The sequence below is a fragment of the Henckelia pumila genome, unplaced genomic scaffold, assembly GCF_033568475.1.
Source record: "Henckelia pumila isolate YLH828 unplaced genomic scaffold, ASM3356847v2 CTG_80:::fragment_1, whole genome shotgun sequence".
NCBI classification, from domain to species: Eukaryota; Viridiplantae; Streptophyta; class Magnoliopsida; order Lamiales; family Gesneriaceae; genus Henckelia; species Henckelia pumila.
Window position 1 is genome coordinate 843821 of NW_027331883.1, and position 72089 is coordinate 915909.

At 34.2% G+C, this 72089-nt stretch overlaps 6 protein-coding genes across 6 annotated transcripts; 2 read left to right on the forward strand and 4 right to left on the reverse strand.

The window, feature by feature from the left end:
• Positions 1-960: 960 nt before the first annotated feature.
• On the reverse strand, positions 961-2311 carry LOC140873606 (mitochondrial import inner membrane translocase subunit Tim13). The gene is made up of 2 exons (XM_073276787.1): positions 2075-2311; positions 961-1300 (listed from the first exon to the last, which is right to left on the reverse strand). Exons 1-2 carry the CDS (start codon positions 2189-2191, stop codon positions 1151-1153), a joined length of 267 nt encoding a protein of 88 aa, XP_073132888.1. The 5' UTR covers positions 2192-2311; the 3' UTR covers positions 961-1150.
• A 10245-nt stretch (positions 2312-12556) lies between these two features.
• On the forward strand, positions 12557-17225 carry LOC140873662 (B3 domain-containing protein Os03g0120900). The gene is made up of 2 exons (XM_073276864.1): positions 12557-15157; positions 17080-17225. Exon 1 carries the CDS (start codon positions 13231-13233, stop codon positions 14545-14547), a length of 1317 nt encoding a protein of 438 aa, XP_073132965.1. The 5' UTR covers positions 12557-13230; the 3' UTR covers positions 14548-15157; positions 17080-17225.
• An 8207-nt stretch (positions 17226-25432) lies between these two features.
• On the reverse strand, positions 25433-27805 carry LOC140873760 (heavy metal-associated isoprenylated plant protein 30-like). The gene is made up of 3 exons (XM_073277002.1): positions 27573-27805; positions 26470-26545; positions 25433-25878 (listed from the first exon to the last, which is right to left on the reverse strand). Exons 1-3 carry the CDS (start codon positions 27738-27740, stop codon positions 25556-25558), a joined length of 567 nt encoding a protein of 188 aa, XP_073133103.1. The 5' UTR covers positions 27741-27805; the 3' UTR covers positions 25433-25555.
• Positions 27806-32797: 4992 nt separating this feature from the next.
• On the reverse strand, positions 32798-33290 carry LOC140873807 (uncharacterized). The gene has a single exon (XM_073277064.1). It carries the CDS (start codon positions 33133-33135, stop codon positions 32947-32949), a length of 189 nt encoding a protein of 62 aa, XP_073133165.1. The 5' UTR covers positions 33136-33290; the 3' UTR covers positions 32798-32946.
• A 1641-nt stretch (positions 33291-34931) lies between these two features.
• On the reverse strand, positions 34932-40389 carry LOC140873716 (protein NTM1-like 9). Its single transcript, XM_073276937.1, has 6 exons — positions 39961-40389; positions 38567-38871; positions 37898-38191; positions 36498-36890; positions 35821-36153; positions 34932-35571 (listed from the first exon to the last, which is right to left on the reverse strand). The coding sequence occupies exons 1-6, from the start codon at positions 40118-40120 to the stop codon at positions 35284-35286; spliced, it is 1773 nt and encodes a 590-aa protein (XP_073133038.1). The 5' UTR covers positions 40121-40389; the 3' UTR covers positions 34932-35283.
• A 4178-nt stretch (positions 40390-44567) lies between these two features.
• LOC140873806 (uncharacterized) lies at positions 44568-45166 on the forward strand. The gene has a single exon (XM_073277063.1). The coding sequence runs from the start codon at positions 44621-44623 to the stop codon at positions 45080-45082; it is 462 nt and encodes a 153-aa protein (XP_073133164.1). The 5' UTR covers positions 44568-44620; the 3' UTR covers positions 45083-45166.
• Positions 45167-72089: the final 26923 nt, after the last annotated feature.

Below are 72089 nucleotides of genomic sequence, written 5' to 3' on the forward strand. Positions count from 1 at the left end.
ATTGACATCCTTCTTCACGATGGTGTGGCATCACATTGTATAAGTCATTCAAAGCAGTAAATAGAAATCAAAGATTGAACTACCCAAAATGACGCAAGCAAAAGGGTAGATTTTTTTTTTTTCTCTTGATAATCTGATATGGTAGATTTTGCTTCGCACAAAAATAATATTTATGGTAAAAATAGATATACAAAAGAAACTATATTTTAAGCCACCGAACAAGCTCTCAATCCATAATTCCTACCACGGTAACTCTACAGTCTAATATTGCCAAGGATATTTCGAAGCAAGAATGAAAGAACATACAACCACCAAATGAAAGGATACAGATTGTGATTAAAGGTACAATCCAATCGAGCCAACATGTGAGTTTTTTTAGATGAGTTGAATGTGATTCATCTCATACTTGAACTTATTAGTTTCATTCGTCTCATACCTTAACTTATTACTTGAATGGTGAATTATTAGTTGAATGCTTACATTCATCTCATACCTGAAACTTATTATTTGAATGATATTCACCACATACTTGAACTTATCAAACTCGAGCCAAGCTCAAGGATATTCAAATAAATTTTGAAATCGACTTCAGGCTCTGATTACTTGGTTCAATGGTTGGTGACTGGTGAGCTGCTTGTGACTTGTGAGCATGATATATTTATTAAATTTTATTCAAAATCAAATGAGCTAATAAACTCGAGCTAAAGTCCAAGCATTTTCTGCATAGAATTCAAATAAATTTAAATTTAACCTAATGAATAAAACATGCTTCGAACTTTGACTCGAACCAAACTGAGCCAATACTATCAATTTTCTAATTTCGGTCCACCAAAAAAAATTTCAAACTTGAGCTTGAATTTGAAAAATAACTAATTTTCAGCTCGATTTGGTTCGTTTATATCCTTAGCTATGATCACAAAAATGCAAATATGTGGACCATATATAAAAACAGCAGCAGGATATAAGGGGCAGCCTGTCATTCGTAGGCCAGTGCCAATGTTTACTAGGTTACTGGGTTCCAAAACTCCCCCAGGTAGACAATGCAAAAAGTGTAGAAAAGTTCATTGAAAGAGAAAATCAAAATATGGTGGCTCATCTGGAATCTGCTGAACATCAAGTGCGCTTAACTTCTGTGATCGCCCCAGTACTATCAGCGAGATTGGTTAAAGAGGGCTCTGCTAACAATACCAGTGGCCTCCATATAGCGTTCCACACACCTGGAGATGCAACTGCCTTCACTACCACTGAGGCTACTACCGGGCTTAGTAATGCACTTCTCAAAGCACTTCCCTCGCACAGTCTGTGTGGCCATTAAGAAAATTTTATTGATAGGCTGGAAAAACGAGGTTGAACTGCCATACATACGATGCAGAAAAAAAAAAAAAACCCCTTGTATTGTATGTAAATTATTATCTCGTGATTTCACACACTGAATCCACATAACAATCAATTAAGAAATCATTTTGTTCATGGCGTTCGATACCAAAACGATCAATTGATGAAGTAACACACAACACATTACATGACGAGAATTACAAGGAAGGGATATGAGATAGTAAAAGTATGCCAAGATTTCGACATACATTTAATTCAAGCAAGCAGCCCACGAATGCTGAGAGGAACCAATTAGTGCTTCCCAAAGTTGAAGGAACTAGCAAGCCAAAAAGTTTAATATCTGGGACAATCATAGTACCAAGTACTTTGTGGTGCGATATAATATGATTAGACCTATTAGTTAACTTGCAAATTTTTACAGATATTAACGGTAAACACTGCATATGCTTGGACCTAGGTTTTTTTTTTTCTCAGTCCGTATTGCAAGGCTTTACACTACGACGTATAAAGAGAAATAGCAACATAACTTGAACCCAGCTGTTCAAACTTCAAACCTCTAACACAAGTCCATATGAAACCTAGTATCGTCCAAGCACGACAACTGCACCAACATAATCAGACGCATGCAATTCCACAATTTCTACTTTAATCGGATTTCCAGAGCAAGATATAGGTCGTTTCAATTTCTAATCAACAATCCTTCACTGATTGAATTACAGAGCAAGATAATGGTAGGTACCTCGAGAAATTCTTCGGCATAAGCCTGAGCCAGCTGAGTTTTAAGCTGATCCATCAAATCATCCGGCGATATTTTGGAAGATGATCCAATTGATGATGAAGAAGAGAAAGGGTCCATCTTTTCCGCTCGAGCTTCTTCCTCCCAATGTCAACACTGCACTTTGATAATTAGGGTTTTTGGGATGTTGAATTCGCCGCTGCCCCTTTCGCAAGTTTTCTATTTCCGTTGATTTATGTTATTGATCACAGGTTCTAATACTTACATTTGGATCACTGGTTTGGCCCATTAGATTTCAAATTCCAGCCCAAATCTAATGTACTCGAACTTAAATGGAATGTTTGGTTGGGGAACTTAACTAAGAGAAAATTTAAAATTTAAGTAAATCAAAATTATTTAAATTTTAAATATTGTAAAATAATTTCTATTGGTATAAACATTGAAATTTGATTCAACGTAAATCAGAGGGGATTTTTTTTTTTAAAAAAAATATATGGTTCCGTAAAAATCACATCTCGAATGGTTGACAAAGAAAAAAAAATAAAACTAGAAGTAATTTTTTTCAGTTGAGTTGATTTTTGGGGAAAATAAAAAAAAATTGTGAGGATCTCACACAGCTTACTAAAGTAACAATGTCAAATAAAAAAATTCACAAATATGAATGGTCGATAATAATAATATATAATTTATGGTGGGCACACATATGCCCACGCAAACACCTTTAATGCTATCATGGTTTAGGTATGTTAATCTCAACTGATGCGATTATCATAAAATGGATACTTGGGGGTGGGTAAATTTTCGGGCAAAAAGGTTGGCGAGTTCCTTATTGGTTCGGAGATGAAACCTGCACGCGGAAAAAACAAGAAAACTCATAAGTGGGGAGCCGGAATGGTTTTCGGCATCGCCACTCCGATGCTTAAGTCAAGTCAAGATGTATGGAGTGGGCTTATGGTATTTGAGAGAGTGAGTGTGTGCGAAAAATGATAATGATAAAATGAGAGATTCCGAAAAGGTTAAGGTAAAAATCTGCCTCTGTCGAGTGTTCGAGCCATGGTTTTTATACTCGTCAGCCCGGGTCCTCAATGATTATTAGGTATGGACTTACTGACAGCTTTTTAGGGTAATGGGATGGTTACCACGTGTGATTTAGACACCCTGTAATTTCAGGAAAGAGCCCACTCCGTTGGAACGTGGTTAGTAATGATTCGGTCTGTGATTTGAACCTGACATATTCTAAGTAGATGTGACTGTTTCCTGACCCTAAGAATAGAAGGGTCCCACCAGCTTTTCTTCCTTTTCTACCTTCTGAAGGTTTACTCCTAGATACCTGGCTCCCCTGCTTTTACTCGGGCTCCTTTCGATCTCCCGAGATCTCCAAAGCTTCCTGGGCCTCTAGGATGGCCCGGGTGCTTAAACCCTCCGAGTTATTCCATCATCCGAGGTAGGCCCCGGGTTCTCGCCACCCGGGATATCTTACTAGAATATCATCAACTAAAGTTTTATAATGTTTGTACATGTGTTTGGCACCAATCAATTAATAAGATTGTCGTAATGTTTATTTTGTGATACATATCTTCTACTCGAATATCTAATCATAAAAAAAATATTTTATGTTAGAAATATTAGTATATATGAATTAGATCGTCTTGTATGAAGATAAATATATGTAAAATCATATAAAAAAATCTTAAACGCAAACACATCGTAGATAAAATAGATAGATGGGGATATGTGCACAGGTGAAGGTGCCTAATAAATTTAAAAAAAAAAAAACAAGAATATATTTTGCCCCAATGTGAATGTGCAAGCGTGGTCCAGCGCCTACAAAGGGGCTAGACTAGCCCCAGTTTGCACCAAATGCCAGCCCAACTTTACCCATTGCACGATTCTTGTGTTTATCTCACCATTTCCTCTATTTCGTCCTAAACTATATATAGTTTTTCCACCACATAATAATTCAACTCCATGTATTCAACACCTTCTTCTTCTTAATTCTTCCTTCTTTTTTTTGGGACTTTACACCAGTTATTGTCCAAATATTGTGCAAGTTTAAATTTAAATCTCCGCATCGAGTAGTTAACATGAACAGGGAATGTTTATCATCACTAAAAAGAAAAAAAAAAGTGATTATTGATTTTTGGTTTAAAAAAATCAGTTATAGTTTAATCGACATCCGAAAATTAGCGGAATGCTGATTCTGCTTGTAGAAAAATTAGTAACGGTAAAATATTTAGCATTAGAAATTAGACAACTTGTTTATTAAACGCTTACCCACTTCTCTTTTTTAATTTGTTTTCAAACAATACGCACTTCTTCGTAATTTATAAATTAATTTAATTATCACTTATTTAAAATTAGATTAGAAATGGTTGCAAATACATTACCCTTATGCAAACACAGACCACAGTGATATATGAAATGTAGGATGTCTTTAATTTTTAATCTTTGGTAACTGGTAGGTTTTAATTTTACAATAAAATGTTGTACAAATGAAGGTTACACGGGAGATAGAAATCAATCCAAGATGTTCTTTATTTGGAAATTACATATAATATTATTAAGTTTAATTCTCATTAGTTTATGTGAAAACAAGCATATAAAAACTAATCAATTAACATGTTTATACTAAAATTAACTTAGTTATAAATAATTATGTTGACCAAATTTAGACATGTTGGGGATTTTTGTTTATGTATATATAATGACCAAAAAATATATTTTTAGCATATAATTAACTGGCTGATGTTTATTAGTATGCCAATTAGGTCTTGATTACTATTAATCAGCCAAATAAACAACGTGGTTATATATAATTGTATTATTAAGTACGACAAAAGAGCGTGGTGGCTCAAGGCAAGTTGCCTCTGTCCCTAGTTTTTGGAATCTCATACCTTCAATTTTTTAAAACATTAATAAATTATTATTTTTGGAACAAACAATAAATTATTGTTGATGTTTATAGAACTATCTCATCATAGTCAAGAAAGTGGTATTATAATTATTTACATGGTAATTATAGTTTTTAACAAAAATTGTATACGTCATATCTGAGGTCATCCATGATGATGTGTATATATATACAAGCCTTAACATGGATTAATTAAAATAATAATAACTCAAAAACATTATTAAGAGCTGTATTTGGTATTTTATCATAGTATATTACATTATATATTAAGCAGTCCTAATTTGGACAGATGTGCCACTCTTAATTTTTTAAAAAACATCGCACGTTTACCTACAGTTGAACAAATAAAATAAGTACAGGCTACAACCTGCAGGTGCTTAACTTTTAATTAATTAATAAATTATTGGTGATAATCCTTCCCCGAAAATAACAGCTAATATAAGAGGGTAAATGCCCTAGGAAAATGGCACGTGATCATGGATGATAATTCCACCTTTTCTAGTTGAATTTAATAATTATTGAAAATTTCAAATATCTTATCTTATACTATAAACTATATATAAATATTGAATAGAATATTAATTATCTGGTCTCTCGACATACCAGAATTTTTTTCTCCCAAATACCTCTTTATGATGATATTGTTATTTACAATAAAAGCAAAATTCAATAAAAGAAACTTTCGACATTAGTATTAAATAAAAAATTATTTTAACCTCATCATATCCGACGAAAAAATTCGTTATATATAAAATAATATTTTGATATTTTAATTTAATTTACGTGCGAAGAAATACTAGCATTCAAAATTTCTCCACACGAAGAGTAAAAACATCGAACGTCACATAGATAAATTATTTGATAAAATATCGGTGGGATTGGAAGTTATCTTAATATATTAAACTAATTTTTTAAACTTTTGGTGATGTCTTTTTATAATTGCTTTTCACATATTTTAAATTTAATATCTACAATTTTTTCGTAAATTTTACATAAAAAAATCAATATCAAGAATTTTAAGAACAAACTATACACAATACATATATAATGTCGTTACACACACAAAATATGTGCATAATAGCATAATAGCTAGCATGTATGGATCAAGAATAGTTTATAGCTAGTGGCTCTTACCATATTTATAGGCTACAAAATTCTAAAAACCTATGGCTTTGAGATTAAGCAAACCACACAGGTCAGGTTAAGTCATTATAATTGTAAAACCATACGAAATAACATGCAACCTTAAATTTGTGTGTCATGCAATATATTATTTAAGAATATTTATTAGATTAAATTAATTTTTAAAAAAGTTTCGATTTTAGTTATAATCCCAAACCAATGTGAACTTTCTTCTCAAGTAGTGTCTATCCATAGTGAGTCGTTAAATTCGACAGAAAATTTAACACGCTTAAAGAAATTAAAATAAAGTTCCCCCTCTCAGAGGATCAAGGCTTTCATAATCAAATGTATTGAGAACTTAGGATTAATAAGATTTAAATCGTTTTAATTGTGAGTAATATTTTTTTACAACTTAATTAACATAACTAATTAACTAAACACGAAATTTAAACTCAAGACACTAGGGAGGTCTTGGGGAGAGGAATTTATTTTGGTACCATATAACAAAAATTCACTAGCCAATTTTATTAACCTAGATTTTTTATTTTTATTTTTTTGAGTTCAGTGGTACTGAAGAAGGAAACAGAGAAGAAAATAGGCCAATATCATGAGGCTTTATCTACATATTTGTGGACCTAAAAAAGGAAATCAGTTTAAACCCCCCCTTTTTTTTTCCTCCCTTTGAGATCAGATTGTAAAATTATATATTAAAAAAAAAAGGAGGAAAAGTATAAGAAAGAATTAAAGTAAAGAATCCATTCAATAACCACGAGTAGCCGAGGTGGTAAAAAACCTTGCGTCTTCTTCGGACCGCCGGCCTCCTCTAACCGGAAACCGTAGCTAGCCGCTACATTGCGGTGCAAGTATTTTGAGTTTGCATAGTCATGTTGTATGTCTGTATAGTTGACGTATAGTCATGTTGTAAGTTGTAGTACAAATAAAAACCCGAAAATAATTAAGGTTGTGCTTGCATGGAAGTATTTCAAATTCATGGATTCAAATGTACTTTTGTTGTTTAGAGAAGTAACATCATAGACATCAAATCCACTTCTTTTATGTTTACTTAGTAATTCATGATAATTAATTAGGTTGTATTTTAAGTTCATCCAATAAAGTGTTCATTTGAAATCCATTTTAATTTATCTAACTAACATGTAAATAACTAAGTTATTAAGTTATGAATTTAAGATTTCTCTATGTTTAATTGTTAATACTAAAATAGTAATCAAAATCCATAAATTTGAAATATTTCCATCGAAGCGCAACTAAGTTCCTTGAGATCATTTATATATGTTTTAAACTAAAATTAACAATTACAGTCCATAGTCCCTACATTATGAAAACATTAATTCATTATTTATATATGTCCCATTAAAATGCATTTCATGATGGTTATACTATATACCATATGCGCAACAACAATATAAAATTGTACATATATAGGCCGGTATGACGATTTAATAAATAACACCTCATGCATGTTCTTCATATAAGGTATTTGTACTAATCGAATGCAAATATTCGACTTACAATCAAATTGATCATCACTTGATTGATTTGGTACAGGCCTTTTAAATACAGTAACATGGCATATGGTACTGGAGCAGGTTTTGTATGAGTATGACTGTACATGTTACAGCATATATATACGACTATCGGTCCAGCAATTTTTATCTCCGGAGAAATCATAAATCGCGCACCAAAAGATAGCAGCAGCAAGTTTAATGAAGAGTTCGGACGTAGATGCATGTAATATTATTACATAAATATCTTTCTAATATTTGAAAACACATATATTAATGGAAGAGCTATATATATATATATATATAAATTTGGAATGAATATATATATATATATATATATAATTAAAGAAAAGGGGTATTTTTTGGATATATTTCCACGTGTGGATGATGATTTCATGTAGAAGAAGGTATCCCTATCTGTGCAACCTGGGTAGGTATCCACCATCAATTGGGAATTTGGATTGAGTTGTGTGTAATTACGACGTTTCACATCCCACTTTCCTACATTTACATAAAATTATAATAATTATATAATAATTATTATTCTCGTCCTCCACCTTGTCCATTTCATCCAACCATAAATCTTCACTGCTAACTCTATGCATAAATGAATCTATTATTTCCACGTCACTGCTAAAATTTATCATTTAATATACATATACCAGTAGTGTACGAATAATTGGTTTTTTTTTTTAAAAAAAAATATTTTATGCATATGTTGTTATAATTTGTAATAATTATTATTTGGATCATAAATTAAATATGTAATTCGTTGAGACAATGCGTGAGTATTTGAGTTTTAGAAAGTGCATGTATGGCATATGAATTACGATAGTTAATTGTTACAAATTAAGAACTAACGCCTATCTTATTCAAAATCAAAAAGATTTCAATTGTAATAACTCTATATAATACTCAGAAATTTTCATGGTATATATCACAACTACTTATGTGGTAAAATCTTTATGTTTTTTTTTTTTCAAATTTAATATTGTACTGTCGTCGTGTTTCAGTTATCACATTTCATTTGGCCATTATGTAAATAAATGTCAGTAAATAATATCGTTGAGATCTAGTTAATTCTATTCTAGTTGCATATACACACATAAATTTATATGTACACACACAGAGGCGTGCTGTTTTTTACAAGTGTATCCTAATTAAAATTAAATATTAATTTACAGGAAATACTATATCTCTACTATTTTATAATAGTTGAACATGCTAGAAAAATCGTTTCTTGAGGACACCATCTTTTCTTTCCCATTTTACCCCTCTTTTCTCATTTTTTTTCACATGTAAGCTAACTATAAACTATCAACTCCCCCACTAAATATAATTTCTCTCATTTAAACTATAACTTCTCTCATAAAATTACATTGATTGTTATTGTGCACACGCATTCATTTTACTAGTTATATATAGAGTACGGACCAGATATTAGTAGCTAGGTTGATTAGGGTTCTGAATCCTGGTTTACATATTATTATTTTCACTGTATGCTATTGTAAAATTTTAAAAAAATACAAAGTAATTAAATACAGCTAGAGAGATCCATGCTAGTTAGTTAAACTTAATAGAATTCAATTCCAATTAATAATTGATGAATATTATTTAATTCCCAGAAACAAATATTTAGTGCATTTTTGGACCACAGAGATAGATCAGCAACATGCAGGGTATGTGGTTGGACGATTGTGCTGAGTTTTGAGGGGTCCAAATATTTGGCCATTAAATATTTTACTTTTAATATAAATATATGTTTTTTTTTTAAAAAAAATAATTAGGGACATAATGATTGAGTAAGGTTTAGGTGGGCGGAATCTAATCTATGTATCATTAGATGAAACTTGGGGATATCTTTTCCTTAGGCTGGGGAAAAATAAAGCCATTAATTATTTAATAACATTAAGTACAATTAGCTCATGTTGACGCTAATTAATATTCATTTTCATTATTCTGCTAGCTGCACAAGATTACGAACCATATTATACATCTATCTATATATATATAATATTTAAATTTAATGATATTTATATATCTCATTCAATGGATGAATATTTATTTATTATATATGTTATAAATAAGAAAGATATATAAGATAGGTAATAAATAGTACATGGTAACGGCCGTAGATATTGAAGAAGGTATGGGATAAAATTTGTCCAGCTTTTATATTTATATTTATAATATAATTAAATGATCTTCAAACTAGGGATTCTGGCCATATATCCTTTGGCGAATCTCTCCTTTGAAATTTCGTATAAAGCATAAGTGGCTTTATACAGTACGTACGTATATATAACATTAACTAAACACGACTTAATTTTGTGAGATAAATACTTGATCTATAAAAGTATATCATTTTTAATTCCAAAAATATGAATTATCTATAAATATGGATCAAGTGAGGAGACGCTAGTACCCTTAATTAAAAAGAATTAAACTTTTATACATAATTTTATTTTATATATAAAGTTCATTAAATTAAGATATATATTAAATTGCTCGCCTCACCTCTACAGATATCTTGGGTCCATCCCAAGTAGTAATTAAATCTATTTCTTTTTAATAAAAAAAAAGTGCAATAAAATAAAAATTTTGTCTCATTTTTGTTTATAAATGCGGAGAAACACGTACAGACATTTGATTTAAGGCAAGAGAAGTAAGGTATGAAGGGATATATATATATATATATATATATATATATATATATATATAAGAAACGAAATATCTCGATGCATGTCACACGTACTGTCCAAGTATTTAATTGAAAGCTAAAAGGCACGTATATGAATTTTGAGAATGACTTTATATATATATATATATCATAAAAAAATTTAAAATAATATCAGAAGGAAAAATATATATATTATTTTTAGTGGTAAATGACAAAATTAATTATGAACGGAGAGAGGGTAGGTGTCGAGAATTGGCCACCTCTATTAACTAATAATGCTGAAAATGGTCCATATAACACCCTAGCTAGCTACTCCACACACGAAAAATTAATGGAAAAGAAAAATTACAGAAATATAAATTTAAATATATATATATATATATATATATATATATATATATTTATTATATTATTTTCTATTATGTATGCATATGAACACACATAGGTGGTCCAGGAACACTGGGCTACATAGACTGTCCGCTCCTCTTAAGCATATATCAGCTATATATTCATTGGGGCGAAAGAAAAGAAAAGAAAATATATAACAATTCGAATGATAATCTCTATTTTTAATTTATTAATTAATCTCTATGTGTTTAATTTTCTTTTTAATCAAATACAATTGGATTTTACATTTTATATTCGATATAGATCGCTAGTAAAAAAATGTTTTTTCGTCTCGAAATGTTGTTAATTACTGGATGAAGAAAATAAGAAGAAGATGAAGAAGAAAGTCAATAAATAATCAATGTAATTAATTAACAAAGTACATGCACCATGTTTGCTAGTAATATAAAATAATTGGGATAGGCTTGTATTATGTGTTGTGGACAACATTTACTTATAATTAATTAAAGCCCAACCGAGGAGTTGATGAATGTGAAATAAGTATATATATACGTATTATATGATATAAGAAAGTACATAATTATATATATTAAGTAATTAATCTTATGTATAATAGGATAATAATAATAGAGCAAGCTAGTCCCAATCCCAAGTTGCCCAATAACAATTACCTCTTACTATTCAAAAACAGCTGGCTAATTAACTGCCCCCAACTCTTTCCCTTCCCTTACATGAACATTTGAACTCACAACTCTAAATTTGCAGTACTTTCCTTTTTCTGTTGATTTAAACTACCTCATATTCAATCACAATTATTGTAATGATCTTATTCATCTCTTAAAGTGCATTCAAGGGCTTGCTTAATTATGAAAATTACAGCCTTTTCCAAATATTTTTTTTATTGAATTTGTTTTTTTTTTATAAAAAAAACACCTTCATCTTATCAAACTAATTACTACATGGTTTTACTATATATTTATATTGTAATAGCAATTTTATTTTATCTGTATCTCCTAAGTCCTACCATTTTAATTTTAAAAATTAATAACTTATATTTAATTTTTTTTTAAAAAATACTTTGTTGTTTAGCTTTTTGCAGAACACACATCGCGTGTACCACATTCCACTAGTGTGTATATATATAAACCTGGAATTTGAACTGCATGTAAAACTACCAACATCCTATCATGTAGTTATATGCCATTTAATAATGAAGATTAGTTGCGGGTTTAAATTCAATTTAAAACCCCCTCAATTCCACTAGGTGTACTTTTAACAAAAACAGAGGAAGATATGCACATAAAAGCAAAGAGTTTATACTTTATAGAAATATTTTAAGAAGAATAGTTAATTTTCATGCATTAATTAAAAAAATACATATAAAAACCACATACGACAATGAATTATTTTTGTAAGAATCCTACAATTACAGTAATTGATATTCTAGGTTAATTTGTGCTATCTTCCGATTACTCGGAATCTGTTACGAAATGTCTCACATCGGATATGATATATATTAACCCAATGAAGTCGATATTATACGACCTAGCGGATAAATTTTTTGAGATAAAACACCTCCTGGTTTATAACCTAACCGTTCGAATCTTAGCGATATATCATTCATGTATATATATATATATATGTATGTATAGTTGAACAGTAATAGCGTAATACTAGCAGCCACCCAGGCTAATTGACAAGGACGAGCTCACATGAACCCAACCAGATAATTAATGGCCCCCCACCACCCATAATTTCCATTCCCCTAGAGCTTCCTTTCTCTACGTATAAAGTCTTTTTCTCACACTCTCTCTCTCTCTCTCTCACACACACACACACACACACACACATTGATAGCGAAGAAGGAGAATCGGAGCTTGGTGGAATAAATTCAAGGAAAATGGCCTAACTTGAGAAACTTCCTCACACTTTGAAAAAAATTAAAGCCCACATATATATTATATTTTATTTATATTTATTATTATATTTTATATCATATATATTGTATTCGTATTAATATCTAGCTAGCTAGCAACTTATAATGATACATGACGATGATGATTTCTCTCCTCTGATATATATTTCTTTTCTTTTTTTATGGGATGGATCGGAGGTCAACAACTAGAGAAGAAATTAAAATTTTGAGATATTGATTATAATTAGCTGCGCGCATCTTGTCTTTGTTTTCAAATATTTCTTTTTTAGACTCCATGGGGATATATAATATCATCATCATGTGTTTTCGGGAGGTCAAAGAAGAAGCCACCGACCCTTTTTCCCGTTCGTCTTATTGAGTTTTATTTTTAAAGATTGGTTTTTTTTTTTTCTTTTTCCCCAGCCCTAGAGAATATATAAAGAGGTTGTTATTTTTGTATCCAGATTTCGAATTTTGCAGTTTCTTGGTGTGTTCCACTGATACTCCAGAAAGAAAGAAAGAAAGAAAAAAAGTAGATTTGGGTTTGTTGGTCGGGGTTTCCATCTTCCAAATTTTTTCCATTATTCCTTTTTTTTTTTTTTTTTTTTTTTCTGTGTCTGAAACTCCGGAGCAGATCTGTCAGAGTTTCAGTTAAGAATCATGAATTTCATGTCAGGGTTTTCTGAAGAGCATCAAATAACGGGGTCGTCTAGAGGTATGCCTTCTTCATCTTCGTCTTCGAATACTCACCACCATTTCACCTACCACCACCACCACCAACACCAACACCAAGACGGCGGAGTTGGAGTTGGAGTTGGAGCTGGAGCTGGGCAACACTCCATTAATGGGGAGGATGGTGGCGCAGTACTAGTACTAGATCAAGATCATCAGATGAACAACAGTAGTACTAGTGGGGCGGCGGCGATGGTGATGGAGAGAGAGCACATGTTCGACAAGGTGGTGACTCCGAGCGACGTGGGGAAGCTGAATCGGCTGGTGATACCGAAGCAGCACGCGGAGAAGTACTTCCCGCTGGATTCTTCCACCAACGAGAAGGGACTTCTGTTGAATTTCGAGGACAGGAATGGGAAGCCGTGGAGGTTCCGGTACTCGTACTGGAACAGCAGCCAGAGCTACGTGATGACCAAAGGCTGGAGCCGTTTCGTCAAGGAGAAGAAGCTGGACGCCGGGGATATCGTCTCGTTCCAGAGAGGAATGGGTGAATTGGGAAAGGATCGCCTCTTCATAGATTGGAGGCGCCGCCCCGATGCACCCGATCACAGCTTCCCCTCTCCCATCATCCCAATCGCACACCAATTCTCTTTCCACAGGTCTATTCATCCATGGAATCCCCTCTTTATGCAGCAGCCACCACCACCGTCCAGAGAATATTCCCACACCTTCTTACAACCAAACGCCTCCATGCCACCACCACACATTCATCATCACTATCCTCATCATTACGCCGCCCAATCCGGACAAACTACCCCTTTTTCCTACAACAACACTGTCGTCAATGGAAACCCTTGTCCTCCTGGCTCCATACTGTATCTCAGATCAGCTCCAGGAGCAGCAGCAGGAGGAGGAGGAGGAGGAGGAGGAGGAACAGCAGCTGCTGGAGTTGGCCTTTTTGCCCCACAACAGGTGGGAATGATGCAAACCCAAAGGAGAAGTAGTGGGGTTGAGCATCATCAGATGGTATTTGAATCGGTTCCGGTGGTCCAAGGCAAGGCTGCAGCAAAGAGACTGAGGCTTTTCGGCGTGAACATGGATTGTCCCGTCTCAGATTCAGATGAATGTGATATGTTGTCCCATTCAACAGCGCCAGTACTCGAGCCGTTAACGCATCCTCCTCCCTTCGATTCTTCTTCTTCGTCGTCTCCACCGATACCGTCTCTCCTCCAGTTAAGGCCTTACAGCCACAATAATCATGAAGACAAGGGAAAGGGTTCCATGTCTCTCGACTTGGACATCTAATCTATAGCTCATTCGTTTAGAAGTTGAGGTAATTCATGATCATGTATCAAACACCACTTGTATCAGGCCACCTTATGATTCATATATATATATATATAGCATATTGACTTTTGAGTACAATGTGTATAATCAATGGGAGAATGGTATATAGATACATGACAGATACATTCCCATTATTTCATGCTATGAATTATATTGCGAGCCTGATATATATGAATAATACTCACATGTATCCACTCCATAGTTGATTGCCCTTGTGCCAGAAACTTTTTATCCATATATAATATGTAAACATATATAGCATTATTCTGCTTCTTGAATTGGCCATTCACAATCAACGATGGCTTCTCTCTTTTCAGGTAATATATTTAGCAGCAATCAATCTAATTCTGAACTGACTTTGTTTGACTTGTTTTTGCCCTCCAGCTGAACTTCTTGATCAGAAGACAACATTGAAAATAAATGTGTATATACATATATATCTATGTATGTATGTATATATGTTTGTTGTTATTACCTTTGGCATAGGTTGTTGTTCTTGTCGCTGCTTTGATGGGCACAGCAGGCCTTCTCAAGGTACTGCACCAGTGATGTTGCAGAGCTTTAAAAGGTATAACTTCTATCTTTATTTACTTTGCATAGTTTATCATTAATTCTTGTAAGCTTCTTTTCTTGTGTTCACTTTACTTTCTCTTCCTTTTTTTTTTTAACAAATTGGTATGGGTCCATTTCTAAAATAATCTTCATTTCACCAAATCTATCTTCTTTCTGTTTTAAACTAAGATCCAATATTAGGCTTAGCTGGAAAAAAAAGAAAAATCATTTTATCTATAGTTAAGTGTACCAAGGAGCAGATTTTTATATGCAAAATTTTTTTTGAAGTACAGTTGATGCATGCCACTGCAAGAATATTGTGGGTGAAAATATGATTGAGCTAGAAAGATGATCTGATCATATATATAGCTTTCTATGTTATGATTTGAGTCACAAAGATTTAAAATTCTTCATTTACTTCTGTCAATTTTTTTTCTTCTTTTTCGACCTTCGATATACATTTGAAATATGGAAAGAACGAATTATTCCGGATTTTATTTTCAAATGGTTTTGTATAAAATCCATTGCTGAATCCACTTTCACGATATGCGTCCCTTCGGTAATATTGTTGCCTCTATGTGGAATAATAATGATTTCCCATCTAAATTTTATTTATCTATGTGGAATAATGATTATTTCCCATTACTCCATACTTCTGTCAAAATTTGAGGCGTTTTTAGTTTCACTAATCATCACATGCATTAAGATTATATATAAGCAGCCTGTTGTCCAATCCGTCTTAGCCATAAAACATGCATGCATGTGTTAGTGGTTAAGAAAATGTAACAGAAGCTTTACAAGTCTCATCAAATTGTTGCAATAAAATCTCCTCATTGATATGCATATATAATTTATTTAAGTTATTCAGTTTGTTTCAGTTATAAGCTTAGCGGTACGTGAATCTTAGAGAAGCTTTACAAGACGTCGATTTGATTGCATGCTTAAACATGTAGTAATATGCACTGGTTTGTCTGAAAATTGAGAGTTTTAATGCAAGATCGAGTAATGCAAAATACTTATTAGAACATTACAATGTTTTGAGTCTAGCTTCTGAATTTGACAATATAGATAGGTTTAGAAGTAAACATGAGTAGGAAGGCATCATGCATCTAATGCATGGAGATGCACGGCGAGTGACCGTTAAACTTCACTCTAGCAAGTTTGTGAGAAAATTTTGAAATTTTTTATATCAATGCTGCGGATCAGTCAATAATTTCAAAACCTCGAATCGAATAAGTGCTAGTGAATTGCTCATTTTACATAATTTCACCTCGCGAATTTCTTATATTTCCCATCTCTCCCGTGTTTCGTAGCAGCAAGACACATGTTTTCGAGCTACATACATTAGTTCGACGATCAGCAACGAGCATTAATGATCTAAAGGTGTAGTCATTGTTCCTAGTGAATTAAAGTGATCACAAGGGCAATGGAAGCATGCAGATGTGTACATCAAGCAGAAATGCCCTAGTTTTAGGCATGAGTTGATGAGTAATGCACACCTTTAATTACTGAGAATGCTCACACAATATTCACATTACAGAAACCAATTCCCTCCTAATTGCATGCACTCCAAATTATAAAGGATCTATAACTTCATTGATTCAGTAGAGCTAGCACACTCAATGATTTTACGTGGGCGAGGCGAAACTAAAACTTCAAAAATTTAGAGGCACACATGCAAAATCATATTTTCAGGTGTATTTGATTGATGCATAAAATAAAGTTTATGAGAAAATTCAAGATATATAGGAGAAGTGACGTTCCTATATGTTTGCCTTCTTTGGCCCTTTACCACATGGATTGATTAATTTGTTACAGTATCTTTGTTACAGCTATAACCAATTCATGCATTAAAGAAATTAATTGATCCAATAAATTTAAATTACTGTTATTTAATTTTCAGCTTATAATGTTTATTATTAATCGTTTTTTATATAGGACTTCAGTGAACTCTTTTTGACGCTGATCCATCCCTTCGATCCATTGATCAGTCAAGGACAAATTGATGAAGTGAGAAAAGATTAAGGTACGATAGTTTCGACCTTTATATGTTTGGCAGAAAACTTAAGAGTATTTAAAGTCAAATTAAGGGGGAAACATTAATATATATATATATATATATATATATATATAATATTGTTGAAATTTTGATCAATTTTGTGAATCTCTTCACAATGTTAAATGGTCAAATATGTATGTAGAAAATATGGTTTAAATATTATAGCTTGTAATTGCCTTCTTGACTTTAGCTCTATACTTTCATGCCGTTTGCATGTGGTCCCTTTAATTTCTGGGATGTTCTCTTGTAAATCTTTTGAAAACTTGAAAATTAAGCCAATATAATTGACATATTCAATAATACATTAATGATTATATATCAATAATATCAAAATATTATATTATATTATATTAAATTAGGCCATTAACTTCCGCATTTGATGATTTAGTGACCAATAAACGACCCATCTTCTTCCAAACTTGCCATTAAAAGCATCCAAGTTGCGTGAACGTATTTAATTATATTAAATAAATACTATGGTATGCTTAATTATAGTATCATTTACAAAGTGTTTTTTTTTTTAATTTAACTATATTCATGTGTGTATGCGTTTGTGAAAATCAACAGTTTTTTAGAGATTTTTTTGTTTTTGAAAAAAAGAAGAAGAAGAAGAAGAATATATACGAGGAAGAAGCACATACCATTGATTAATATTTACACGATTATGCTTTGCTATTTATATTGCTGAAGTTAATTAGTATTACATTCGAAAGCTTTAGTTTTTGCTCGTTAATTGGCCGGTTCGAACAAAATTTGTAGTTGAATGGAACAAGATTAACGCATGCATGTCATTGTGATTTAGTCCTGTGTTTATTATTTTTGGCATATATATATATACATATATATATATTTATTTATTAGCTTCTAATTGTACAATATATGATGAAGAAGCACATAACATTGAGCTAAAATTAACGCAAGTATTTGGTTTAAATCTTTATATTTTGCATAAAGAATTGAGTGATCATAATTAAAATTTTCATGTAATAGAACGTAAATTTGGAATTGGTATTGTGATATGTGTGTGTGTGTGTGTGAATATATAACGATTAAAGGTGTAATACTTTAGATCTTCTGTTATTGAATTATGGGAATCAGTAAAAAAAATTGACTTTATTTTGTCAGATATATGTGAACATGAGGAAAAAAAATTTGCAGAGTTAGAATGAAAAATGACGATAGTAGTATATAAAATTTTCGGAGTGTCAGAAAATTGTGCTGATTTGTGCACATGGTTATATATATAATTTATAGAAATTAATCAAAATGAGTGTAGGAAAATGAGTTTTAAATACTTAAATCCTATTCGTGATAAATAAAAAGAAAAAGAAAAGGAAAAGGAAAAGGAAAAAGAAAAGGAAAATGATTAAAAAAATCCCCAAAGCATGAAAATTTTAAATTGTGCCGGTGTTTGACCTTTTAACTCATCACATTTTCTTCTATTAAAAATAAATAAATAAATGTGGCTATGCTGGAAATTTAAATATTAGTATGTTTTGACGATTAAAACTAGTTAATAAATAGGTCTCTTGAATCTTGATGGTTGGTTATTTGTACGGACGTTGATATTTTACTATATATTTGAGAAGAATTTCTGGAACAATTATTTTCATCTTTTGGGAATTTGTGTGGTTTGCAACTTTGCATCTTTCAAATCACAAAAGGAACATATAATATTAAGATTATAAATTATAATAATCGTGAAATTCAAGGTACCCGTCGATGATCTAGTAGATTAGCTAGGCCATTAACCGATCATGGAGCTATATATCATAAAGTAATTATCATTATCATTGTTACAATAAAATATATAGATATATATTAATGATTTTAAGTAGAGACGCCATTCATTTGACTATATATAGCGATTTACGTATTCGAGTCTAAATTTTTTGCAACATTTTTTGTAAAATTAACCCTGATATCATTTCACAAAATTTTTTGTCAATTTCTAATTATGTATATAATAATATAATACTACTTTATATCAAGTTTAATGAGTTATAACTTCTTTTCTTTTTTTTTAAGAAACGAGTTATAACTTTTAAAACTTCTCGTAATGAATACGCGTGATAAATATTTGTTGGTGATATATATTGCATTGCCACACAAATTATAATTCAAAATGTTCAGCAGATTTCTAGCTACTGTGTGTGATTAAATTCATCCACAAGTTCTAATAATTAATTAGCTAGCTTGATTTATATCCACTTACATATACGAACGAAAGGTTGTACACGTACGTGCTAATACAATTACAAAATTGAGAATGAAACAAAAAACAAGTTACATCTGGATGGATTGATTTGAAGCTACGGATTTCAAATTCATAAAAACAAATTAATTGGTGTATGTTGTAAAATCCACACGACGACAATGAATTTTTTTAAACACCGATATTTATTTGGTTAGATCTTGAAATTCACCCTAATATAAACTCATTCCAAATCCGCAATTAATTCAAATGTCTCTTAAATCCAAATTCTTTCACGCATCTACATGCTACCTACATCAAAAAGATTAGTTAATTACTCTAATTTTCATTAACCTTATGATAACTAAATATTCAATCATCCATTCATGTTAATTCTTACTACAAATTGCTCAAATTTTCAGGGATATCACATGTTATCAGAGCTTTAGATTGTACCAGAAAAAGAAGAGGGCCACGAACTTAATTGTATCAGTAGCTCAGCTATAAATTAAATTTCACCGCTTAGGATATGAAACTAATATTCAAAAAAATTACACACATAATTATGTACCTTATTATAAAATATAATAATATTAAAAAAAAAAAACAAAAGAAAGAAGCTAGCAAGTAGCTACGATTCCAATGAAACCCCAGTAGCTTTATGATATATCATTGGTTGGAGTGTTATAAGAATAGCATAATCTATCTACGTTGTAGAGTTCGTAGGTTTCTTTATTTTGGTGACTTAAATAGTTAGGAAAGAAGCCAGCTAAAAGTCTGTACAAATTCAGTGTAAAAATACTCTATAGATATTTAGGATAGGGAGAGGTGCCTAAAGTGAATGGGGCAGCGTTGAAATCTGAATGCTCTATTTTACAGTTTGGTTTTTAGCAGACAAACCTAACGGAAACCATTCACCAATCCCCAAGCTCTCTTTGTCTTTAATTTGTTAGCTTCACTGCATGCCAGCTCACCACTATTTTTTTTTTCAAAAAAAAATATATATATAATTTTCGTCGATTTTGGTTCTCTATGCCATCAAAATTTGGAAAAATAAACACACGGGACGAAAAAAAAAAAATTAATTACAACACTGAAAACGACGAAACGATTTTGATAATAATAAATAATAAAGGTAGATAGATATATGATAATAATAAATTAATACAATATTTATAATATATAGTAGGGCTATGAAAACAACTTAACCTTACATCCAGCCAGATTGTTCATTATGAAGCTACAAAACACTTTATATCATGCCTAGCTATCGCCTAGCCCACTACATAAATATGGTTCCATTAATTTCCACTTGATGACACTTGGCAGTTATGTGTGCTTTATTTGAAATTTGGTCCCATCTGGAATATAATATATACACACCACACCCATGTGTTATTATTACTACTAAAAATAAGGGACGAATTATTAGTGAAAGTTTATTAAATGCCCATGTTTCACTTCCAACGATTTTGCTTGTTTAAATTAGTATTTGTGATAGCCGCGTAATTATGAAGGGCTACATATGGGGCCTCGTTCTGGATTTGTGTTGATGCTATAATAATTATATAATATTTATATTCATGATATATTATAAAAGTTTTGTTTAGTTAAGATATATATATATATATATGTCGACCCTTGATTTCTTTAAATGGCATACATTCTAGCCATACTAGCTAGTCATTGATAATTACCTAGCAAGGTGTTTTTTTTTTCCCAACAAGTTTATCTGTCAACCTTTATAGTTTTTGAACTATATTATTTGAAGTTGAATTAGTAACTCAGACTAAAATATGTCCAATATCAATTATACTATTTTTTTTTCGTTCTCAATTATATATATAGATCTTTTTTTCTTTTGTGATTGTCTCAAATATATAGTTCAGTTTCTATATTTAATAGAATTTATTTCTTAACTTGTTTATTTAATACTATACTCATATCAACCGAGTATTAATCTTGAAAAATGTATATACAACATTCGGTTTCGCTTCCATTAGAGATGGAGTTTGTTCTTAATTATATTACATATTTTAGGAGTTTAATATGAAAAAAGCTACGCAACCGATCAATCATACGATCGACTTAAATTCCCGTAGAAAAATAAAAAAACTAAACGACTCATCAGGAAGATTATTTTTACGTAAAATATAATTAATGGCCTTAATACCCAATTTATTACATGGCTGTTGTTTCATTGTTTGTTACAATTATCATCTCATCATAATTCCTTGAGTGTGAAGGATCGGATCATATATATATATAAATATATGAATCATTGTTGTTGGGTCTCAATCTTACATAACTCAAACATGAAGCTGTTTCAGCTATCAAATACTCCATATTGTTTTTTAAAAAAAGACACTTCAACTTGTGAAACCGAAAATTGGCTATTAATTTAGGTGCATACATACATGATACACTTGCCACACTTCACTACAAATACATACAAATCTGTATAGAAAAAAAAAAAAAAAGCCCTGCAGGCACCACATCTTGGGGCCTAACTAATATTCTAGCAGGCCCCTCCCTTCTCATCACTGGCCTGTCCATGAAATCTGCAATCACTTGAATTTCTCACAAAATGTGGCAATAAAAAAATTTGTTCTCCTTCAGTCCCGCTCATTGCTACTACATTTTCTTTTTCATCTGTTCTAAATATCATAAACTATTAACTATCTGTAATTTATTTTATTCTATTACAATCTTCATCTAGTAAATGTAAAATGAGAAATCGTTTATCTAATTTACGTTTCCCAAACGCTTTCTTAATCCGTTTGGAAACACACACTAAACGCACACTTGACTATATTAATGAGACGGAAGGAGTATATGGGTAGATTTCAACCTAGCATATGGGTATTACCCCAATGATAGATCTAATGTCGCATGATTTGTCACGTCAACAATATATAATTAAATACGCCTATGTGTAAAAATAAGAACCATTGGATGCATGATTTGAATATTACTCATATGCTAGGATCTCATCTACCGAGTATAAGATAATAAATTGAAACACAATTAATTGAAATCAAAACATTTATGACAAAAAAACTAAAGGCGAGTTAAAGGATGGAGTGATTGAGCTAGGGGTGCATTGAATCTATACATGCACCAAGGAGAAAATTAAACTTTATAATGTGGTCCATGCAAATGGGATTCCCTAGCTATATTGTGTTATAATTAGTACAGTTATTGCATGCGTTGGGAAAAAAGTTCGGAACAGAAAATTCAATTTTTCTTTTTTTTAAAAAATAACTATACCCCTTTTTCTTTTCTTTTTATTATTAGATTAGATTAATTACGGCCTATATATCACCTACGCAATATCTCTTAGGCCTGTACATAACCTATAAGACCATTTGTGTGTGTGTATTTATATAGACACACTTGGAAGATTTTTATCACAAAAAAGAAATTAGTAAATCTAAAAAAAAACATTCTAAATAAGGAAGATAATTATGGATTGTCACGTTATTTTGTATGTGACAGCTGGGCTACTTTTATGTATATATGAATACAGATAGAGGCGTATGAGTGTAGGAAATGTGAGTGTGTGGGAACAATATTGCATTTAACAATGATGAGAGAGCTATATATGAGATATGGCATCAGATCCGAGAATTAAAAAAAAAGCATTAAGGTAGCAAATAATAATCAAGTCCAATTGTGTAGGTGAAATAGGTGAAAGCAACCACTCACTGCCGGATTTGCACATCCTTCCATAACAGCCGTAAAACTTTTTTACAATTTTATATAAAAAAATAATTAATATATCTAGGGACCAAATCCAATTGGGACCGGATCCTCTAATATCCAAGGAAAATAGTACCTCGCTTCTAAGGGGTGTCTAAATTGGTTTAGTAGATGAACTTTTGGTCAGAAGTCAGGAGTTCGATTCTCTCTGTCAACACCTTCTTGAACTAGCCTGTCAAACATGGCTTGTCCAGTGTGGTTTATCTGACTAGCCTAGTTTGCAGGCTACTGCGTTAGTCCGAGAATTTACCCAGAAGACATCGAAAGATAGCAGCTGCGGGTTCCGACGTCACAAAAAAAAAAACAGTGCCCCGTGTAGTTTTGTTATTTTGTTTTTGTTAGAATTGAGATGTTTGAAAATGTTCACGCGAACATCTCAATTGAAAAAGATAAAATAAAAAATAAAAATTGCAACAAAACGATGTCGTTTCGCTGCACAGTATAGGGTGCTGTTTTTTTTGGACAACAGAGGATCCAGGTCCAATTAGGACTTGGATCAGGTTTAGGGTCTAATTTTATAAGCTAGCTAGGCTAAGGACATTGAATGTTTTGATTTCCGGCCAACGGATTTGGAGTTATACTTGTATATATATGTGGCTTAATTTGTATATGATATTTGTATTGTATCATCATAACATATAATGTTATATATGATATATATATAGATGGCTTAAAAGTACATGCATATATATCATATATGAGGCATCGGATGGCATGCAAAGCAGCTTTCTCATCCACAGTTAATGCCGATAGAGCTAAAGATATTATCAACTTTACACACTTCTTCTTCTCCTCGCCCATCCCTTTTCTTTGCCTTTTTCGTCTCCTACTCACACTAGCTTCTCATTCAAATGCTGCTCCTTCATTCTTATTTTTACACTTTATAGTATATATATATATATATACATATCATGTAAATCATACCATATATTGTTTAATTCAAAATTATATAGAGGTCCCCCAGGAGGGGAGGGGGGGCTAGGGTGGGGTAAAAGGATAAGGACAAGAGTAGTTCTCACATATTTGTCTTTGTTTGTGAATACTACTACTGCTGCTGCAATAGCATGGGCTTCCTGCCTCGTACATCCCAACACATACTGTCCCATTGTTCTTTTTATTTGGGAATTCTTTTTTTTTTTTTTTAAAAGATTAATGCTTTTTCTTAGTCCCAAATAGCATTAAAAAAAGTTGGTTGATTTGTTAAATAAATTGTGTTATTTGGTACAAATTTTGCCATCTATACAGATCCACAGATATGGTGCATGTTACGGACCAAATTAGACTTTGACAATGTTTGTGGCGGAGGGCCTTTGGAGTCGTCCGAGAATGGTTGTCTCAATCTGTCCTTGTGTATAAAAAAAAAGTTAAGCGGTATTCTAATTTTAAACAGGAAAGTTCAAATTAATTAATTAATTTTAAACTATGCCCACAAAAAATCGATAACGCATACATTTTTATAAAATTAAAAATACTGATTTGTGCTGATAAAGTAAAATAACTGATGACAAATATCTCGACATTATATTTTACAAAATTAAAAATCTGAGTTAGGAACTGAAATTGCGGGACTATATTAAATGGATTGGGCCGGATTAAAGGCCATGGGCATCTTTTGTTTATCGCCAAAATTGGCCCCTTAGAGTTGGATTGGTCTTATCTTGGGCATTGGTCTTGGGTTTCACTTTGGGCCTTGGTAGGTGACAGTCCGGTCTATCAATAGTCAACAACTCCAAATCCAATTACTTTGTTCTTTTATTTTACATTGCAGTTATATATCTTTCTCTAGTACTTAAAAACTTTTAAAATTACAAATTTACGCGATACCGGAATTAATCTCAACATGGTTGTTATGCGTTTATTTTACTTTTAAATACAACAAGTCTTATTCATTCATAGGCACATTTGGTACGAATGATAGATTCAACATCTTTACGCAATTATGGGAAAATAGTCAATTTATTTTTCTAAGTTCTTATGTTTTCTTGTTTGAATTTGCTCATCTCATTAACAAAGTTGTATTTTACTTTAGTAACTTTTTGTTTTATTTATTTTTTGGTTGGTTTTTTCGTCCGGTTTTGCAGGAGTGCATGTCAGAATTTTATATTATTGTTCCATCAACGCTTCGATGAAATGCAATTAAACGCCAACAAAACGCAAAATCACAGTACTAAATCTCACAACTTTGACATAACGTGACAAAAAAAACAAACAAACATGACAACTTAGATATTGACTAGCTAAATTGTGTATGCTGATCATATGAAATATATAAGAAATGAAGGAAACACACCTGATTTTTATTCATCAAACGAAACATGCATGCTATATATACAAGAAACGTTTCTTCTGATATGACAACGTAGACTAATTCGAGATGACAAATTAAGAAACCAAGTGATCTACATAAGGCAGCAGGCATTAACATTATCGTCGTTGAATAGATTGCTAACTTTGTCGTCGCCTCGATGGGTGACGGGAAGAGAGCCATGCCTATCGGCCAAGTTGTAGCCATGACGCCAATAGTTATAGCTCTCTTTGTACTCGTTTGCCATATCTTTAAAGTAGTTGTTGGAGGAGGTGAAGTAGAGAGGAGGGTTCGGGTACGGCCAGAACTCCGCCCTTTTCCCGGCTCTCCGCACAGCTTTCAGCACCTTGTTGCGATCCACATATCCGATCACTCTTACCTTCTCCATCTCCAAATCTACCTCCACTGAATCTATTCCTGTTAAATTAATATTTATTCCATTCACAACACATATATATAACAAATGTTAATTTTTATTTTTTTATTTTTTAGTTTGAGAGAGATTGTTACAATTGAGTCTCGAACTTGAGATTTCATCCCAAATATAACAAATGTTAATATTTCTTGACTATATGTAGACACACACATATTATATTATAGAAAAGAACATATATATATTATCGGGGGTTTTTAAATCTCTTTGATGTGTTTTTAATTGCGCCTTAGAGGGTTTTTTTATGCCATTTTGACGTTTGTCACCTATATGATTTATCGAAGTAGACTTTTTTGTTTGAAAAAGAAGAAGAAGAAAAACAAGTAAGCTTATAAAATGAAAGAATTCCATATGACTCGGTTTTGTGAGAATTTAAAGATTTAATTTGAAATTATTTGATTTTAAATATTTTGATCCAAATGCAGCCTAATTAATCAATTCAAGCACGAACATTGAAAAACAAAGTTCATATATATAACCCATAACTTTAAAAAAAGAATGTAAATATATTATCAAGATAAATGAATCAATTGATGAAACTTATTAATTAAAAATTAAGAATATGTGCCGGTTGCCTCTGAGTTTTTGAATGGATTCTCGTACAACTCTCTCGCATCCACTGCAACACATCCTCACTTTGAGCTCTACAGTCTGTAAAGTCATCACATGAATATGTATATATATATGCTTTTAAAAAAAATTATTAATACATACATATATGCATGCATACATACAAATATATATAAACAATGAAAAGTAATAATATATAGGTAGTATTTTGTAGAGCTTTTAAAAAGCACTTCTAAACTTTTTCTTAACAAAAGTTTCAAAATTTTGTTAAAGAAAAGCTGAGAAGTGCTTCATAAAAGCTCTACAAAACACTACCATAAAATAATATTTTTTCATGAATCTAGTTGAATAAGAAATTTGTCTCATAAATTTGATCCGCAAAACCATCACGTGAGTTTGTGTGTGTAGGTAAATAAATTGTCGATAAAAGATGCGTTCGGTTTCCTTCGACCTTAGTAAACTAGAAAGTATTTGCATCAATCCATCAGCCTTTCTTCTTATTCCCTTGGCATTTATTCTTTTTCGATTCATATATGTCTTGCTTTTAATGGATTAATAGTTATGAATCACGCACGAATAAAATATCCGAGGTGCGATTTGTCAAAAACTATCAAATAAATAATTTTTATTTAAAAAATAATGATATATATAGAAATTATTATTATTATTATACATACTAGAATTAAAAACCTATGGTTGCTCCTTTTTTTTTTTATTTATTAAAAACAAAACACCCTATTTTAGTAAAAGCGATATTTTGTTTGTCAACAAATTTTGCATTCTAATGATTTTTTTTTAAAAAAACCAACCTTTTCGCTTGTGACAAGTTATTTGAAAGTTTTTCAGGTATGGAATCCTAGTCCCTAAATTTAAAAGTAGTTTTGTGAACTAATCTTCTAAATAAATGAAAATATAGGAGCAAGATTAATAATCAAGAAGTGCTCCAATAAAGGAAAATGAAATTGAAACCATTAATTCTGGTTTCATGAGAACAAGAATATCATTAATTGGCTGGTCAGTACCATATATTAACTATAGAATAAGATCATGAATGTATATATTTATATGATATACATGAATTGTAAATAAAATACCCAAAAAAAAGAACCTGCAAAGAAAGTGGTCGACCAGCCTTAGGCATTTTGTGATGTTTGGAGCTTTTTGGCGCAGATGGGTTATGCAGGTGGTGATGATGATCTTGAATTTGATAGTGAAAGAAACAATATGCGATAGCTGAGGCCAGAGAACTAAATAGTCTCTCAAATAACTTCACCATTTTATATTAATAAGATACCTTGCAAATATAGGGGGAAAATGAGCGAGCAAGACTACTACAAGATACCATAATTATGCATGTACATTATAAATTATATATCATCATCATCAATTCATCACCAAAATATTCCTCCCATTAAAGGCAATTATTAATTCCCATCCACTTTGATTCTCTGCTCGAGTACATATATACGTATGTATATCGTACGTGTTCGAGTCGTGTGAATTTGATTATCTAGAGACATTAATATTCCCAATAGGAATATGATCTGACTCGATTTTAGAATTAAATTAATATGGATTATACTGGGATTTTATATATAAGAATCCAACTTTTAAATTTTTTTTTTAAATTTTTACACTTTGTTTAAAAGTACGTGCGTGACCATATATTATTATGTATATGCCGGATGGATGACTTGTTAATTTCTTGCAATTTGGTCTACACTTTCGATATTCTTTTCCTTTATAATTAATTTATACATGTTGTTTTCTTAACACAAAAAGCGACCCTTTTCTTAGGGAATGGTATCGACAGCTCCCCTGGATGCTTATATATATATATATAATTATGTACGTGCGTGGCTAGCTCATCCCAAAATGGCTGCCATCGACTAGCTAGGAGTGACCACAATTTATGAAATTATTATTTAAACCGATCGAACGTCGACTAATTCGATCGGTCTAGAACTTGGAGAGAATATCAATGTTTAGATCGAAATTAAATAAAATTTTTTGTGATTAAAGATGCAGGAACCTGATTTATTAAATAATTAACACGGGAATATCTACTTTTTTTTTATCATGAAACATATTGTACTATATATATATTGATCGATCTGTCTGAAAATTAAAAGATATTCTCACACGTAGATGATAAGTTAGGTCATGTTTCTGCAGATCAGAAATCTCCATCTTTCGTTGAGTTTTGTGATATTATTATTTTTAGAAATAAAAAAAACTTGATCGGGGAAATTCTTATTCCTTTTGATTTTGTTACTGAACGAAAGCCGAAAAAGAGATTTAGATGCCATATTCGCAGTGATATATGGACGAGAGTATAATTCTCAATTCTTACTCGCTAAGTAAGGTTCTTGAAAAGACATACATACTAATAACAATATATATATATAATACAGATTTATGAGCTAGGAATCAAGTGGATGCATGCATGTAAGTGGCAAATGCCAAAGTGTTGATCGAGGTTTGAAGTTGAGTGATGAGTGGTAGTCGGAGAAATTATTAAATACTAGTAATCTGGCACATGCATTGCGTGTGTAACAAAAAAATAAATATTTATTATGTTTGTTTATTTTGAAGGCGGAAAAAGAAGAAACATCTTCTTATTGAGAAATTGATATGTTTGCAGAAAAGAACGTGGGAAGAATTAGAAGGAAGTGATAGAAGAATATTTTTGATAAATAGAAAAACAGACAATGACACCAAATAGTTTCTATATGGTACTTAGCCTTAATAAATAGTAAGAGATATATATATATAATAATAATAATTACAAGTTTGAAAGATAAAGGCAACAGCTGTTCAAATCAATATAATTAATTAATTTCTAAGTAGAAGGATAACTAATGAGTAGTGGGAACAGAATTTAGTAGATGTTGATATTTTTTTAAGGAAATTTGTAATTTTAATTAATTTTGTTATAAGTTTATATTTTTGGCAACATGTTAAATTTGGTTTTCATCCTGTAATTTTGGATTTCTTTGTGTCGTTTTTTTCACTTATCATCAAACTAATGGATCCACAAAATATTACTTATTTAGCACCGACGCTCTTCTACGTAGCTCATGTGACGGGAGTACGAAAATTATATTACATAAACACTGAAATTAATAAAGGGAAACATCTCGCTTTTTTCTTCTCATTTTAAAATATCTATCATCGATCATCTTGCTTTCTTTTTCCCTTTTTTTCTAGATTAAATTTAGTAGGAAAAATTGTAATTTTGGTAGTATGTTTGTCACTTTGCAATTTCGAACCTTTATGTTTTCAAATTTCAGTTTTAGTCATATATGTTCCAATTTTTTTGTAACTTTAGTCATTTTTTTCTTTGAAAATTCTTACATGTCACTATACATATCAGCACTGCATTTGTGTCATATCAGCAGCACATCGAAAAAAGGACTTAAATTGACAAAAAAAACAAAGTTAGCGGACTAAAACTGAAATCTGAAAATATATATAGATGACTGAAATAACAAAATGACAAACATATATACGAGACAAAAAAAATAATTTTTTTCATTTTAATATATATAGCATAAACTTTCTTCTTGTCACATGAGTCGCGTCGAAATTAAATAACCAAATTAAAAACAAAGGGAAAAAAAAAGTTAAGTTGCTTGATGAAGAGTGAAAACCAAACTATATATAACAAATTATCGGTCTAAAATACAGAACATATAAATTTATAGGACTAAAATAGTAATATTTCCATGTTAATTAGTTGTATTTTCAAGAAAAACTATTTTTAAACCTATTGTTGATTTGTTGTAATTAAGATACAGTTGTGAGGTTAATTTCTTCGTCATATATATAACTTTTTTAATTAGGTGGAATTTAGCACTGAGTTAAAAAGTGGCTGAGACAGTTCTCCAAGGACATGAACCACAAAATTTGCTTCCAAAGAAACAATAGACAACCTTGCAGGCTATTGCGTTAGTCCGGGGGTTTATCCAGTGAACACCGAAAATAGCGGCTGTGGGTTTCCACGTCACAAAAAAAAAAAAAAATAATAGACAACCCGATCCACACACAATATTCCTTCTTCCTTAACGTGTCTCGCCAATTTTCCATGCTTCCTAGTAGTGTTTGTTTGCAACCTATAAAATAAGTTATTATGGATTATTTTTTTAATAAATTAAGAACCCTGATTTTTTAAGAAATAAGTACGGATCATAATTAATTGAAATAAATCTTATTGATCCAGCCATTAAAATCACTAATTAAATTCAATAAAATTAATTTGAAACGATATTTAATTTTTTTCCTTTCAAATAAAATAAAAATTATATATAATTTTCTTTTAAGGGACCTGTAGGAGGAAGCAATATGACCAACCATCAAAGCATACCTCAATTATATTTCAACAAAAAATATGCTACACACGAAGATCGAACCCGCAATACTGGGAAATAACCTTCCACATTATTTCAGGCCTTGCCATTAACTCGCATATGCGGATGTGGGCCAAAAAAATAAATTATGCTCTGCAATTTGTTCCAAAACGAATTGTCCGTACTGACAGGCATGTGATTAATCACAAAAATTCTTGTATATCTCTTAGTTTAATTTTGAGAGATCGAATAGAATTCATATTCAAATATAGATCTAATGAACAAATTGTATAATTGATTAACTCAGAATTTTCAACAAGTGGTGTCCATTTTCGATCGATCCCTTTCTCGCAGTCTCCTTCAATACAATATCATACGTGTATTCAGATGAATGGGGGCAATGCAACAAACCATTTAAATTAACCACATTTGGGCACGTACGTCGTATGCCGTTTTTTCTTGATAATGAAAAAGTGATTGATAAATCGAGTTACGAACATTTGATTTTCTTAGGCCTGTACAATATTGATTAACAAAAATCTTTGAAAAAATAAATCATATATAATTTTTTTTATTTTAGTTTTATCTATACTATCTGTACTTCTATACTATGTTATAATACTTGAAACTCTTATAAAAACTGTTTTTGGTATAATATGAGGACACCAAAATTTTCTTCCAATTTTGCTCCTTGAATGCAGCCAAATTTTCACGTTGCAGCAGTTTCTCCCATTTTCTCTCCAATTGAAAATTTAATTGTCCATCCACATGTATTTTCGGAGCACAAAATTTTAATATCATACATTATATTCCACACGCAATGCGTGTGCTCCGTAACTAGCTAGTTTTATTTTTTTAAAAAAATGTTGAACGTTTTTTGAAATAAAATTAATAAAAATATATTATGCAAAATATTATTAAATGTTGTGCAAATCTATATATTTATGATAAGCAAAAAAAAAAAAAAAACGTGACTGCATCAGACGCATGATTTTATCTTATTATACTATTTAATTATAATTGAGGTCTTTAGTAATTAATTTTTAATTAATTTGGTAGAATTTTATTTAAAACTAAAATTATACTCGCCTTATCACATTATCGATGAAATATATTTGTTATTTTTCTTAACTATTCTTTTTATAAAAAAACAAATCTTCGATCATGTCGTTATTTATTTTTTTTAAACTCAATATTATTTTTATTTTTTAGACAACTTATCACTTCTAAAAAAAAAACAATCATTATTTGATAACGACCAAATTTATCATTATTATATTAAAGTTTCTATATATTAAATTAAAATGAAATACCTTTTACATCGCTAACCGATCGAATTTGAATTCACTTTGTAGAACCATACTAAATTTGTATATATTACGTACTAACCGTGATTGTATAATTTTATTGATTTCATTTTTTTTAAAAAAATAACCTTAAATTTAAATCTTTCTACCCGATATTCGATAACATCGGATATATTATAATAACTAGTAAAAAAGCACACGTTTATGTGTGTAAAATAAAAGTTATTTTATATGTATTTCTAATTTTGTGGGTGGACTGAATGAGAGGTTTAGTGGAATAGTAGATAAAAATGAGATGAGAGGATAAAACCGAAAATAAAAGTTGGTGTCCTCAAATTGGCAGTTACTATGTGCCTCTTGACTATTATAAAATAAAATAAATAATTTATTTCGTCTCCAATGAATTTCACCTTCTACTACCGAACATTAATGCTTGGAGATCTAGCTCGTTCTAATTTCTTCTTCTTCCCCCCAAAAACTGTAATATTTGATGGTAATTATTCAGAAAATTAACCAAGAAATTAATTAAGATTCCCACCACCAAAAAATCAAGCTAATTAAGAATTATATGATCATCTGTTTTACCATATATCATCGCTCAGTTACTCCAAAGTCACATATATATATAGAAGAGATTCAAGAAATAATAATATTGTATAAATAATAATAATGTTGAATATACACGACTAGCGACTTATACATTACAAGTTACAACGATGGCCTGGCCCTGTAGCTTTTTTCATGAAAATTTTAAATCAAACAAAATTAAAGATGAAAAAAAAAAAGAAAAAAAAAAGAGAAATACAAAATATTCCATGGATCGGAGCTACGAGACGGGGGTGAGTGAGGGCGGAAGAAGGCGGTGGCCGGAAGCGTACGGAAGATTACGAAGGATGAGGAAACGAACCCTCCTGGGAAACGGCAGCGGCACGTCTTGGAACACGTGCTCGAGTACACGCGCCACCATCACTGTGTACTCCTCCAGCAGCTCCGCCACTATCGCCACCAGTATCATCACTGTTCCGGCGAGGAAATTAAAACCACAGCTACAGCTAGCTAGAAGAGTGTGCGCCGGAAATGATTATTATTATTATTATACCTGAAATATATACATTGATATGGCTCGCTTAAATACATAAATTAAGTATTGTGTTAATATATTTATGTTTTTGGTAGCTTAGCTGGTCTAATATTTAGGTGGGTGGCAATGTCATATCGCCCACGGCCTCACCCACACCCATAAAATAAATAAATAAATAAATACCGGCAAATTCTTTTTATGGTCCCATAAATTTTTGTCCAATTTTTTAGTATGAGTTGGCAATATGTTATCTTTGTTTATATATATAATTAATTAAATATAAACATCGTATTTTTTATTGTTTGTCATCAAATATTTAGTTAACTTCCTTTTTTATATTCATTTACCAATAAAATTATCAATAAATATATTTGCTATTCAATAGTTTTTATCTAATCTAATTAGATAAAATTGAAAATTGCAATAAGAAAGGAAGTAATAAAATAGTATTTTATGTTGATAAATAGTAACATAATAAAAGCTGGAGACGCGTGAGGGGGAGACGAAATAGGATATGGTTTTTTCAAAAATAATAATAATTTTTAGCACGTAATAACAGTACACTCTTTGTTTCTAAAAAAAAAACAGTACACTCTTTAATTCTAAGTTTGATAAATATAAAAGCTCGCTAGATGTTTCGTTTTCAATTTTACCTCATCTCTTCCACAATTATGTTACAATTATATATATTAAAATCCACTCACATATTATATTTCTTCATAAAATATAATAATAACATATTATGCAATAATAATCGTAAAATCCACTAACATATTATATTTCTTCATAAAATGCCAATTTAGGGGGAAAAAAAATTCAATTTCTATTTTTTTTTTTAAAAAAATTAGTGGCATATAATGGTGACAGGCAATTCAACCGCATACGTGTCACCCAAAATCCAAAACACGAATCCACAGGCGCAAATCAGAGCAGACAAAAACGAAGACATGGTTTCGTTTTTGTCAATAATCGACGTGGCGTTCGTCAAAAAATTATAATGTTTATATTTATCTGAAAAAGATAGAACACCCTTACACGTGTTTGAGAGCATGTGTTGCATGGTTTCTCTTATCTTTCTTTTTTTTGTAAATAATAATAAATCATTGACTCGGCGGAAAATACAAACCATTCTCCGACTCTGTTTGCTGGCTTAATAATTTTATCTTTATCCAGACTAAATCCTGTTGGCTGTGGATGCACTAGGGATTTTTTTTTTTTTTTTTAAAGGAAGTTTTTTTTTTTTTTTAAAAAAAATTCATTTATCGACATTTATCCATTCATTTATCAACCCTCGGTTTGATATATATGCATATAAAAATTTTCAACAGCCCAATCAATGATGTTCAACTCTTCTTCGACCACTAAAACCCGATACCACCCAACCAATGATGTTCAATTCTTTTTCGACTACTAAAACCCGATACCGTGCTTTAGTTATGCAAAAAAAAAAAAAAACTAAAACCCGATACCGGGTTATAGTAGTCGAGGACGAGGTGGAGAAATATTGTTGGAAGCTGAAAAATCCTCGTATATATATTATATATATAAATATATATACTTTAGCATTAAATTCCTCAATTGTCCTAACATAAAAATACAATTATCAGAGGGAATAGAAGAAATCATGCAAAATTATTATTATATACCAAATATACATATTTTAAAAAATATTATCCAAGTAACATGTTCCATAATATTAAATCAAATCTATTGACTAAATACACAAAAAACAAACCACCATTTAGGTAATATGTTTAAAACTGATTCATTAAATCAAAGATATGTCATATGACTTAGAAAAGAACTAATTTAAGAACATGAGAGTTGAGACTACCAAACAGAACTAATCGCGTCACCTGGAAATTTAAGAGCTAGCTCCCCTTACGTCACACAACTGCATACACACAATACAAGTTAATGTCACCGAAGCCTATTTCCATAAGTAATATATTGAGGACCAGAAAAATTTTGAAAACAAGTGAACCTAAGTTCTATTATGCAACTTCTAACTTCTTTCCAGAGTAATGATATTGGCATAGGCAGGCAGGAAATTCCGAGACCGTGACGACAAGAAGAAACACATCAACCATGCACTTCATGCACACTGGGGGATTTCCAAATGCCAAGGGACACTACCAATAGAATTAAAACTAGATAAATGCTGATAGCATACAGATTCAAGTAGCATGCATCCCGGCCGGTAGACAACAGTGCTGAGATTATAAATGACGGTATCTTGGCATGGCCATTTTTCCCGGCATGCTTGGCCTGCAACTCCAATCTTGGATTACATGCTTGAGCAGTATCTTTATTCTCATTGGTAATTCTTCCTTCTAGCTCCCAAGGATCTAGACTAATATTCGGAGCGACCTGCAGTCAATATTTTAAAGGATTCAGATACGAGGGGAAAATGTTGTCATTTTCTTCGGAAAATCTTTAAATTAAATAATTAATACATGTGGCTTGACTAAATTGAAATGATCAGCTATAAATTCATCCAAATGTCTACTCCAGCACTCATCACGCTGGACAGATTTTGACTCACATAGCACCTTGACATTTCACAAGCAATGCACAAGTCCGCTTGATTATAAAACAATACCAGTAAATTAAACTCACCTCCGTAACAAGCGATTCTGATTCTTGTTCTTCACAGTTGCTTACTTCATTGGATTTTTCATAACAAACAGAGTTATGTCCACGTTCTATCGACAGGCGGATCCTCCTCAAAGCAATTCCCTGGGCTCCAGAGTTCATTGAACTTGGCTGATTTCGAGAACGGCGAGACTGAATCTTGATCCTACTTCCACCATAAGAGCTACCACTAGCTTTGACTTGAAGTGTATGATATGACGAGTAATCAGATTTTTGGCATGAATCCTTAACTTCATTGACAAGGGCGTCATTCTCTTCATCAGCATAACGGTATAAAGAATGATAAGCTGGATCAATCTGAAAAAATTAGTTGTGACCCCCTCCAGGGAGGCAATAACGTCAATAAAGTATCAGACTCTGACTCCATCGATATCTTAAGAACAGATGCTGGGATTTCTTTTTATTTGAAAGAACAGATGTTGGGAGTGGAGTCAATAACCACACATCATCAAGGATTCAAGAGTGACCCAAACAGCAGCCTTTGACTTGTCAATGATATCAAAACAACATAATTTCTTGAACAAATAATGAGAGATCTTAACTAAAAGTGAGATTACTAAAAGCATCACAGATACCGGATGATGCATTTAGGAGACGAACCACGAATTTCAAAGCAAAAGAACATGCTATTTAGTATTTACCTGTGCCTGAACCATCATCTTATCTGTTTCACCATCAAGCTTGCCATCATTCACCTTACAGCTTGCAGACCGTGTTTGATCTAGATCACCCATGTGCCATGGTATGAGACTTTCTCTTGTCGCAGCTGAGTGCTCATCATTAACAGACTCTTTGCATAAGTAGTCGTCATTTTCTTGAAGAACTTCCAACAACTCTGATAGGGATGCATCCTGCTCATATGTGCCATCTTGAAAATGCAACCCATTGTGATCATTGCCAAAGTCATCAGCAAATGGAGAACCTATGCAATTTCCCAAATCATTGTAAATGAATGGCTGCATAGGGTCCATAACCTGGTTGTCCAACTGATTGCATCTGGGTTCTTTAGACATGGATCTTGATGAATCGTAAACCTGCATAATACCGTTGGAAAAGGAAAAAGAAATGAAACACTAAATCAGTTTCTGAAATCCCATAGTCGTACGAATGAGAAGCCAACGAATCCTTCACACTCAGTCTCTGAGTTTAGCTTGCTATTTCAAATGTACCTTTTAGGGGAGAAGAAAAAGATAACTTGTTGCATATTTTTTAAAATTATTTCATTGAATCATAGCTTTTAGCTAATTGCAAACCACACACTATAGTTACCATAACAAAAATAATTAACAGACAGCTCTGATACCCTGTCAAAAAGCTTCTTGTTTATTTGATCGTTCAACTTCAGCTGATTCTTCACAGTTTATTATTTAAGCAAAGTTTTAATCTAAGCATGCGTGTACATATGCCAATATGACGTGAAGATAGATTTTCTTCATAATTTCTACCTTAAAATATTACAATATTAGACACTTTTTTGAGCTAAAAAAATATAAATATCATTCTGTAATTAACCAATTTAGGAAATTTGAATACTTCATGAAGTTGATCAAGCAGAACACATAATGAAATCTTTCATTGAATCTCACCTATGTGGATTGGGATTTCATAAACTGAAATTACAGATTAATTTGACTTCCAAATCATCAAATATTTAGAGGTTGATTTGATTTTTCTAGCATTGCATCTCGAGCAAAACCATCAAACACGCAAATGCTTCAAACTTTGACAATATCAGGGACTAAACCATTTGATGATTCCACTTGAGATGCAGTGTTAGAAATATCAAATTGATCTATGGTTTCAGTTCATGAAATCCTTATTTGTAGGGCTTTAAATTTAACGTAAAACGCCATTCCATGTTCTACTCGATCAAAATTCATGATTCACTAAAATTTCTCATTTTGTTCATTCCTGGGAAAGATTTTTGTATAAGCTCAGAAAAATGTCTTTAATATTTTAAATCGTAAACTTATGGAGAAATACATTTGGGAGAAAAAGTAAGAAATATGAACCAAAAAAAGTTTTTATAGTGGTTTCTAACCTCAGCAGCTGTTCCTTCTTTAGAATGACTCAATCCATGAGATGCACACCTTTCAACCGGTGCTAGAGTAGGAGTCCTATAGTCTACCTCATCATCCCACTTCTTCACATCTTCCGGTTCATTGAGAAGATGAACAGCCAGTCCTTTAGGCTCTTGAAATAGATCAGATGATACTTCATCAGGTGACGATATGTTGGTGGAAGGAGATGATCTGGTAGGTTCAACTTCATCATATTTTAAATCATCTAGCCTCTCTTCTGCCTTGTGGAACAAGCGACATAGGACATAGTCCCCCTGAAGAATGTGACAAAGAATTGACCATCTACACCAAGACAAATATATAGTAATGCGAGTATTATGAGAATGTGAAAAGTCATCTACACCACAACTTAGAATCGTTCTTTCTTGTCCAGTGTCACTTTCCCATTTATCTTTTGCCATACTTTCAGGACCCGCACATTAATGAAATTATGAATCAAAGCAAGATAAAAATAGAAATAAAAAACGAAGATGGAATAGCTTATTTTTTATGAAATAAAAATCATGTTGTCAGCATTGTATAGCATGTGTTCGTTATTGAGCTAGAAATAAAAAAAACAAATGTCATAATATATTCAGGAAGCGGGAAAAACAAGATTGTGCTTGGGAGGATGAGAAATAAGTATTGACCTGTCCAGGGCCGGTCCCATCAAGATCTGGTTCAGTGGCACGATACTCATGCATGATCCAATTCGTGCGCTCACCCTTAGGAGCACGACCCCTGTAGAATACTAGAGTCTTCTTTGTTCCGATTACATTGGCATTGAATGGATAAGGAGGTGACGATTTGCGAGATTTTATAGTGCGATCCTTTCCGGTGGCCTTCCAGTAACCAGCTTCTGTGGCCCTATTTGAACGATGTCCATTTGGGTATTTTCTATCACGAGGGCAAAAGAAGAACCATTCTGGGTCATCAGACTTTATCACTGAGAGAGCTGCAAAAAAACCAAAGAATCTTCAAGGCTTACTTTTCACATGCTTCTTCACAAAAGGAACTAAACAAGAGTGCATCACATGAAGCTGACACTCAAATTTAATTAATCCAAACTTACATTCCCCTTGTTTGGGCAATATTGATGGATTTGAAATTTCTCTCTTTACATTTTTAACTTATTAAGTGATGTAATGGATTTCAAATTCGTACAAAATGGAGTCACTTGAGATCCTTCCAGCAAAATCCTTTTATCAGTTCCAAATTATTCAATCCAAATGAAACCTAAGGTTGCGCTTGGATGGAAGAATTGGAATAGATTTTATTTAGGAAGAGATTTGAAGAACGGACCCTAAAGGAGTTCAACAAATTTGTCTCCATGCCATCTCATCCACCTATGCACAACACATCTATTTCATCTAACCCGTGTGATTGTGAGGACACACTGTATGTTAATGATAAAGGAATCTAAGGTAAGCTGATTCCCTTGCGTGCCCTTAATGATATCATTTAGATGAATGGATTTAACTTTGAGCGGGGAGGACTTCCTGTTTCATCTAACCCTTGCATGCCCGGCCTTAAATGATTGCTCTAAGCAATTTGCCACTAGCCGGGCACCACTTGAAATAAATTGGAATGATCTACGGGCATCCTGTTTATCTCTCGGGGTATAGTGTACACTAGAATAATTATAGAGGCTAAGCATTGTCCAAGAAACAATACACAATATTCTCCTCATGTATTCCAACAATCGCCCCACATGTTCGCTCTGAATATATCACTACCCTTAAGATTCCAGCTACTTCACCGACTCAAATCTTCTTTAAACCATAAATAATTAAATATCGTCCCACCCTTAAGAATAAACAAACAAACTGACCACAGTTCCTCGACCAAAAAGTGCACGGAAGCAAAAATTAACAGAACAGTAACTAAGAATCAGAGCATCCTGTTTCGGATAGTACAAAATATCATAATCATAATTCATAAAACCACAAAAACGAGAGCAAATATCCCTGCTTCGTATGCCACAACTCACAAGTATTTTCAATATAGAACGATGAATTATGCTCCAAACAAGAAAATTCCGTACCAGGGAGATCCCATGGTTCCCATTTGCAGACGTCAACCTCTGGGATAACCCCGACCGCAGAATGTTGACCGTTGATCTTAAACCTCAGATAATGGTGAACGAGCTCCTCATCCGTGGGACGGAATCTGAATCCCTTGGGCAACGCCTCCAATTTCATCATCAACCATGTATAAAACTCACAAACAAAATGCAAAATGCTAAAACACGTACAGCAGCAGAGTTCGAATTTACAGCTAAAAACACATAATAATTCAATAAAGGAGAAAGTTCTCGTTCTCGAGTTCCACACAGTTTTCTTTCCTTTTCCCCTTCCCACTCACTCTCGCCTTTTTCCGGCACGTGCTTCTCAAAGTAGCTTTTTCCCAAATCGGATTTTGCTTCATACAATTCATTCCCCCATGCGAGATCATGAGTTCTACCCTTATTTTATCAAATTAATTTTTTTGGTATAATCATAATCATAATTTTTTTTAAATATATGAAATATAATAGAAAAAAAAACTAAAATTATATGGCCTACTTCATATATTTTTGCAGTAAAAAAATTCTAATTATAAAAAAATTCTAGTTCTAGAATAAACGTTTTACTAGAATTTTAATTATCTAAATGTGAAATTTGGATTTGTTTAAGGATTTAATAATAAAATTAATTTTTTTTTTTCAGAATTATAAAATTATTATTGTATTTATCAAAACATGATACAGAGAAGAGATCTCTAAAATTATTACTTTATTTTATTTTACATAAGATTTTTACAAAGAAGCAGATATTGAGTGGGGGCAGCCGGGCAGGTGGCATGACAGGTGTCACCCCGACACCCCAAGTTTACCCACTGACAGTGACACGGCACACTTGATTATCAATCCTAGCTAATGTTTTAAATTTTAATATAAGCGCTATATTTTTCTTTTTATAAAACGTTATTTACATAAATAATAATAATAATAATAAGGTGTCGAAAAAAATAAATTATATCCGCACAACACCGTCTTCATAAACCTTCGGTTAACGCAATAATCTACAAATCATGTTATTCAGTTACACTGTATATATTGAGTAACTAATGTACAATAGATTCATCCAAAAAAATATTTATATGAGAATTGAACTATTGATTTATTAGTCAGCTCCATCAACTCGAATTATTCGAGAGCATCATGACATCATGTATATTGATGTAATTAGGCTGATGTGATTTGGCCCGACTACTCATCCCTCATGGTCAAGGCCATATCTCACTTTCAATTTGCTATAAGTTTCTCGTGCGGATGAGTTGTTTACTACATAGTCTACATTGCATTCTCTTTTGCTTAATACAATATCCAAAAATGTAGTTTAATTCACCATCTGTATATGCTGTGATTGAAAGGCTAAATGCATTGCATGAAATTCAGACAATGTTTGTGTTCCGACTTAAAATCTGATCACAACCATGAGTATTGGCATGGAATCAAAAGTACTAAAACATGATGAATTAAGTTGTTTCATTTTAAGAGTAATTAGATACATATGAACATATTGTTGTGAAAAAGTAAAAATTTATGGTAAAAAGTAAAAACTCCAAAACTCAAAATATATCAAACTCTACACTTTATAATATTTTTCTCTCAACTCAATTGTATTTTTTATCACAAATGAAGACCTATTTATAGATCCACATTTGAGATTAGTCCAAAAATAAATACATCATCATCTACATCATCACACACTAATTTTTCACATTTTACAACTCAATATTCAACATTCAACATTCAATATTTAACATAATATTAATAATAATAATATATTTTTCAACACTCCCTCTTGTGATGATGATCGTGATATGATGACTGTCTTCATTACGTGTTTTATACTGGCTCGTTAAAAACCTTACTAGGAAAAACCCAGTGGGATAAAAACCATAGTAAGGGAAAAAGAGTGCAGCCACGTAAACTCTCCCTCATGTTAACATGAGTGATTCTTCACATATTCCGCAGATTGCGCATCCCAATGTTGTATATATGCTTTCTGAATATCGTCGTAGGAAGTGCCTTTGTGAAGAGATCTGATGAGTTCTCACTTGATTGAATATAACAGATATCAATATCTTTATTCTTCTCAAGCTCTTGAGTGTAGGAAAGAACTTTGGGGGAATATGTTTTGTTCTGTCACTTTTGATGTACCCTTCTTTCATTTGAGCAATACATGCAGCATTGTCTTCATACAACGTCACAAGCTTCTTGTCTACTGATAATCCACAAGAAGTTTGGATATGTTGTGTCATTGATTTTAGCCAAACACATTCACGGCTTGCTTCATGTAGCGCAATAATCTCAGCGTCATTTGATGAAGTTGTTACGAGTGTTTGTTTTTGTGAACGCCAAAAAATTGCGGTGCCTCCACGAGTAAATACATATCCGGTTTGGGAACGTGCCTTATATGGATCAGATAAATATCCAGCATCGGTATAACCAATGATACTTTGATTGGTGTTTTTTGAGTACAAAAGTCCCAAATCTGTCGTTTGTCGTAGATAACGAAATATATGTTTAATTCCGTTCCAGTGCCTCTTTGTTGGATATGAACTGAATCTTGCCAATAAATTTACAGCAAAAGATATATCTGGTCTAGTGCAATTTGCAAGATACATAAGGGCACCAATGACACTTAGATATGGTACTTCTGGACCAAGAATAACTTCATCATCTTCACATGGACGGAATGGATCCTTTTCTATGTTTAATGATCTTACAACCATTGGAGTACTTAATGGATTTGATTTATCCATATTAAAACGTTTAAGGATCTTTTATGTATAATTTTCCTGGTGAACAAAAATTTCACATTCTTTTTGTTCTATTTGCAAACCCAGACAGTACTTGGTTTTTCCAAGATCCTTTATTTCGAATTCTTCCTTCAAGTACATCATAACCTCTTGAATTTCTTTATTCGTTCCAATGATGTTTAAATCATCAACATATACAGCAATAATTACACATCCGGATGTTGTTTTCTTGATGAAAACACAAGGGCATATTGAATCATTTACATATTCTTTTTTCATCAAGTGCTCACTTAGCCGATTATACCACATTCGGCCGGATTACTTCAACCCATATAATGATCTTTGCAATTTTACAAAATAAAATTCTCTGGGTTTTGAACTTTGTGCCTCAGGCATCTTAAATCCTTCAGGGATTTTCATGTATATATCACTATCAAGTGATCCGTATAAGTAAGCCGTAACAACATCCATCAGACACATTTCCAAATTTTCAGACACTGCCAAACTAATCAAATATCGAAACGTAATTGCATCCATAACAGGAGAATACGTTTCTTCATAATCAATTCCAGGCCTTTGAGAAAAACCTTGTGCAAAAAGTCTAGCTTTATATCTTACTATTTTATTTTTCTCATTTCGCTTTCGAATAAAAACCCATTTGTATCCAACAGGTTTTACACCTTCAGGTGTGAGGACAATAGGTCCAAAAACATTGCGTTTATTTAGCGAATCCAATTCAACCTGGATGACATCTTTCCATTTTGCCCAATCATGACGAGTTTTACATTCACCAAAGGATTTTGGTTCATGATCCTCGTTTTCATTTATGATGTCACATGTCACATTATAAGAAAATATATCATCAATATCTTCTATATCTCTTCAGTTCCATATTTTTCCAGTATTAATATAATTGACTTCTTCTTGTATTTTGGAGCGTCGGAAAATATAGAGAACCTTCGAGCGATCGTGCTGATAACGTGTTGTGAAAAAGTAAAAATTTATGGTAAAAAGTAAAAACTCCAAAAATCAAAATATATCAAACTCTACATTTTATAATATTTTTCTCTCAACTCAATTGTATTTTTCATCACAAATGAAGACCTATTTATAGATCCACATTTGAGATTAGTTCAAAAATAAATACATCATCATCTACATCATCACACACTAATTTTTCACATTTTACAACTCAATATTCAACATTCAACATTCAATATTCAACATAATATTAATAATAATAATATATTTTTCAACACATATCTAATATTTCATTATCATATCTTGCTTGAATGGCATATCAAATTAGGGAAAACTGCAAATTTGGTCCGGTAAGTTGGTCACTTTGCGATTTTGGTCCTTTATGTTTTGATAATATTTCAGTTTTGGTCCTGCATGTTTCGATTTTTGGCAATTTCGGCCATTTTTATTCGCAAATGCTTACGTGACACTGTACACGTTAGCTCCACATCAGCACTGAATTGATGTCACGTCAGCGCCACGTCAGAAAAAAACTAAAATTGCCAAAAAAAAAATTAAAGATAGCGGACTAAAACTGAAATCTGAAAATATATATAAAGAATTGAAATCGCAAAGTGACAAAACATACAGGAAAAAAAAAAATTCCTATCAAATTATAATCTCACCGGAAGAAACTTCAATGCAATATATATGGATGGGATGAACCACTAGACAAGCAATGCTTTGCTTCATACTTTAAACAACCGGAAAAGAAACAATTTCTTGTACTTAACTTTATTCTAGCTATGTCGTTTAATTATACATCTCCCCTTTAAATACACTTGATGACCACTTCGGATTTGCATGAACTGAACTAGCTAACTCAATTACTAGCGCTTAACTCGATCCATATACATATCTCCATCGATCCAACCATGGGTGATCATCTTGGAGATGAGAAGCCCAAGAACATCGATCGAGAGGTGAGGGAGCTGATATCTGCTCTTACGAGCCGCCTGACCGCGATGCAGCGTAGCCAGAAAAATGGAAACTCGATGGATCTGAATAATCAAGAGTCAAACGAACATGGCGTGAGGATGATCACGTTGGCCGGAAGCAATTTAGGAGCGTCGATGCGCGGGGAGATCGATCAGAAGCCCGATGCCCTACAAGGTGATCAGGCAGTGCCGGAGTCCGAAGACTTCGCCACTTATGTCAATAGTAACTTCCAAGCCATCAACAATTCCATCATGCTCGGGGGAAGTTATGAGACCAATGATCCCGGTGTTCATTTGGACATCTCGGAATATAAAGACGATGATTTTTCACGTCGATCGCGTGGAAAGAAGAGCAAGAAAAATGAGAACGGAGGCTCCAAGAGAGACTACTCGGAGTAAATTGATACTTGATAGACAAATATTATGCTAATTAAATTAACTAACTATATATTACAATAAACGTTTGTCGAGAGATTATTTTCTTCCCATATTTTCGAGAGTGCTTTGATTTGGTTTGTATTAATGGCAATAATCTTTATGTTTTTGTTTTTTTTCTCCAACAAAAGATATTACATTCTGCATGTGTTCTTTTACGTACCCCAACCCCAAACCATTTCGCCGGAACCTTTAGATAATTGGAAGGCAAGCAGGTGAGCTTTTGCAACAAAATCTATAGATGTTTCTGTTAAATCCGACCAGTACTTATGTGTTTCTTTTCAAAACACGACCAATTTTATAATACAATATTGTATAAGGTTAACGCTAAAATATATTTGTGAACCCGTAAGAGGAATAACATATAAAAATCTGATTTTAGTTTAGTTATGTGTGACACATTTTAATTAATTCGCTGCATGTTTTTATATGAAATCCACTAGTAGAAAAATTGCGTAAGACTTCGGTTAATAACCGAAGCCGTAGGACCTTTTTTTACCGAAGTAGTGTCACGTGAAGTAATAGGGTACTTTTTTACTTCGTTGAATCGCCGAAGTCTTATACGTTAAATTACCGAAGTCTTTGGTCATTTTTTGGAGGCAGAATTGGACCGATGCCGAAGTAAAAACATATATTTTACTTCGCTCATTTCATAAGTTACGAAGTCAAACATATACTTATACTTCGGTAGTTAATGAATTTAATGAAGTAAAAACTATGATTATACTTCGGTTTTTATACGGTGTGAAAGATTATGTTTTACTTCGCTAATTTCTTTTATTATCGAAATAAAATTCAATCTTCTACTTCGCTTATTAATGAAATTACTAAAACCATAGAATAGCTTTTATTTCATCAATTTCGTTAACAGACGAAGTGATATAATATCTTTTACTTCGTTAATATCCTGTATTACCGTAGTAAAATGCTTTCTTCTACTTCGTCTATTAATGGAATTGTTGAAGTAATAAAATTTGTTTTACCTCGGTATTTTGATTAAAATACGAAGTAGAAGATAATGATTTACTTCGTTTATTCTAAAATTGCCGAAGCAATAGAACACATTTTCTAAATTAAAATTTAGATACAATAATGCCATAAATATATTTTTCAAACTTAAAAATACACTAATAATTAATAAATCCATCCCAAAACGACACATACATAAATCAACAAGTACTCTATCCACCAAAATAACCCGAAATTATATGCACATATCCACAAATATTTGCTCAAAACTATACGTGTACACATCCACACGTATTTCCTCAAAAAGAAGTATTATCCCAATTTCAAATGACATATTCAACCACCTAAACATGTACACATCCACACTTATTTCCTCAAAAAAAAGTATTATCCCAATTTGAAATGACATATTCAACCACCTACATGCGAGTAGACAAATTCACTCCATTCACTTCTAACTTTATCAAATTGTTCTTGACTGTACGCCTTATTCTTGACGCATCCTGCAAACTGAAATTCAAAAAAAGATAGGAATGTCACGGTAAACCAACAAGGCAACTAGTTGCAAACTAAAATCCAAAACAAAGAATAAGCAACAACCTATTTGGTATGCATGCTGACATGTATGATCAGCTTGTTATGGGTTTTAAAACTTGCCACAAAAAATGTTGTTCAATAATACCTTTGCTGCCAAGATCAGTTCTCAACAATTAAAATTTTGGGGATACCAGAATTTAGCAGACTTGTGTTAGCATATGATGCCCAATTTATCAAGCCAAGCCAAGCCAAATACAATCCATACACTGTTGAAATTAAATGATTATATTGACACTTTAAAATAGATTTGTTCAAAACATAAACAGATTCTTAGCAGATTGTGTTAGCATGCTGACACTTTAAAATAGATTTGTTCAATCCATATGCATGCTGACACTGTTGTTCAAGATCTTTTGCTACCAAGATCGATTCTTAGCAAATTGTGTAAGCATATGATGCCCAATTTATCAAGCCAAGCCAAAAATAAAATGTAAAACCTAGAGAAATCTGCAGCTACTCATGACCATACTTGATTTGAGTCGATAATGGACATGGTATATGAGTCTATGACATTAAAATCAACCAAAAATCTAAATTGCAAAAAATTTCGAATGCAAAACTTACATACAATCTAGAAACTAAAAATGAAAAATAAGAACCTCGTCATAGCCAAGGATTATCAAACATCGAAACCATGTAGCAGTTAATTCTTCAGTTCATGAAAAACTAGCTAAAACTAACACACAATCCTAATTTATTCTCATAGCAAGTAAAAGCATGCAAGTGCATTGAAGCCTAGGCTCAAGAGACCAGGCAAGGGAGGGCTTGAGACAAAGCAAACTACCGCATTATATTAAAAACTCTTACGCACCTTGAAATTTTGCCATATAAAAACCATCACTAATGAAAATTGTGCCTCGATCCTTTAGCACATGTGATTCAGAAGCTATAGTGCTGAAACCATCACTAACAGAAGCTATAGTGCTAAAAAACTATCACTAACAGAAGCACTAACAAAAGCACATGTGATTCCTTTTGCCATATGGTAATAAAAACCATCACTAACAGAAGCTATAGTGCTGAAAAACCATCACTAACTAGGGCTTTTGGAAATCCGTTTTCCTTTTTCCACTAATCACGCTTGAGAATTTTAAAAAAGAAATGCAAGTTATGGCTGAGAGCAGTGTCGAAGTAGTTTAAATGGTTTGCTGAGCCTCAGTTTACCAGGCATGATTGACACTCCCTATATTAATGAAGCAAGTTGAATGTCTTACATAACGCAGGCATAACACAAGCATTTAAAATCAAATACCGAAGTATGATTCTGAAGGATAGCAGATATGGTATTGTAAAATGACTCAAATTGCATAAACATAAAACTAAACAAATTTTCAGTTGGCTAGATTGCTAACGTTATGCTTAATTGACAAGCATATTTTGAAAAGAACCAGAGCATAAAATAAAATTTGAAACTCACCATCATTTCCACCCGTAGAACTTCACATTCAACTATTTCCTTCATATACCTCATCACATAATATCCACATTCAACACCACCACTTTGTTTCAGATTTCCCTATAATAAAATTGAAACTCAATTGCATCAATCACAATCCAAATAATATTTTCCTATCAATTCATGTCATTCATACGTAAGCACACCACATACCGTCAGTTGTTTAAAACCTGACCATTTAGGAATACCCCTCGACGCATTGTACAGCTTGACCCCACTACATTTAAAAAGTAACAAGTTATTTTTTTTCATATGTATAAGTGACTGCATATATAATATACTACCTACTTCATCACTATATTTTTCCATGCATCGTCTCGGCATCTGTTTGTAGTAGAGTCCAACAAATATATCATATTTTCAGCTACATTGAATCCTTCATGACTATTGGTCCACAATTCATTGGGATTGGAAGCTCTGCTGCTTCATCTAGGACAACGTCAATCAACACCTTGAAGTTCTCTTCCCCAAGTGAAAGATCTTGAATCGTAACATTTGGACCTCCACTTGATACTATTGTGCCATATGCCACCACATCTCCACGTGTTTTCACGACAAGGTGACATTTTTTCCCCTTCAAGAACAATAAATTATCATATATAATTTAAAAAACCGGAAAACTTGGTACACCCACGGTTTTGGCCAACCAAAGTGGTCGACTGATTCATCTGGTACTGCACTAACAGCTACCAAGTAAGCCATGGCCAACATGCAGATTATGGTTGAGGGAGTTAGGGATGATGCAGGCCTTATATAGTGATATATATGGCATGCACTTATTATTGAAACTGACTTCAATTATTTAAGCTATGGGAAATAAAACAGGCTGGCTATGTAACATTCCAGTCAACTAAACATCCAAATTTGAATTTCAGCCAGCGCTTGGGGAAATAAAATAGGCGGGCTATGTAACCTTTCCCACACACGCACTGCTATATATATATATATACATATATATATATATATATATATATATGTATTATTTTATTAGTCCCTTGGCTTAAAGTCATTATCAATGATCTATGAATTGGTCCTCAAATAATCTATACCAAATTTAAATTCACGTGAAATCGAGTAATAAATAACCTTCATGTCTGGAGAGCCGCATTCATAAAAACCTTCAAATTCATCAGAGAGCTTTGGGTTCAGATTTTTGGATGCATTTGGGCCCTGAATTTCGGATGACTTGTTTGATGCTACCATCTCAGAAGCTCGATCGGTGATGATTGGCATAACAGCAGCAAGCTGCGCCTTCAATATCTCCAACTCCTCCTTCAAAAGTTTAGTCTCTTCCAACTGTTTTTGGGAGATTTCCATCGTAGTTGTAGGGACTGATTCCCTTTTCTTTCTAAGAGTTTTAAAGAAAACTTGAGGTGTTACAAATCCACCGACACCTCGAACTAGGGGTGCAAACGAACCGAATCGAGCCGAATAATGGTAAAATTTTAAGGTTCGAATTCGGCTCGATAAGAGTATATTCGAGTTTGAGCTCAATTCGAAGTTCGATAATTTCAAATATTTTGGCTCGAGTTCGGCTCGAAATGAAGTTCGAGTTCGAGTTCGGTTCGAAATATTCGAACCTATTCGTGAACTATTCGGATATTATGGTTCGAAAGCTCGAAATGTATATATATTATTATATAATTATATTATATTAATTAAATATTAAGGCTAGCGAACTATTTGCGAACTATCGAACAGAGTAATTTCGGCTCGAGCTCGGCTCGAAAAAAAGTTCGAATATGTTCGAATTCGGCTCGAGTTCGATAAGCTCGAATACGAATCAAATATTTATCGAGCGGGCTCGTAAAGCTCACGAACATGTTCGGTTCGTTTGCACCCCTACCTCGAACCCTCCCATAATGTTCCTGGCTGCCTAATGCAATGGTTAGGACATCATTCATTCCAGAAACTTTGAACTCTCCACTCTCCTTCTTTTCCAACAAGTCATCCTACATTTATAAACATAACAAATCAATCCAAGAAATATATATATGAAGGCATTATGGAAATCGATAAAGTTAAAAATGTACAATTTTTGCAGCGATTTCTGATGTCTCTGTGTTTGTACTTTTTCCAGCTTTGTCTTCCCGAGCTTTGCGCCAAAGAATTGATCTGTCAACTTCTTCATCTTTGGCAATTATATTTTTCTCCTTCTGCAATTCAAAAATTCAGAATCTTAACTGAAGGGCTATCAAAATATTTTCAAAAACAACATAAAGGAGAATTATGGACACCAAATGTGATTAACAGATAAATATATACAAGTACGTAAATTCAAAAAAATAAGACAGTGTATTATACACGAAAAAAATGACAATCAAATGACTCAAAGCTTACTAGCTCAGCCTCCAAGCCAATGTAACCTTTTCGAGATAGTCTATGGTGATATTTACAATGCTTGGTCCGGTCCTTTTGCTTTTCATGAGTAATCTATATCAGAATTTACTTCAGTTAAGTACGGAAATTAGTAATTCTTAAAATAAACATGGAAATTCTTAAAGTACCTCCCATGATGGATCTAGTCTTGCATCCACAAATGCCTTCCAATCTGCTACTGGTAGCTGATATTGACTTGGTGGAGAAATCAACGTTTCAGGATTATCTCTATTGGGCCAGACATATCTACTAGTCAATTTGTTTTTGAAATCTCTCCATTTTTGAGCTGCTGAACTCATCACAGCTGACTGGCTTTGTGGCGCTACTTCAAAGACATTCTGAAACAAAATATGTTAGTTGAATGATTGAATCGAATGGATTCAATCCCATAAAGAAAATTTATGTGTATAGACAAGAAAGCAGTCAATCTAGAGAGTAATACAACAATGAACCAATTAATGTTCATATTTATTATGTTTGGAAGATAAACTTGAAAGAGTGGGTGCCCAGTGAGCCAACTTGTGGCTATGGGCTTTGATGACTCTTTGTAAAAACAATTTTTTGTTTAATGTAATTTACACTTTTATTAATGGCAATGACTTTATATTACTTCATATTGTTATATTGTGATATACTATTGTTGTTTTGATAAAGACCTTGAATATACCATAGTGTATGTAAGATGTGGTAGAACATGGAGATGTCTATCATGAAATACATCTTATAGTCACTGTATATTCTAAACTGTTCCTAGTCGATTGAGCCGTCCGATAATAAGGATAAGGATCGCTCGAGTTTGAGACTAGCATTTGCGATGCGGAGTACCACGTTTCATTGGTAGGGAACATAGAGATGTTCGAAGCATGCAAATGGATATTCATAGGATGAATAATCGAACTACCCTATCCGGACTTTCCAAGTGGTTATCACTTATCGAGTGGATAAAGTCCGCGGTTTTGGTTGTACACCATTAGTCCTTACGACTTGAAACATCATGGAGACTCTATATGCTAGTGCTGTGCTTTGACTCGTTTACCGACTCTATGGGGGTCATCAGGTGTCGGGATTGGGTACAGCTACGACACATATAGGAGTCGATGCATTGTTGTCAAGGATTCACCACATACTTGCGAGTGTGGATATCCTATGCGATCTGAGGAGATATTAGTGTGACAAATCTCTGGCTAGAGTACTTGATGTGATTTAAGAAATGGTTTCTTAGTAGCACATGCGATGTCACTAATTTGATCTTCAAGATGTATTGCATAGTTATCGAATCTTGAGCGACTCTCGATATACCAATGGTTGTTGATTCGATCGGGATATATGGATGAAGGGACCGTACTGTACGCTAACCAAAATCTACTGGTTCTTGTAGGCACTATCAGTGATACCTAGGGAATCATGGGGCGATGTTGCTAGGCGCTTTACCATGATTCGTTGGGCAAGTCGGAAAGTGTTGTTCCGAGTCACAAGGAGTTGTGAGCCCACGGCTAGCTGTATCCCTGAACCATTGAGGGTCACACAGTGTAATGGAGTTTTAATCCCCGTTGAGATAGTTAAATTTAAAGAGTTAAATTTAATGAATAAAGAAGTTGGACTTCTTAATTAAGAGTAAGGGAGTAGGATTTCCTAAAATGACATAGGGATGGGCATTTTTGGAAACCACTGAATTCGGATTCAGGAAAATTTATTTTGACTTTAAAATGTGCAGAAATGGTTTCTGTGCACATTAGTGAAATCGGTTCATCAATCGGAGTCACGATGAATTTTATATTAATTTCTGAACGTACGGGCTTTGCTTGTCGGGCCCTAACTTATGACTAATGGGCCCTAAGGAGTTAGTGGCATGCATTATAAATAAGTTATTGCAGTACAGAAATTAGACACAATAGGTCATTATTGAGAGATAAAAAAATCGAAAAAAAACCCTAGCCTCTCTTTCTCTCATTCGGCCGACCCCTCCCCCTCTGCCCGAGAAATTCCGGTCTGTGATTTTTGAATTGCAGTCAGGAATAACGAATCAGATTCGTTTAATCTCTTCGCAGAAAAACTTCTGATAGATTTTCTAGTGCAATCTGTCAGAGGGATTTAAACTCATTCGTGGACCTGATTGAAGGAGTTCATCGGTTCCAGGGAGAGACAACAAGAGCAGATTAATTCTGTTGGTGTCAATAATCTCGCTTTGAGATTGAAGGTAAAATTTAATTAATTGTTATTTGAATTTTACACACACAATAATTTAATCGTTGAATGGTTGATACCCACACCATGGAATTGTTCCATGATAAAATTTTTAAACTTCCGCTGCACCGGGTATCAATCGTGATTGATCTGAACGCCAGTTTTCCAACAGTGGTATCAGAGCCAGGTTGCTCAGATCAAACGATTAAATTAATCGATTGTACAAAATTTTTGAATCTCGGTTTTTGGAAAACAAAATAAATATTTTTAAATAAAAATTTTTTTTTTTTTTCGGGGCAAAACCCGGGCAGCGATTGGATCGCTGCCCGGTGGGGCAGCAATTGTTGCTGCCCCGGGCGGCGTACGGCGCCGCCCAGGACGGCGACCGTCGCCGCCCAGGGCGGCGCACGGCGCCGCCCAGGGCAGCGCTGTGCGCTGCCCAGCGCAGCGCTGGGCGCTGCGCAGGGCAGCGCTGGGCGCTGCGCAGGGCAGCGCTGGTTGCGCCGCCCAGGGGCGGCGTTCGGCGCCGCCCAGGACGGCGCACGGCGCCGCCCAGGGGCGGCGCCAGGCGCCGCCAGGGCAGCGAGAGTGCTGCCCTAAGGGGGCAGCCGGGCTGCCCCCGGCCCGCGCCCCGGGTGCGGGCCGGCCCGGGAGTGTCCCGGGCGGCCCGCGGGAAAAATTTTATTTTTATTTAAAAATTAATTTTAATGTGTTAAAATTTTATTTTTGGTCCGGTCAAAAATTGTTTTTGATTGGTTCACGAGATTTCGGATCGAATTGTTCGAGTCCGTAAATTTTAAAATTGATTTTTGGATAAATTTGAATTTTTTGGAAAATTTTAATATTTTATCCTTAAATTGAATTTTGAAATCAATTATTTTTGGTACAATTGATGATAAGATATGATCTTATGATATATTAAGTAAAATATGATTTTATCTGTAAAATTGGATTTTATAGATGAAATATGATTTTATTTGATATAGAGATAAAATATGATTTTATATGTAAAATGAGATTTTATATATAAAATATGATTTTATCTTGTTTAAATTTGAATTGCCACTGCATGTTATCCAATAAATTAATTTTGAATTAAATGTTATTGGATAAGGATGATCGATTGCCATGACCAATTTTGTAGGTGTATGTTAGGAATTTACATTTTGTTTTTATTGTTGTTGGTTTTATTAATGGGCCTGGTTTATGGCCCGATATGAATGTCATATGTAATAAAAGTGGGCTTGGTTTATAGCCCGTTCCCACCCCTAAAAATGTATCCCCTACTTGTCATTGTTATTTATTGTAAATACATTAGATTTAGTGGGAGATCAAGATTTGAAGACGGTGGGCCCAGCAGACAATAAAGACTGAAGAAATGTAAATTGAAAGCACATGTAATAGGATTGCATTGCATACTGCATATTACCTAGGATTGGACTAAGACCCGTGATTGGCAACCACGGGTCAATTAGAAATGGAATCGATCATCCTATATAATATTTGATATTATGATTGTATGCATGTTTAGACATAATTGCGTGAATCCGGCAAGCATGCAATAAATTAAAATATGATGAGACAAATATTTTTATAATTAAAAATCCCTCATTTTAAATATGATTTAAAATTGATATCAAGATAAATAAAGGAAATTTAAATTTGTTTAAATGTTCCTACCTTCCATCAACGGTCAATGTATGTGATGCTACCCGCGGATACGGTCCGGCTCATATTATTGGGGGGGCCCGTCCGTCGGAAAGCTGTACATTGGATCGACAAATGTTGTAAGTTGGGTGGAACTCCCATGGGATCGGCTCATATTATTGGGGGATCCACATGGCGACCGTCCATCACAACTTAATATTGATGGGTCATCTTGACATGTCACTTTAAACGGCGTCATATTATTGGGCCCTTATTGGACATGAGGTAAACACATGGGGGTTGCTTTGGAAGCAATTGGGCTCTACCTTTTGAGAATTATGGTTGGCTGATATTATTCGGGACCATAAGTTTGTCAATTGGACTCCATGTTCTCACTAAGGAAAAAGTTTCCCGTTTTCACTAGAGGGTAGTGAAATCGTTAAAATAGTGGGAGTGAGATTCATAAAATTAAATTCGCCTATTTTATGTCTTAGTCAATTGCTTAAACAATCATCGATAATTGTCTGTTTCATCTCAGTAATCCACATGTTTCTATTCTCCAACAAAACAAACTTATTGGCGCAAACAATACAGAATGATTCCATAAGTTAAGATTGTCCTAAGTTCGGAAAAGATTTTCTAAAGTGTTAGAAAAGGCTTCTCCGAAAACAGCCCCGGCTGATGTAACTGCCGAAAGGTTGGCCGAACTAGAGAAATGGTTGGACCATGATCTCAAGGCCAAATGTTACATGCAAAATTGGACAAGTCTAACAAGTTTGCCATAACTGCAAGAAACCCGGTCATTGGAAGCGCAACTGCAAGGAATATCTAGAGCAGTTGGGAACTGCAAAGGGTATGTTCTATATTGAAATAAACATTTCACTTAATACTACTTCTTGGGTATTGGATACCGGATGTGGATCTCATATTTGCAATGAGTTGCAAATGATGACAAGAAGTAATAGGCTAAGGATGGGTGAGACCCAGTCAAGGCTCGGGAATGGTTCCAGAGATAAATCCAAAGCTATAGGAGACATTTTTGCAGAACAATTTTAAGTTTTTGAGAGATGTTTTATTTGTTCCAGATTTGATTAAAAACATTATTTCTGTTTCTATGCTTGATAGAGATAGTTATTCTTGCAATTTTGTGAATGGGATTTGCAATATTTACAAGAATGAATGTTTGATTGGAAATGGACAACTTGAAAACGATCTATACAACTTAAAACTAAAAGACGTTCCAATTAATTATTTTGATAAACCGGCTACAACAAACAAAAGGAAAATCGATAGTCAAAACCCGGCAAACCTTTGGCACGCTAGGCTAGGTCATATTTCCTCAAGGAGGATGAACAAGCTAGTGGGAGAGGGCATGTTTGATATGTCTGATATTAACTCTCTACCTACTTGTGAATCCTGCCTAAAAGGAAAAATGACTAAATCTCCTTTTAAGGGGAAACCTGAGCGTAGTCAGAATCTGTTGGATTTGATCCATACAGATGTTTGTGGTCCATTTAGAGTAGGGACTCAACATGGCCACACCTACTTCATTACCTTTACTGATGATTATTCAAGGTATGGGTATTTATATTTAATGAAATATAAGTCTGAAGCATTTGAAAAGTTCAAAGAATTCAAGGCTGAAGTAGAAAACAAGCTAGGTAAAAGTATTAAAGCACTTCGATCGGATCGAGGTGGAGAATACTTGAGTACCGAGTTTTTGGACTATCTGAAAGAGAATGGGATTCTCTCTCAGTGGACTCCTCCTATGACACCACAGCTTAATGGTGTATCGGAGCGTCGTAATCGAACTTTGTTGGACATGGTTCGATCTATGATGAGCTTCACTGAGCTTCCACCTTCGTTTTGGGGCTATGCGCTTGAAACGGCGGTATTGTTGTTGAACAACGTCCACACTAAAGCAGTGGACAAAACACCATACGAGTTATGGAATGGCAAAGCTCCTAAGTATTCGTACTTGAGGATTTGGGGATGTCCTGCTTACGTGAAGCAGACAGTGGGAGACAAGTTGGATAGTCGATCCAGCTTATGTTATTTTGTGGGGTATCCGAAAAATTCAATCGGATATTATTTCTATTATCCTGCTGAAACAAAGGTGTTTGTTTCTAGGAATGCCACCTTCTTGGAGAAGGAGTTCTTATTGGATAAGAAAGGCGAGATGATGGAACTCGAAGAGGTTCGAGAAGAACCCGAAATACAAAATAACGATCCTACACCTCAGGAACCATTGCTGGACACGCCTGAACCTAGAAGATCCGAGAGGACTTCTAGACCTCCTATTCGATATGGTCTTCTTCTTGAAGGGGATCAAGATGAACCCGACATTGGATGTGATCCAAGAAACTTCAAGGAAGCAATTTCTGATGCGGATTCAAATTTATGGCTTGAAGCTATGCAGTCTGAATTGGATTCGATGCATACAAACCAAGTTTGGTCTTTAGTAGATCCTCCTGATGGAATTGTTCCAATAGGGTGTAAATGGATCTACAAAAGAAAGCTTGGGCTTGATGGTAAGGTATTGACCTACAAGGCGCGATTGGTGGCGAAAGGTTACACTCAAAGACAAGGAGTTGACTATGATGAAACCTTTTCACCAGTTGCAATGTTCAAGTCCATAAGAATCCTTATTGCCATAGCTGCATGGTATGACTATGAGATATGACAAATGGATGTGAAGACTGCTTTTCTTAATGGAGACATTAAGGAAGAAATCTATATGAAGCAGCCAGAGGGGTTCACATCCATGGGAAGCGAGCATAAGGTATGCAAGCTTCAGAGATCAATTTATGGTCTAAAACAAGCATCAAGAAGTTGGAACCAGAAATTTGATGAAACAATAAAAGATTTTGGTTTCATCAAGAACCCGGAGGAACCGTGCGTGTACAAGAAAGTAGTTAAGGATGCTGTGACATTCTTAGTACTTTATGTTGATGACATCCTACTCATTGGGAATGATGTAGGGATGTTGCAGTCAACAAAGATATGGTTATCAGGTAGATTCTCGATGAAGGATTTGGGTGAGGCATCCTACATTCTTGGGATACAGATCTATAGAGATAGATCTAAGAGAATGATAGGACTCACTCAATCAACCTACATCGACACCATATTGAAACGGTTTTCAATGAATGGGTCCAAGAGAGGACATCTACCCATGTGTCATGGAGTTTCTTTATCCAAGTCTATGTGTCCCAAGACTGATGCAGAGATAGAGAATATGACACATGTACCATATGCGTCAGCTATAGGTAGTATCATGTATGGGATGATATCTACCAGACCGGATGTAGCATTTGCTCTGAGTGTCACGAGCAGATATCAGGCTAATCCTGGTCAAATGCATTGGAAAGCCGTGAAGGACATTCTTAAGTACTTGCGAAGGACTAAGAATATGTTCATGGTATATGGAGGACGAGATCTGAAATTGGAAGGCTATACCGACTCTAGCTTCCAAAGTGACGTGGATGACTCGAAGTCAACCTCTGGATTTGTATTCATGCTCAATGGCGGTGCTGTCTCTTGGAAGAGTTCCAAGCAGGACACCACAGCGGATTCCACCACTGAGGCTGAATACATTGCAGCATCAGCTGCTGCTAAAGAGGCTGTTTGGATGAGGAATTTCGTCCAAGAGTTGGGCGTCATTCCTGAATTTGTTGGTCCAGTCCCGGTGTACTGCGACAACACGGGTGCCGTTGCTCAAGCAAAGGAACCAAGGTCTCATCAAAGATCCAAACACGTACTGAGGAAATACCACATCATCCGGGAGATTGTGGAAAAAGGAGACATCACTGTCGAACTAGTGGCCTCTGCAGACAATATCGCTGATCCGCTTACTAAGCCCTTGCCAGGACCATTGTTTGACAAACATCGCGAAGCAATGGGTCTACGTAGTATGACTAGTTGGCTATAGGGCAAGTGGGAGATTGAAAGAGTGGGTGCCCAGTGAGCCAACTTGTGGCTATGAGCTTTGATGACTCTTTGTAAAAACAATCTTTTGTTTAATGTAATTTACACTTTTATTAATGGCAATGACTTTATATTACTTCATATTGTTATATTGTGATATACTATTGTTGTTTTGATAAAGACCTTGAATATACCATAGTGTATGTAAGATGTGGTAGAACATGGAGATATCTATCATGAAATACATCTTATAGTCACTGTATATTCTAAACTGTTCCTAGTCGATTGAGCCGTCCGATAATAAGGATAAGGATCGCTCGAGTTTGAGACTAGCATTTGCGATGCGGAGTACCACGTTTCATTGGTAGGGAACATAGAGATGTTCGAAGCATGCAAATGGATATTCATAGGATGAATAATCGAACTACCCTATCCGGACTTTCCAAGTGGTTATCACTTATCGAGTGGATAAAGTCCGCGGTTTTGGTTGTACACCATTAGTCCTTACGACTTGAAACATCATGGAGACTCTATATGCTAGTGCTGTGCTTTGACTCGTTTACCGACTCTATGGGGGTCATCAGGTGTCGGGATTGGGTACAGCTACGACACATATAGGAGTCGATGCATTGTTGTCAAGGATTCACCACATACTTGCGAGTGTGGATATCCTATGCGATCTGAGGAGATATTAGTGTGACAAATCTCTGGCCAGAGTACTTGATGTGATTTAAGAAATGGTTTCTTAGTAGCACATGCGATGTCACTAATTTGATCTTCAAGATGTATTGCATAGTTATCGAATCTTGAGCGACTCTCGATATACCAATGGTTGTTGATTCGATCGGGATATATGGATGAAGGGACCGTACTGTACGCTAACCAAAATCTACTGGTTCTTGTAGGCACTATCAGTGATACCTAGGGAATCATGGGGCGATGTTGCTAGGCGCTTTACCATGATTCGTTGGGCAAGTCGGAAAGTGTTGTTCCGAGTCACAAGGAGTTGTGAGCCCACGGCTAGCTGTATCCCTGAACCATTGAGGGTCACACAGTGTAATGGAGTTTTAATCCCCGTTGAGATAGTTAAATTTAAAGAGTTAAATTTAATGAATAAAGAAGTTGGACTTCTTAATTAAGAGTAAGGGAGTAGGATTTCCTAAAATGACATAGGGATGGGCATTTTTGGAAACCACTGAATTCGGATTCAGGAAAATTTATTTTGACTTTAAAATGTGCAGAAATGGTTTCTGTGCACATTGGTGAAATCGGTTCATCAATCGGAGTCACGATGAATTTTATATTAATTTCTGAACGTGCGGGCTTTGCTTGTCGGGCCCTAACTTATGACTAATGGGCCCTAAGGTGTTAGTGGCCTGCATTATAAATAAGTTATTGCAGTACAGAAATTAGACACAATAGGTCATTATTGAGAGATAAAAAAATCGAAAAAAAACCCTAGCCTCTCTTTCTCTCATTCGGCCGACCCCTCCCCCTCTGCCCGAGAAATTCCGGTCTGTGATATTTGAATTGCAGTCAGGAATAACGAATCAGATTCGTTTAATCTCTTCGCAGAAAAACTTCTTATAGATTTTCTAGTGCAATCTGTCAGAGGGATTTAAACTCATTCGTGGACCTGATTGAAAGAGTTCATCGGTTCCAGGGAGAGACAACAAGAGCAGATTAATTCTGTTGGTGTCAATAATCTCGCTTTGAGATTGAAGGTAAAATTTAATTAATTGTTATTTGAATTTTACACACACAATAATTTAATCGTTGAATGGTTGATACCCACACCATGGAATTGTTCCATGATAAAATTTTTAAACTTCCGCTGCACCGGGTATCAATCGTGATTGATCTGAACGCCAGTTTTCCAACAAAACTTACCGATATTTCTTCTCAAACCTTCTCTTTTATGTTTTCTGGAACATCAGGCCACGACTTTATATTGATTGGCACCATGAAACAAAAATACAGAGATTCAGACCTTTTGCTTTCGAAATAGGGCGTTGGCGTCGGTTCCCGGCGGTGGTTGATGGTGGGCGGCTAAAGAAGAAAGTGATCGAGCAGCTAGGTTTTCTTTCCCACGACGAAGAAGAAAGAGGATCAGATCGTGATTTGTTTTTTCACAAGTGTTGAAAAAGTTAGGAACAAAATATCCGGTTAATCCTTTTACTTCATCAATTATAATAATTCAAGTACCGAAGTAAAAGATGCGTTTTTACTTCATCCGTGTTATTATCGAAGTAGATTGTTACATTTTACTTCGTAATTACTAATTGGCGAAGTAAAAACTAACGAAGTAAAAGACACAAATTCTACTAGTGCTTGTTCGAATATTTGTTATGATATTTGATTTATGTCACACATACGATATTTTTTATACTCTTTAATTTAATTGTTTAAAAATGGGAGGATTAAAAATGGAAATACTCGTGGATTCGTGGATGTATTATTCTAGATTGGTGGATATACTTGTGGATTTATGGATGTTCGTAGTTTTTGGATGGATAATTTATCAATATAATTAGTTTATTTTAAGTTCCAGAAATATATATATATATATATTGTGGTGTTATTATTATATCTAATTAAAATTGCTTAATTTTGATGTAGTGAAACATATGTTTTTACTTCACTATTTGATTAAACTAGTGTGGTAGTAGTCAACAATTACTTCATCATTAAATTCAAATGGTGAAGTAGAACAGAATTAATTACTTCACTACAATACATAACCTGTGAAGTTACATAGAACATTTACTTCATCGGTCAATGTAAATGTCGAAATCATATATGTTCTATTACTTCATCATTTAACGAAACCGCTGAAGTAAAATACATGTTTTTACTTCACCACAATAAGTAACCTCTGCAGTTACATAGAACATTTACTTCATCAGTTAACGTAAATGTCGAAGTCATATATATTCTATTACATCGTCACTTAATGAAACGGCTGAAGTAAAATGTATGCTTTTACTTCGGAACTGGTCCAATCCTGAACCGGTTTTGACTCCGTGAACCGGCCAAAGACTTCGGTAATTTCATGGATAAGACTTCGGTTATTAAGTGAAGTAAAACAGTACCCTATTACTTCACGTGCATCTACTTCGGTACTTATCTATCTACGACTTCAAATAATATGTGAAGTAAAAGACAAAAATTCTACTAGTGAGCTGTCACTAACCTCCTTCCAGATAAAAATGATAACGAGTTAGAGGAGCAGGAATCAATCGAGTTTTCTTTCTCTAATTTTTGAATAAATTTTCGAGATCTGTTTTCAGCTATACGTACCATATAAAAATGCATCACCATCACTAGTAGAATTTCTGTCTTTTACTTCGCATATTAACTGATGTCGTAGATAGATAAATACCGAAGTAGACGCACGTGAAGTAATATTGTATTGTTTTACTTCGATTAGTAACCGAATTATTAGCCAGGAAAGTACCAAAGTCCTTGGTCGATTCACGGAGTCAAAACCGGTTCAAGATTGGACCGGTTCCGAAGTAAAAGAATCAGCAGTTTCATTAATTGACGAAGTAATATAATATATATGACTTCACAATTTACGTTGACTGATGAAGTAAATATTCTATGTAACTTCACAGGTTATGTATTGTGATGAAGTAAATTTAATCTATAACTTCACCTCAATTTGTATTTATCGAAGTATTTGATGTTATATTACTTCACCATTTACAAGTAAACATCATCCAAAATTGTTAGAGTAGGTGCCCGTCGAGCCATTGTGTTGGCTGATGGTCCTTGAGAGAACTCTTGTATAACAATCTTTATTTTAATAATATTTGACATTATTTAATTTTGCACATCTTTATCTTTATACCCATGCTAGCTGCATAGATAAAGCCCTTGAATATACAAATAGTAGAAAGAATATGAGATAGTCATGTGATGACTATCATGAAACTCATATTTGGAATACTGTATATTCTAAACTGTTCCTAGTCGATTCAGCCGCCATAAAGAATGATAAAGGCCGCTCGAGCTTGAGACTAGTATTTGTGATGTGAGTACCATGTTTCATTGGTAGGGGACATGGAGATGTCCAAGCATGCAAATAGGTGCTCCTTGTAGAGTGCACTGAACAACCCTCCCTAAAGGACTTTCCAAGTGGTTCTCACTTATCGAGTGGAGAAGTCCTAGTTTATGGTTGTACACCACTAGTCCTTATGACTCGGGACAACATGGAGACTCTATATGCTAGTGCTTCACTTTGACTTGTTTACCGACTCATCTGGGGTCATCAGGTGGCAATGTTGGGTGTTGTGACGAAACATATAGGAGTCAATGCATTGTAGTCGGGGATTCACCGCTTACCTACGGGTATGGATATCCTATGTGATCTCATGCATGCGTAGCTTGAAATCTCTGATCAGAGTAGGTGGTAATTAAGAAAGGGGTTTCTTGAATTACACCTTCGATGCAACTACGGCATGACACATAGTTATTGATTCAATGACAACTCTTGATAAACCAATGGTTGTCGAATCGGTCGGGATATATGAGTTAAAGAGACCGTACTGTACGCTAACCATAATTGATTGGTTCTTGCAGGCACTATCATTTGATACCTAGGGAGTCATGTAAGCAATGCTGCTAGACATTTACATGACTGGTTGGGTACTATCAGACTTGAGTTTTCTGACGTTCTTATTATCAATGTGTTGATCAATAAGAATGGAGCTATATAGGGTATGCTCATATAAGGGACTTGTTGATCCCGAATCACATGGAGATGTGAACCCACTACTAGTTGTATCAGTGAACCATTGAGGGTCACACAAGTACTAGCTTTCTAGATCCCGTTGAGATTGAAATAAGTTCAATGTGTTGAACAACTTATAAAGGAGTTTATAAGTAAAATAAATTAGAATTTTGACTTCTAAATTGGAGAATGAATGGAATAAGTAAGTTTTAATTTGTGAATGTGTTCCAAGATTAAAAGTTGACTTAAAATAATTAGTTTATGAAAATGATGATTTTCTAAACTATTATTTTGAACTTAGTTAATTAATTCAAGTGTTGAATTAATTTAACACTAGTAGACATTTTAATGTACAAATAATTAAACACTATTGAGTCTTGTAGAGCTCAAATAAAATAGTGTTATATAATTATTGTTACTAGTGTACTTGAATGAGTTCAAGTTGAATTTAATTAATTGATTAAACTTAAATGGGTTTAGGTTTAATAATTTAATTAAAATAAGTTCAAATACCATTTAAATATATATATTTATATATGTATATATAAACGTGTATATATATATATATATATATGATATATATATATATGTGTGTTTGTGATGGAATTTGAAGGGTTGGAAGATGGTTTACAATTTTCCATGCAAGTCTTGAATTTTTCCATGCATGTTTAATTGTATCCATTAATCCTTGACCATTAATATATTATTATGAATAATATATACACACATTCCACTCCATTCCAGAAAAAGAAGTGGCCGAACACTCCATTAGATATTCCTCCAAGTTTTCTTTCAATTTTTGTGGAAGAAGAAAAGGAAAATCTCAATGCAAAATTCTCTAAATATTCTAGTGCATATTTAGAGCGGATCTAGATCGTCTAGTCGTAGACCTAATTCGGAGGCTTGAAGTGTTGAATCCATTTTGAGCAAGGTGTGCTCTTGGAAGCTTGTAGATAGTGTCTACCACTTTAAGAGCGTAGCTGTTTATCAACTTGGTTGGAGCCATAAATCAATCTTTGAGATTGATAGGTGAAATTCTAAACACCCTATGGTTGTTTAATTTCTGAATACTACACAAGTGCTCGGATCTCTTTTTGTTAAATTTTTAAAATATCCGCTGCGTTTCCGGGCACGAGTTAACCAATCACCTTCAGTGGTATCAGAGCCTAGGTTACTCTTTTGTGTAGTATTTGATGGATATTATATTGAGGTCAATTTCTAACCGCAAGAGAAAATCAAGATCTATCAATTTTGGGGCTGTTTTTATAAAATTTTTCTTTTGATTTCGGGCAGCCTATGGGCTGCCCGAAGGGCAGTCCACAAAAAAAAAAAAAAAATTTGGCCGGAATCCGGCGACGGAGTTTCGGTGACCACTATGACTACTTGAGTTTTTCAAAAGGTGTTTTGGAATATCATGTGTCATAGGCCCTAAATTGTTAAATATATTATAGTTGATTTTTATGAAAAATTTAAACTTTATAATATGTGATTTTTGTCATAAAATAAATAGTTAAAGTGTGACTTTGATTATTTATAGTAAATTATGATTTACAAGAAATTCAATTATAAATAAATTAATTTGAAAGTAAACAAAGATGTTTGTTTATTTTGTTAATTTATTTTATAATTGTGGTGGTTAGTGATTGGACCAAGATATATAATATTTGATCAATTGATTATTGAGATAATTAATTGTTGGTGTATGATATGTGATATTATGCATGAAGGATGATCAAAAGCCCAAAACCAATTTGCTAGGTGTATGCTAGGATATTTTGTGTTGAATGGTTGTAATAATATCAAATTATAAAGTGGGTTTGGTTTATGACCCGTTCCCACCCCATGAGATGTATCCCTATTTGCCATGAATATTTTAATGTAAAATATTTGATAGTGGAAGTTCAAGATTGGAAGATGGTGGGCCATGATGAATTATGAAGAACCAAGACATGTAAATATTGGAAGCTTATGTAATTGTTGCATTTGCATCCCATGCATTACCTAGGATTGGACCTAGGCCCGTGTTTGGCTCACACGGGCCGAATAGTTTTGGGGCGATTGATCATCCTTGTTAATGAGTATGTACGTTATTATTTTAAAATAACAAACTTGCATGAATCCGACAAACATACGATCAAACATGGCGATCTTTAAAATTAATGATGAGACCATTTCAAAATTAAAAACCCTCATTTTGAATTAGATTCAAAATTTATATCAAGCCCGAAAAGGGGAATTATAAATTTGTTTATAATTTCCATGTCTTCCATCGACAATGGATGCATGATGAACGCTACCCGTATTCAATGCTCGGCTCATATTATTGGGGGGCTTGGATGCCGGAAAGCTGTGACATCCATTGACATGGTGATGTGAACTACGTGGAACTCCCGTGACTTCGGCTCATATTATTGGGGAAACTCATGGCGACCGTTCATTAAGGTTCGATATCGATGGGTAAGGCTTGACACGTAAAGATGAACGACGTTATTGTGACACCCGGAGCCAAAAAGTCCTAGGGCGGTACATGGTCCGCAATATGGGTGGTTAATACCTGAAAGATGGAAACCCCACCAAAGAATGGGCGACGGGTGACATGAATGAACCGATCCCACACCAGAATGAGAGGTACAAAAAGATTTGATATGTAAAACTCATATCAAGAAGGTGCATCTTCTTTTCGGAAGCTCATCACATAAGAACTTCAAAGTTAAGTGTGCTTAACTTGGGGCAATTATAGGATGGGTGACCCACTGGGAAGTTTTCCAGGGTGCGTGTGAGTGAGGACATAAGCACGCTGAAAAGACCCGTCTTGATACAGTGGGGCGTTACAAATGGTATCAGAGCCTGGCCTCTCCCAGTACGGTGTGGTTCGGGGACGAACCAAGCGGAAGCTGGTGGGCATGTGACACCCGGAGCCAAAAAGTCCTAGGGCGGTACATGGTCCGCAATATGGGTGGTTAATACCTGAAAGATGGAAACCCCACCAAAGAATGAGCGACGGGTGACATGAATGAACCGATCCCACACCGGAATGAGAGGTACAAAAAGATTTGATATGTACAACTCATATCAAGAATGTGCATCTTCTTTTCGGAAGCTCATCACATAAGAACTCCAAAGTTAAGCGTGCTTGACTTGGGGCAATTATAGGATGGGTGACCCCCTGGAAAGTTTTCCAGGGTGCGTGTGAGTGAGGACATAAGCACGCTGAAAAGACCCGTCTTGATACAGTGGGGCGTTACAGTTATATTATTGGGTCCTAATCAAGCGTGAGACAAAAGTTTACGTAAGGGTTGCATGGAGATGCAATTGGAAACTACCTTTTAGGAATTGTGATTGGCTGATTTTATTCGGGATCATGATTGGCTAAATGGACCTTATGTACCTACTGAGGAAAGGAGTTTTCCGTTTTCACTAGAGGGTAGTGATAATGTCAAAACTGTGGGAGTAAAAATTTATAAAGTTAAAGTCCATACTTTATATCTTATTAAATATTTTAAAATAGTCATTGACATTTATCTATTATTATTTTTCAGTACAAAGTTTTTGACAATGTCATCAATTCGAAATCCGCTATCTATAATACTCGACAAACATTTACTAACCGGTCCAAATTACCTCGATTGGATAAGAAATCTGAAAATCGTCTTGAACTCGGAGAGGATTGCATATACACTTAATGAGTCGCCCCCTGATAAGGCTCTGACTGATTGTAGCCCTGAAGAGCTACAGACTTACAAGGATTGGTGTGACCATGACTTGAAAGCCAAGTGTTATATGCAGGCTTCTATGAATGATGAGCTTCAGCGACGTTTTGAGAGTGCAAAGCATGCTGCTGACATTCATTTGCATCTCAAAGAACTCTTTGGTGAACAAACATGCCCACTTCGACATGCGATTGTCAAGGAGCTAATCACTTTGCGCATGCGAGATGGGGCTTCGGTCCATGAGCATGACCTGAAGTTGATTGGGCTCGTGGAGCTCATTTGATCTTTTTGTGGTGAATTTCAACATGACAAGTTAGATCCAACCCTTAAGGAGTTGGTTAACATGCTTGTTATGTTTGAATCCACAATCAAGAAAGAGAAGCCGGTTCTTTATGTGGGATCTTCATCTGGTTCAAAGAATAGACCACGTGGGAAAGGAAAGAAGCGTTCTTTCCATGCTCCCAAAAAGAATGTGCCCTTGAAGAGGCAAGCTCCGAGTCCCGTTGTGGTAGCCACACCAATTAAGGCTAAAAAGACTAATGACGTCTGTCATCATTGCAAGAAACCTGGACATTGGAAGCGTAATTGCAAAGAATATCTTGACCAGAATAGTTCTGGAAAAGGTATGTTCTACATTGAAGTAAACATTTCACTTAACTCTTTTTCTTGGGTATTAGATACCGGCTGTGGCTCACATCTCTGTAATGATTTGCAAGTGTTGGCAAGAAGTAGGAGACTTAGGGATGGTGAGACCTTCTTGAGGATGGGCAATGGGGCAAGAGTTGCTGCCAAAGCTATTGGAGATGTTTACTTATTGTTGGAAAATGATTTTAAGTTATGTTTGAGAGATGTTTTGTTTGTACCAGATTTGGTGAAAAACATTGTTTCCATTTCTATGCTTGATAAAGATGGATATTCTTGTTTATTTGGCAAAGGTGTTTGCAATATTTACAAGAATGAATGTTTAATTGGTACAGGAAAATTGGAAAACGATCTCTATAATTTAAAATTGAAAGATATTCCTATGTATAATGTCCAAGAGATATCAACAACATCCAAAAGAAAACAAGATACTCTAAATCCAGCACACTTGTGGCATGCTCGATTAGGTCATATATCTTTTAGAAGAATGAACATGCTAGTGGGAGAAGGCATGTTTGATATGTCTGATATTAATTCTCTTACTACATGTGAACCCTGTCTAAAAGGAAAGATGACCAAAATTCCCTTTAAGGGCCATGTGGAGCGAGCCAAGGGACTGTTGGATTTGATCCATACAGATGTGTGTGGTCCACTTAGCATCACCACTAAGCACGGACATTCTTACTTCATTACCTTTATCGATGACTTCTCTAGGTACGGGTATGTGTATTTTATGAAATACAAATCTGAAGCTTTTGAAATGTTCAAAGAATTCAGAAATGAAGTGGAGAAACAATTGGGATGAAGCATCAAGGCACTTCGATCGGATCGAGGTGGTGAGTACTTGAGTGCTGAATTCCAAGAGTATCTTAAGGAGAATGGGATTATCTCGCAGTGGACTCCTCCTGGTACACCTCAGTTGAATGGTGTTTCGGAACATCGTAACCGGACTTTAATGGACATGGTTCGGTCTATGATGGGGTTCACGGAGTTGTCGCCATCCTTTTGGGGATATGCGCTTGATACAACGGCACTGTTGTTGAACAATATCCATTCAAAGGCAGTTGATAAGACACCATATGAGATATGGATGGGAAAGCCTCCTAAGTATTCTTATCTTAGAATATGGGGGTGCCCTGCTTATGTGAAGCAGACAGTGGGAGATAAATTGGATGCTCGATCCATTTTATGCTACTTCGTGGGATATCCAAGGAATTCGGTTGGATATTATTTCTATCATCCCAAAGAAACAAAGGTGTTTGTTTCTAGGAATGCGACCTTCTTGGAAAAGGAATTTCTATTGGATAGAAAATGGGAGATGATAGAACTCGAGGAAGTTCGAGAAACACCCACGATTGTAGAGCCCACACCCGAACAGCCAAGAGAGGAGATACAAGTTGCTAGAAGATCCGAGAGGATCTCGAGACCACCTATGAGGTATGGTCTGCTTCTTGAATAGGGCCAAGATGAGCCTGACCATGGATGTGATCCAAGGACCTTCAAGGAAGCATTGTCTGATGCCGATTCATCCAAGTGGCTTGAAGCAATGGAATCTGAGATGAATTCCATGTATTCGAACAAAGTGTGGAATCTTGTGGATCCACCTGAAGGAATTGTTCCTATAGGGTGTAAATGGATTTACAAGAGGAAGCTTGGGACGGATGGGAAGGTGGTGAACTTCAAGGCTCGATTGGTAGCAAAATGTTATACTCAAAGACAAGGAGTTGACTTTGAAAAAACTTTTTCTCCAGTCGCAATGTTCAAATCTATTAGGATAATGCTTGCCATTGCCGCATGGTATGACTATGAAATATGGCAGATGGATGTGAAGACAGCTTTTCTTAATGGGGATATTAAAGAAGAAATTTATATGTCTCAACCTGAAGGGTTCACATCTATCGGAAGTGAACATAAAGTATGCAAACTTCAGAGATCTATTTATGGTCTCAAACAGGCATCTAGGAGTTGGAACCTCAGATTTGATGGTACAATCAAAGATTTTGGGTTTACTAAGAATCCTGAGGAACCATGTGTGTATAAGAAGGTCAGTGGGAGTGCTGTGGCATTCCTGGTACTTTATGTTGATGACATTCTACTCATTGGGAATGATGTAGGAATGTTGCAATCAACTAAAGTATGGTTATCGAGTAAGTTCTCAATGAAGGATTTGGGTGAAGCATCTTTTGTATTGGGAATACAAATCTATCGGGATAGATCGAAAAGATTGCTTGGTCTCACCCAGTCCACATACATTGATACCATCGTGAAGAGGTTCTCGATGGATGAGTCTAAGAGAGTACATCTACCAATGTGTCATGGCGTGTCTCTATCCAAGTCCATGTCTCCCAAGAATGATGCAGAGATAGAGACGATGACACGCATTCCATATGCATCTGCAATTGGTAGTATCATGTATGCGATGATATCTACACGTCCTGACGTGGCCTTTGCACTAAGTGTTACAAGTAGATATCAATCGAACCCTGGTCTTTCACACTGAAAAGCTGTGAAAGACATTCTCAAGTATTTGAGAAGGACTAAGAATATGTTCTTGGTTTATGGGGGTGGAGAACTAAAATTGGAAGGCTATACCGACTCTAGCTTCCAAAGCGATGTTGATGATTCGAAGTCAAATTCCGGTTTTGTATTCATGCTCAATGGTGCTGCTTTTTGTTGGAAGAGTTCCAAGAAAAACAGCACTGCGGATTCAACCACTGAGGCAGAATATATTGCTGCATCCGATGCTGCAAAGGAAGCTGTTTGGATTAGGAATTTCGTCCAAGAGTTGGGCGTTATTCCTAATGGAGTTGATCCAGTCCCGGTGTACTGCGACAACACTGGTGCCGTTGCTCAGGCAAAAGAACCAAGGTCTCGTCAGAAATCCAAACATGTACTGAGAAAATACCACATCATCCGGGAAATTGTGGAACAAGGAGATGTCTTGTTAGACAGAGTCTCCTCCGCATATAATGTTGCTGATCCACTAACTAAGCCTTTTACCAGGACCATTGTTCGAAAAGCATCGCGAATCAATGGGCTTGAAGAATATGGGTAGTTGGCTCTAGTGCAAGTGGGATATTGTTAGAGTAGGTGCCCGTCGAGCCATTGTTTTGGCTGATGGTCTTTGAGAGAACTCTTGTATGACAATCTTTATTTTAATAATATTTGACATTATTTAATTTGGCACATCTTTATCTTTATACCCATGCTAGCTGCATAGATAAAGCCCTTGAATATACAAATAGTAGAAAGAATATGAGATGGTCATGTGATGACTATCATGAAACTCATATTTGGAATACTGTATATTCTAAACTGTTCCTAGTCGATTCAGCCGCCATAAAGAAGGATAAAGGCCGCTCGAGCTTGAGACTAGTATTTGCGATGTGAGTACCATGTTTCATTGGTAGGGGATATGGAGATGTCCAAGCATGCAAATAGGTGCTCCTTGTAGAGTGCACTGAACAACCCTCGCTAAAGGACTTTCCAAGTGGTTCTCACTTATCGAGTGGAGAAGTCCTAGTTTATGGTTGTACACCACTAGTCCTTATGACCCGGGACAACATGGAGACTCTATATGCTAGTGCTTCACTTTGACTTGTTTACCGACTCATCTGGGGTCATCAGGTGGCAATGTTGGGTGTTGTGACGAAACATATAGGAGTCAATGCATTGTAGTCGGGGATTCACCGCTTACCTACGGGTATGGATATCCTATGTGATCTCATACATGCGTAGCTTGAAATCTCTGATCAGAGTAGGTGGTAATTAAGAAAGGGGTTTCTTGAATTACACCTTCGATGCAACTACGGCATGACACATAGTTATCGATTCAATGACAACTCTCGATAAACCAATGGTTGTCGAATCGGTCGGGATATATGAGTTAAAGGGACCGTACTGTACGCTAACCATAATTGATTGGTTCTTGCAGGTACTATCATTTGATACCTAGGGAGTCATGTAAGCGATGCTGCTAGACGTTTACATGACTGGTTGGGTACTATCAGACTTGAATTTTCTGACGTTCTTATTATCAATGTGTTGATCAATAAGAATGGAGCTATATAGGGTATGCTCATATAAGAGACTTATTGATTCCGAATCACATGGAGATGTGAACTCACTGCTAGTTGTATCAGTGAACCATTGAGGGTCACAAAAGTACTAGTTTTCTAGATCCCGTTGAGATTGAAATAAGTTCAATGTGTTGAACAACTTATAAAGGAGTTTATAAGTAAAATAAATTAGAAGTTTGACTTCTAAATTGGAGAATGAATTGAATAAGTAAGTTTTAATTTGTGAATGTGTTCCAAGATTAAAAGTTGACTTAAAATAATTAGTTTATGAAAATGATGATTTTTTAAACTATTATTTTGAACTTAGTTAATTAATTCAAGTGTTGAATTAATTTAACACTAGTAGACATTTTAATGTACAAATAATTAAACACTATTGAGTCTTGTAGAGCTCAAATAAAATAGTGTTATATAATTATTGTTACTAGTGTACTTGAATGAGTTCAAGTTGAATTTAATTAATTGATTAAACTTAAATGGGTTTAGGTTTAATAATTTAATTAAAATAAGTTCAAATACCATTTAAATATATACATTTATATATGTATATATAAACGTGTATGTATATATATATATATATGTGTGTGTGTGTGTGTGTGTGTGTGTGTGTTTGTGATGGAATTTCAAGGGTTGGAAGATGATTTAC

Bases quoted from the DNA above. Each gene is read 5' to 3' on its own strand.
- LOC140873716 (XM_073276937.1), bottom strand. From the start codon at position 40,120: ATGATGAAATTGGAGGCGTTGCCCAAGGGATTCAGATTCCGTCCCACG. The intron at 38,872-39,960 runs GTACGGAATTTT...GTTTTTTTGCAG, and splicing joins GGAACCATGGGATCTCCCTG to CTCTCTCAGTGATAAAGTCT. The intron at 35,572-35,820 runs GTGAGTTTAATT...TATTGACTGCAG, and splicing joins CAGAATCGCTTGTTACGGAG to GTCGCTCCGAATATTAGTCT.
- LOC140873662 (XM_073276864.1), top strand. From the start codon at position 13,231: ATGAATTTCATGTCAGGGTTTTCTGAAGAGCATCAAATAACGGGGTCG.
- LOC140873806 (XM_073277063.1), top strand. From the start codon at position 44,621: ATGGGTGATCATCTTGGAGATGAGAAGCCCAAGAACATCGATCGAGAG.
- LOC140873606 (XM_073276787.1), bottom strand. From the start codon at position 2,191: ATGGACCCTTTCTCTTCTTCATCATCAATTGGATCATCTTCCAAAATA. The intron at 1,301-2,074 runs GTACCTACCATT...ATGGCCACACAG, and splicing joins ATGCCGAAGAATTTCTCGAG to ACTGTGCGAGGGAAGTGCTT.
- LOC140873760 (XM_073277002.1), bottom strand. From the start codon at position 27,740: ATGGTGAAGTTATTTGAGAGACTATTTAGTTCTCTGGCCTCAGCTATC. The intron at 26,546-27,572 runs GTTCTTTTTTTT...ATGACTTTACAG, and splicing joins GTCGACCACTTTCTTTGCAG to ACTGTAGAGCTCAAAGTGAG. The intron at 25,879-26,469 runs GCAACCGGCACA...TTAATTTAACAG, and splicing joins ATCCATTCAAAAACTCAGAG to GAATAGATTCAGTGGAGGTA.
- LOC140873807 (XM_073277064.1), bottom strand. From the start codon at position 33,135: ATGATACTGGTGGCGATAGTGGCGGAGCTGCTGGAGGAGTACACAGTG.